General features: G+C 51.3%; 2 protein-coding genes across 2 annotated transcripts; one reads left to right on the plus strand and one right to left on the minus strand.

Annotated features, from left to right (window-relative positions):
• Nucleotides 1-6,456: 6,456 nt before the first annotated feature.
• On the minus strand, nt 6,457-48,177 carry LOC118701453 (zinc finger protein OZF-like). Its single transcript, XM_054518493.1, has 4 exons — nt 48,120-48,177; nt 47,591-48,053; nt 27,713-27,722; nt 6,457-7,272 (listed from the first exon to the last, which is right to left on the minus strand). Exons 1-4 carry the CDS (start codon nt 48,175-48,177, stop codon nt 6,457-6,459), a joined length of 1,347 nt encoding a protein of 448 aa, XP_054374468.1.
• Nucleotides 48,178-60,695: 12,518 nt separating this feature from the next.
• Nucleotides 60,696-61,628, plus strand: LOC118701454 (olfactory receptor 14C36-like). Its single transcript, XM_036406072.1, has one exon. It carries the CDS (start codon nt 60,696-60,698, stop codon nt 61,626-61,628), a length of 933 nt encoding a protein of 310 aa, XP_036261965.1.
• Nucleotides 61,629-70,473: the final 8,845 nt, after the last annotated feature.

Below are 70,473 nucleotides of genomic sequence, written 5' to 3' on the forward strand. Positions count from 1 at the left end.
CTGTGTGCAGCTGGGCAAGGGCAGCTCAGGAGAGCCCTGCTGGGCCCTGCAAAGGTGATGCTGCTGCTGTGCAGGGCTGAGGAGTGGCTGAGGGCCCTTTGGGAGGCTCCCAGCAGAGACACTGATCAACTTAATTTACAGTTCTGCAGTCCCTGTAAAAGATCAAACATTCCTTTGATGATCCTGTGTGTCCCTTTCAACTCAGAATGTCCTGGGATTCTTGGATTACAATTCCTGCTCTGCTTCTCTCATCCCCTTGTTTTTTTTATAATCAAAAGAGAAAAAAATCCCCTTGCAATAGTGTTAGAACAGTAAAGTAAAAACCAGACATTAACTGGAAGTTTCCAGGTGTCCCAGTGGGGATGGGGCACACCCGGGCCCTGATTTCAACAATTTATTAAGGTTGATTAATTAGGATATTGAACAGGAACATCCAATATGAGATTCACTTACCCCAGTTACACACCCCTGGCTCAATCCATTGGAGTAGGTCCAAGGGCTTCTTTGCCTTCACTTTTTGTTATGACTGCTCACATTCTGGTCAAAAACCAAAATGTTCTTCTTGTAGGTCCTCTTACTGATAAAAGGATGATACAGGATACCATATGTATTGTATACTATATGTATTTCAGGAATGCATTTAGACAGTCACCTTATTTTTCTAAAATCAAAGAAAAAGGTTAGGGAAAATAATAAAGGTAATAAAGGATTATAGTTATAGATGTATATAATAGTAATAGAGTTCATTAAGAGTTTAATAGACTTAAAAAAGGAATATAGATTTATAACTATGTAATAGTAATTTGTAGAGATACAAATATATGAAAATTGTATAAAATAAAAAAAATCTTTTTGTCATCACCCCAATGTTCCCATCCTTCTCCAAGCAGGAAATGGAAAACACTCTCAGGAAAGCTCCTGATCTTTCCAGCAATCCCAGGCTTACCTTCTTTGGGAAGTGCCCTGCGGAGCTGTGCCCAGGCTGGTCTGGAGCTGGGAGCAGCCCTGCCCCACCCAGCCCCTCTCAGCAGCAGCCCCTGCCCTGCTCAGGGCGGCTCCTTCCCCCCAGAGCTTCTGCCCAGCGCTGGGAGAAACTGCCAGGGCTGGCTGAGAGCTGTCCCTGGCAGGCAGCAGAGTCCCTGCCCCAGCACAGCGCCCTGGGCTGCAGGACCCTGCTCTGCAGGACAGCCCTGGGCACCCCTGGCTGCTCTGCACAAGAGAGAAGCAGAGAATGTACTCACAGGCTCTGCAGGCATTGGCATGTTCCAGCTGCAGGAGATGGCTCCAGGAGCTGCAGCTGCATTGTCCTGCAGCCAGAGGTTCCTGTGCCAAGGGCTGGCAGTGATTGTGCCCCAGGCACTTCTCAGCCCCTTCCCTGCCCTGACTGATTGAAGCTCTCTGTGCCTCTGTGCTGTGCCCGGGCTGGCTGCAGGCAGTGCCCCAGCCCTGCTGGGCTGGCAGAAGAGCTGCTCCTCAAGAGAAATGTGCTTCTGAAGCTCTTCTTGGTGAGCAGGAGCTGCCTCTGGGCCAGGAGCCCAGCCCAGCTCAGCAGCACAGACACAGCACAAGGACTTTAATCAGCCTCTGGGGCTTTGTGCTCAGGCCCTGGACATCAGTCCCTGAGAGGGAGCTGAAGAAACCTCTCCAGAACTCCAAGGCAGAATCCAACTCCAAACTTTCTTGGACTTTTAATGGGTCCCAGATAGGGACAGGACTGAGCAAGTGTCCCCAGGCCCCAGGCAGAGCAGAGAACTGCAGGCAGTGATGACAGGTGGGGACAAAGAGAAGCCAAGTGTTGGTGCCCTGGGGCACAGCAGGGTCTGTGCCACCAAGGGCTGGGAGGAGACACCTTGTCCTGAGGCCCTGGGGCCTCCTGGCACAGCCCCAGCCAGGCTGGGCACTGTCAGCCCCTTGTCATGCCCTCAGCATCCCCCCCTAGCCCACATCCCAGTGGCCTCAAGGATCTGCTGCAAGGAGTCCCTGGGGAGCCTTGCTCAGCAATGGCCCTGGGGGCTCCTTCATGCTCCCTGCAGGGACTGCAGGTTTTTCAAAGGACTTTGGGTTTGGCTTTTGCCTTGGAGTCTCTGAGAGGTTTGTGCAGTCATGGCCTCCAATTATCTGCTGTAATTAGTCCCTGGAGAGGCTTTGTCAGTAGCAACACTCAGTGGGGCTCATTAATACTTCAAGGTACTTCAGTTATTTGAAGGTACTTGGTGTTTCCCTTTTGATCCAGACTCTGTGAGAGTTTTGTGCAATCATGGCCCCAATTATCTGCTTTAACGAGTCCCTGGAGAGCTTTGTACTGACACTCAGTGGGGCTCATTAATGCTTTCAGATACTCAAATTTTTAAGGTAGTTTGGATTTTCTTTTCCACTCTGAATCTCTGAGAAATTTTTTGTGCCATCCTGGCCTCCAGTCTGTTCTCCAAGGAGTCCATGAGGAGCCTGTGTTGGGGATGGACCTCAGAGGGACCCATTCATGCTTTGAGACACTTTGGGGTTTTTCGTCTGACTTTGACTCCTGGCAAGGTTTGTGCAATCTTGTCTCAGGCCCTGAGGTTCCAGGCTCAGCTCCAAATGCACAGTGAGGCTCATTAGGATCAAGCAAATCCTGACAAACCTGGCTCTGCCTTGATTTCCCTCTGCTTGAGTGCAGTTCATCAGAAATGTTTCTGTAGTGGTTTTGGTTCACCAATTTGAAATTTCTTGCAGAACGCCTCAGTTATTGTGGTGTGTTCAGAGTTCGTTGATTACCAATGCACTCACTAGAATATAATTACTCATTTCCTGCTGTGAGATAGGATTAGGAGAAAGGCAAAACAGTCTCAAAACTTTAAAAGGGTATAAAGAAAATTTATTAATTGAAACTAAAAGAAAGAGTAATAAGAACAAAACTTTCAAAGCACTTCTCCTCTCCCTACAACCTTTTCTTTCTTACTAACAATGTAAAGAGACAAAATCTAGAAATTTCAGTCAGTTTACCACATCTAGAATAGTCTTTCTTCAGCTCACTTAGGGAGAGGAGTCTTTCTTTCTTGCTAATGAAGACTTCTCCATAAGAAAACAGTTCTCTTGTGGCTCTCAATGTCCATGAATAGCAGCTGCCCGGAAAAATCTGCAATTGTGATGTTCCTCCCAGTTTTTCACAGGTCTTTTACAGCTGTGTTTATGGGCCATGTCACCTTATGGGGTATTAGTTTAAAGATGAGCTGTTTAAGAGTAAATGTTCTCCTTATCTATTTCTGAAACCATCTTCATCTCTGAGAAGAGAGGTCTTCTTCTCTCCCTGAGGGCACAGTTTCATCACTCTTTTCTTTTTCTGCGTTCAAACTTCTCATGGGATCACAGCTACTTCAACATTTGCTTATTTTGCATGGAGGCCTTTGCTGAACAAGTCATCTCCCCATACTTTTCAATGCTTTGTAGGGAAAAAGAGAGTCTGATGTATCAATTGCATCCTTCTCCATAGCTTTACAAGAGGATTTCTGCCCCAAGATCAAGGCATCTCCTCATCCCTCCCATCTGGGACTCAACTTCCTCTTCACTGACCTCAGTATCTTCATGTTGCTCCTCTGTGTGTCTGCACTCTGTCCTTTTCTCTCTCTCAAGGGAGGATGGAAGCACTGAAAGAGTTCATATCTCACCCAGGGCCTGCAGATGGTTCCGTGACCCCGGCCGGGCTCGGTGCTTGCGGTAGGAGCTGTTTTACGATGGAGGTTTCTGCAGCGGCTGTGCTGGGGCTGTGTCAGGATGGGCCGCGCTGGGGCAGGGCCAGGATCTCAGCAGCCAGGCTAGAGCACAGCAGCAGCACGGCCGGGGGCCGATGGCTTCTCCTGCCCCTGCCCGGGGCTTGCGGCTGAACCCCAAGGGTGGCAGAATCTTGGCCGAGCCGGCGCGGCCCGGGGCTGCTCCTGGGGCCCGGCGGATCCTGGCTGGGCCCGGGCAGGTGGCGGGGCAGGGCTCAGCAGGGCCCAGATGTTCCCAACTGCAGCCATGGCCCGGCCCGGCCTCAGCCCCGCGGCCTCCCCTGCCTTGCCCGGCAGCCGATGGGGCCTGGCGGGGTCCCTGGGATGGGGCCCGGCCCCACGGCAGGAGCCGCCCGGCCCGGCCTGGCTGAGACGGGGCCGGGTCAGCCTTGTTACCTCTGTGCCAGCCAGAAGGGAAAGAGACCCTCCTGGGCATTCTCATCTTTAACATGTGTCTTCACAGAGGCGTGTACAGTTTCCTTAGTGGTTTAACAGATTGTCAATTCTCAAAGATAATTACTGATTGGATTTTTAGTCAGACACGGAGGAAACTGCTAGCAGCTTCTCTTAGAACATCACTTCCATGATGCCAAACCCTCACAACAGCACAGAGCACAGAGTTCCTTTGTCCATATGTAGTGTTCATGTGCCCAAGTCCTCAAAAACGCTTCTTGGGAGATCTCTGGGCCCTTTCCAAGGTTTTTTCAACTGAAAGCATTCAGCTCAGAGTCTAAGAAAATCACCAGAGGATAGGGCCAGCCTGACCTGTCTGTCCTTGCTACTTTTGTCTGGGAGCAATCTTTGGATATATGGAATTTGGGAGGCCAAATTCTAATTTTGGCCATGGACCCTGGACATGAAAGACAGTTCTTTTCCATAGGAAGGAAGGAACAGAGCCCCAGTGTTTGCCAGGCAGAAGAGAGTGACCACCAGAGGACAAGGCCAGCCAGAAGTGGCAGTTGTTTTTTTTGAGAGAAACCCTTGCATATAGGAAAATTTTTAGAGAGAATACCAATTTTGGCAATGGACATTTAAAAAGAGGGATGGTTCTTTTCTATAGCAAGGAAAGCATGGAGCCCCAGTGTTCCAGGAGCTCATGAGAGGCAGCCCTTGACATCCCAACATCAGCCAGACCTGTCAGGTGGCCCCTGGGAGGCCAAGCCAGCCAGGCCTGTTCCATGTTCCCTCAGTTCCATGGGGCCCCACAGTGTCCCAATGGTCCCTCGCTTCCATGAGGCCCTGAGGTGCCATAATGCCCCCTTGGTGACACCAGGCCCTGAAGGGTCCCAATGGTCTCCATGGTTCCATCAGGCCCCACAGAGCCATAATGGTCTCTGGGTTCCATGAAGCCCCACTGTGACACCATGGCCCCTTGGTTCCATGGGCTCCAGTGGTGCCACAAGGATCCCCTTGGTTGCATGAGGTCCCCACAGTGTCCCAGTGATCTCCAGGGGAAGGGAAGAACCCAGACCCAGTGTTGCAGGGGCAGCCACCAGAGGTCAAGGCCAGCCAGGCTTGATGGTACTGGCAGATTGTGCCTGGGAGTAACCTTTGGATATACAGAATTTTGGAGGTGGAATCCCAATTTCAGACATGGACACCTGGAGGATAAGGATGGTTGTTTTCCATTGGAAAGAAAGCATGGAACACTGATTCAACAGTGACATTTGGGGATCTATGGGGAGCATAGGGATCGTGACCCAACAGGAGCTTCACTAACACGGCCTGAAGCTCCCGCTGTGTCCATGACAGGAACCCCTGTGAGTGTCTGGGACATCCCGGCTCATTGGCAGCCTGGGGACTCCTGGGATGTCACCATGGAATGGCTGTGACTGCCTCTGACCACAGGGCTCTTTACCAGCCCAGAAACCCCTCGGAGGTCTCCATGGAGCCCCTGTCTCTGTCTGTGGCATTGCAGCTCTCGAACAGCCTGGAGATTCTTGGAATGTCCCCATGGAACCCCTCTGAGGGCCTGTGACAAATCTGATCCTTAGTAGGCAACCATCACCAGGCCCCTGTTGCTATGGGCAGTTTCCATAGCAACCATCACCAGCCCCCTGTTGCTATGCTCAGTCCCTTGGCAGCTCCATGGAGACCCCATGCCAGGGGTGGTTGCCATGGCCACCACGGCTGGCACCCTGGGATGCTCGGTTTCCACGGGCCGGGCTTCAGGAATGGGATTCCCCAATTTCCTGCTCCCGCTAAAACCGCGCTGCCCTCACTGCCCTCTCACCTGCCATGGAAAGCACAAAAGGCAAAGATCCCGGGCTGGGGAAAGAACAATTTATTGGGAACAGCAACGAGATAAGGAACAAACAGGAACAGAAACAATATTGATAACAGAAGGGATAAGTAAAACTATTTACAGAGAAAACTACAACATCAACAACGAGTTCTTCCTGGCAATGTATTTCCTCCTGTCTGGAAAGGACACCCTTTTTCTCAGGGAGAGAGAGAGTCCCTTTCCTGCCCCTGGCAATGAACTGAGGTGGGAGTGAATGTAATGACAGGGCCATGGCCAGACCCTCATGTTCTCCAATCCCACATCATGTCATTGGCAGGGGCAACAAAAGGTACAGGTGTCTTCCCAGCATGGATCACAGGGAACACGGATCACCAGGGCCCTGACCAATGTGGGTTCTCCAATGGGGGATGAAGCTGGAACAGTGCATGAAGCTCTTCCTGCAGTTGGGGCATTTGCAGGGCTTCTTTACTGGTGCCTCCGTTGGTGTCTGCTCAAGTGAGAGCTGCTGGTGAAGCTCTTCCCACACTGGGGACACTCGTAGGGCCTCTCCCCAGTGTGGATGCGCCGGTGGGTGATGAGGGTGGAGTTGTGCTTGAAGCCCTTCCCGCAGTCAGGGCAGAGGAAGGGCCTCTCATCCGTGTGAATGCGCTGGTGCTGGAGGAGCTGAGAGCTGGTGTGAAACCTCTTCTGACACTCGGGGCACTGGTAGGGCCTCTCCCCTGTGTGGATCATTTGGTGGATGATCATTTGGGGCTTCCTACTAAAGGTCATCCCACATTCCCCACAGTTGTATGGCCTTTCCCCAGTGTGGATCCTCTGGTGGCAGATCAAGAGAGACTTCTGCCTAAAGCTCTTCCCACATTCCCCACATTCATAGGGTCGTTCCCTGGTGTGGGTCTTCTGGTGGGAGATCAGGTTAGAGTTCTGGCTGAAGCTCATCCCACATTCCCCACACTTGTAGGGCTTCTCCCCGGTGTGGATCCGCTGGTGCCTGATGAGGTGGGAGTTGCGCTTGAAGCCCATCCCACAGTCAGGGCAGCGGAAGGGCCTCTCATCCGTGTGAATCCGCTCATGCAGGAGGAGATCGGAGTTGGTGTAAAACCTCTTCTGACACTGGGGACACTCGTAGGGCCTCTCCCCAGCGTGGATGCGCTGGTGGGTGATGAGGGCAGAGCTGCAGCTGAAGCCCTTCCCACACTCCCCACACTCGTAGGGCCATTCCCCAGTGTGGATCATCTGGTGGCTGATCAGGGTGCTGCGCTGCCTGAAGCTCTTCCCACACTCCAAGCACTTGTGGGGCTTCTCCCCATTCTGAAGCTGCTTAGGGACCACCAGCTCTGAGCTCTGGCTGAAGCTCTGCCCACCTTCCTGGCTCAGGGTGGGTCTTTCCTCCTCAGAGCACCCTGGGCTGGGTTTGGAGGCCCTCTTCCTGTAGAATCTCTGGGGATTTTCCTCCCCATTGGATTCCTGTGCCCTGGAGCCACTCAAAATGGCCTCATCCATGAGTTTCTGCTGTGGGGATTTCACCTCTCTGGTCTCCATCCTCAGCTCCTTCCCGGGGGGAGGAAGGACAAGGAGAGGATGGGATTTGCCTCCGTGCCAGAGGGAAGGGGAAGGAGATCCCCCCAGTGCATCCCCGGCAGGACGGGGTTGGCAGCAGGGTTGTCCTGCAGCCAGGGGCTGTGCTGGGCTGGGAGATGGAGCAGGAGAGAGGGGGAAAGGGGCACTGACTTCCTCCTCACCTGCCTGGGTGTCCCGGGGCTCCTTCCTCTTCCTCGCAGCCTCCTCCTCCATCTGGCAAAGGTTTAGGGATGTGAAATCCTGTTTTGGGAGGAAAGCAAGGGATGAGCGCATTGAATTTTTTACTGGTTTGAAGGCAAACCTGGGGAGGGTCTAGGCGATAATTACAATTTAATAAGAAAATGGAGATCAAGGCAATGATACAGAAACACTGCCTTAAACTGACCGAGTCAGGATATAACCTGACACCCTGCTGCTGGTCAGGCTGGTGGCTGCAGTCCCATTAAATGGTGGCTTCAGTCCTGTGGGAGTGATGAACGTGATTCTGTCCAAGCAGTGATCCTGTAGAAGGGTCTGGTCTTCCTCTGGAGGTCCAGTGGTGGTTCTGGAGCTCTTGTCCTCTGGGAATCCAGTAGGCAAGCTGCTCCTGGTGTTGCAAGGTTCACCTTATATGCAGGTAGGAATGCTTGGATCCTCCCCCTGGGCGGAGCATCCCACAATGGGATGATGGAATTTTATCAGTCCTGCAGTGACACTCAATGGCCCATTCACAGAAGATATCTCCCCTGGAGGGCGTTATCAGGGCTGAGTTATGGAAGAGATAAAGAACACCGCCCCACCTGTTTATAGCAGTTGATGAAGATGGGCATTGAAAACATGCATTGGGTTCCATCTTACACTGCAGCCTGAAACAGTGGGGGAATCCCTGCTCAGGGGGTGAACACCACCCCCCTTACCCAAACTGGCTCAGGTGTAAAACCCCCACCCCGGGAAGGCCACACACACAGGGGACAATGTCACACTTGCCCTGCCCCAGGGGAGGTCTCTGTCCCTCTCACTCTGTGGCTGTCCCTCCCTTTTCTCTTTCACAGGCCGGGGGGCTTTGCCAAATCTAAGAATAATTTTTTTTCTTTGTCCCTGTCACCTATGTGACATCTACACAGAGCTTTCCCTTCCTTTTCATAATCTTTTCATAAAAGAGGAATTGCAATGTATTGGGCCGAATTTCAACTTTTCTTTTATCAGAATGTACCAGCAGCTGAGCTGGAGCTGTGCAGGACCAATGGATTTTGGAATTGCCACAAAATTGCTTGTACTGTCAGTTTATTCATGTTTGGGATTTGTTTTGGTTTTCACCACAAGTGACTTGTGGGAAGAGCAAATTCAAGGCATTTCATATCGGGTTAAGTTTGATTTTTGTCAAGAAACAACTTTACTTTTTCCAGTGCCCAGGGAATGCTCAAGGGGTCACTGAGCCTCTCACACTGGGGGATGCTTGGGAGGGCCATGGGAGGGTTGTCCCTGTCCCTGTCACCCCAGGCCATTCCCCAGGGGTGTCCCTGTCCCTGTCACCCCAGGCCATTCCCCAGGAGTGTCCCTGTCCCTCTCACCCCAAGCCATTCCCCAGGGGGTGTCCCTGTCCCTGTCACCCCAGGCCATTCCCCAGGGGTCTCCATCATTCTCACCCCAGGGAATGCCTGGGGGGTCTCCCTCCCTCTCTCCCCTGTGCCAGGGGGTGCTCGGGGCAGTCTCTGTCCCTCTCAGCCCAGGGGATGCTCGGGGCTCTCTGTCCCCTGGCCCTGGGGGATGCTCGGGGGGTCTCCATCCCTCTGGCCTCAGGCAATGCCTGTGCAGGGCTGGGCACCAGGGGCTCTGTGTCCCTCTCACCGCTGAGGCTGCTCGGGGCTGGGGAGGCTCTGCCACCTTCTCACCCCTGTGGAGGCCGGGGGGGTCTCTGTCCCTCTCAGCCCTGCTGGGACCGCACCCAAACATCATCAGGGTCACAGGGACAGAGACACCCCCAAAGCCCCAGAAGGGCTGAGCCTGGAATTTGGGTTGGGGCTGAGGATTTAGGAAGGGGCTGGAATTGGGGCTGGGCTTGGAGTTGGGGCTGAGATTTGGATTAGAGCAGGGATTGGGGTTAAGGCTAGACATGGGATTGGCTTTAGGGCTGGGGTTGGTATTGGGTCTGGGGCTAGACGAGTCTGGGACTGGGATGAGATTAAATACAGAACAGTGAGTGTTTCTAAATGTGGAGTGAGATTGAGACCAGGATCAGGGTCAGGTTTGGGACTGAGCTCACCCAGAGCGGGACAGGGAGGATGTCACTGTTGGAAGGTTTGGGGAAAATCCTGGATTGGGGAAAAACAAGGTGTGAATGCCTTGGGTTGGGGATTCCTCTTGCCCAAGTCCATCTCTAGAAGTCACCTGATGTCCAAAAATCAAGAGTGAATCAAAAAATCCACCAGGAGTTTCCCATTTCCAGTCTCATCCCTCTGGGCTTCTGGTGGTCCCCCATCTCAGGGCTGTTGGGGATCCCATGGGTCCTGGGGATCCACCCTCCCCAGGGTCCTGCTTAGGGATTCTGGGAGGTTTTGGAGTCCCAGGGTCCCCCTCTGAAGCCTCCCTTCAATCCAGCCACTTGGGCTTCCCCCTTCTTTCCACCACCCTGTCCTGGTTTAGGGCAACTTTGGTTGAAAACCTCCAAAAGGAGTTTCCTCTAGAATGCAGATTCAGAAGCCCCACCCTCAGCCAGTTCGGGAAAATATTTCCTTGGAGAAAAGTGGAAAAAAACTTTATTTACCAGGCAAAGCATTCACCAGCACAAAAATTGAACAATATTAAGCAATAAAACTTCCTGCTGCTCCAAAAGAGATGACAAACTCCACAAGTCCCTCCGAGGGCTGAAGCTCGGATCACTCAGTCTCTTATCAATCTCTTATCAGTCTCTTATTAGTCTCTTATCAGTCTCTTATCTGTCTCTTATCAGTCCCTCCAGTGCTGGAAATGCCACTGCCCAGGCCCGGCCAGGTGGCCACAGGTGGGAGCTGCCAGTGGTGTTCTGGGTGTTGAGTGCAGAGCAGGTTTAAACAGCTCCAAAGAAAAAGAAAAACCACAGTCCAGGGAGCTTCTCTTCCTCAGCGAGCTCAAAACTAACTAAAAGCAAAGGAGAGCTCTGTCCTGCCCTCTGTCCATCCAGGAGCCGGAATGTGGAGGAGTGAGTGCAGTGTCTGAAAACAAACTGCAGCTTCTTCCTCCTCCCCTTGGCTCTCAGAACCAGCCTTAAAGGTGCAGAACTCATTTCTGGGCTAAACGGACCGATGGGGCACGAGCATCATGAAGTCACCCCCAGGACGCGCCCCTGTCAGGGTCAGGGGGTCCCGTCCCCGCCTCATCTCCGGGCTGCCGGGGGTGCCCCAGCTCCGGTATCGCCCCTTCCCCTCTCCCCGCCCCGGGGGTCCCCCGTTCCACAGCCCCGGCTCTCACGGGGATCCCCAAAACCAATGTCCCGCCCCGTCAGTACCGGGCCATCCCCACGTGGATCCCCCGGGACCCTCCCGAGGGGCGATCGCGGCTCCTCTGCCCCCGAAAAAGCTCCTCTTAGGGAGCCCGGAGATATCCGGGGCTCGAGTCCGGGATCTGCCGGCTCCGAACACGCTCCAAAAAAATCCTCCCGGAGACCCGTGGTTGGAGTTATTTGGGAATTTAGCTACTTGAGCTGGGCTTCTTGTGGGACTTTTAGCAGCCTTGTGTTCCTCACCTTGGAGTAAATGAACTTTATCAGTCACTCTGATACCATTTGCTCCCTCTCCCCCTGTGATTTTAAGAAACTTTTCAAGGAAGGACAACAAAATATTTTCTTTTTCCTGGCTACCCACAACAGCCATTTTCCTCATAATTTCTCCCATAAGTTCCACAGGAGGAAGGAGGGACTGTTTCCAAGTTTCCAAGAGTTCCTCCAGAGAGAACCACAACCTCTTCAGAGGGAACCAGGCTGTTGTCAAAGGCACTTGGAGTCAGACAACAGTGCCCTGAACTCACTGTGCCAAAATAATGTTGCAATTTGGTTAAGAAAATTTCCGGAGTAATGCCTCCACCTCAATTAAGGTGCTAACAAGACCAAATCCAAGGTGGATTTTATTAAACAGTAAATGTGAGGTAGAGTTGGAAAGAAAGAGAAAAGGGGGGGAGAGCAAAGGAGTGACAGGGACAGAGACCTCCCCTGGGGCAGGGCAAGTGTGACATTGTCCCCTGTGTGTGTGGCCTTCCCGGGGTGGGGGTTTTACACCTGAGCCAGTTTGGGTAAGGGGGGTGGTGTTCACCCCCTGAGCAGGGATTCCCCCACTGTTTCAGGCTGCAGTGTAAGATGGAACCCAATGCATGTTTTCAGTCCCCATCTTCATCAACTGCTATAAACAGGTGGGGCAGTGTTCTTTATCTCTTCCATGACTCAGCCCTGATAACGCCCTCCAGGGGAGATATCTTCTGTGAATGGGCCATTGAGTGTCACTGCAGGACTGATAAAATTCCATCCTCCCATTGTGGGATGCTCCGCCCAGGGGGAGGATCCAAGCATTCCTACCTGCATATAAGGTGAGCCTTGCAACACCAGGAGCAGCTTGCCTACTGGATTCCCAGAGGACAAGAGCTCCAGAACCACCACTGGACCTCCAGAGGAAGACCAGACCCTTCTACAGGATCACTGCTTGGACAGAATCACGTTCATCACTGCAACAGGACTGCAGCCACCATTTAATGGGACTGCAGCCACCACCCTGAAGAGCAACAGGGTGTCAGGTTATATCCTGACTCGGTCAGTTTAAGGCAGTGTTTCTGCATCATTGCCTTGATCTTCATTTTCTTATTAAATTGTAATCCTGGTTAAGACCCTCCCCAGGTTTGCCTTCAAACAAGTACAAAATTCAATGTACTTATCCCTTGTTTTCTTCTCAAAACAGGATTTTCCATCCCGTAAACTTGGCCAGATGGAGGAGGAGGCTGTGAGGAAGAAGAAGGTGCCCCAGGAGCCCCAGGCAGGTGAGGAGGAAGTCAGTGCCCCTTTCCCCCTCTCTCCTGCTCCATCTCCCAGCCCAGCACAGCCCCCGGCTGTAGGACAACCCTGCTGCCAACCCCGTCCTGCCGGGGATGCACTGGGGGGATCTCCTTCCCCTTCTCTCTGGCACGGAGGCAAATCCCATCCTCTCCTTGTCCTTCCTCCCCCAGGGAAGAAGATGAGGATGGAGACCAGGGAGGGCAAATCCCTGTGGCAGAATCTCGTGGAAGAGCCCATTTTGAGTGGCTCCACGGTGCAGAATTCCAACAGGGAGGACAAGTTCCAGAGATCCCACAGGAGAAGGGGCTCCAAACCCAGCCCAGGGTGCTCTGAGGAGGAAAGACCCACCCTGAGCCAGGAAGGTGGACAGAGCTTCAGCCAGAGCTCAGAGCTGGTGGTCCCTGAGCAGCTTCATGATGGGAAAAAGCCCCACAAGTCCTTGGAGTGTGGGCAGAGCCTCAGGCAGAGCAGCACCCTGATCAGCCACCAGATGATCCACACTGGGGAATGGCCCTACGAATGTGGGGAGTGTGGGAAGGGCTTCAGCTGCAGCTCCACCCTTTTGACCCACCAGTGCATCCACACTGGGGAGAGGCCCTACAAGTGTCCCCAGTGTCAGAAGAGGTTTCACACCAGCCCTGATCTCGCCAGGCACCGGCAGATTCACACAGAGGAAAGGCCCTTCCACTGCCCTGATTGCGGAAAGGGCTTCCAGCGCAACTCCTACCTCATCAGGCACCAGCGCATCCACACTGGGGAGAGACCCTACGAGTGCCCCACGTGTGGGAAGAGGTTTCAGACCAGCTCAAATCTCCACCTGCATGAGCGGATTCATGCGGATGAGAGGCCCTTTTACTGCCCTGATTGCGGAAAGGGCTTCCAGTGCAACTCCAACCTCATCAGGCACCAGCGCATCCACACTGGGGAGAGACCCTACGAGTGCCCCACGTGTGGGAAGAGGTTTCAGACCAGCTCAAATCTCCACCTGCATGAGCGGATTCATGCGGATGAGAGGCCCTTTTACTGCCCTGATTGCGGAAAGGGCTTCCAGTGCAACTCCTACCTCATCAGGCACCAGCGCATCCACACTGGGGAGAGACCCTACGAGTGCCCCACGTGTGGGAAGAGGTTTCACACCAGCTCAAATCTCCGCCTGCATGAGCGGATTCACGCGGATGAGAGGCCCTTCCTCTGCCCTGACTGCGGAAAGGGCTTCAAGCTCAACTCCCACCTCATCAGGCACCAGCGCATCCACACTGGGGAGAGACCCTACGAGTGTCCCCAGTGTGAAAAGAGCTTCACCAGCAGCTCGCACTTGACCAGACACCAACGGAGCCACCAGTAAATGAAGCCCTGCAAATGCCTCGATTGCAGGAACAGCTTCATGCACCACTCCAATTTCAACCCCCATGGGAGAACCAACATTGGAAAGAGCCCTGGTGATCCATGTTCCCTGTGATCCATGCTGGGAAGACACCTGTACCTTGTCCTGCCCTTGCCAATGACCTGATGTGGGATGGAAGAACATGAGGGTCTGGCCATGGCCATGTCATTACATTCACTCCCACCTCAGGTCATTGCCTGGGACAGGAAAGGGACTCTTTCTCTCTCTCCCTGAGGAGAAGGGTGTCCTTTCCAGGCAAGAAATATTGTAGCCAGGCAGACCCTGTGAGTTGTGTTGTAGTTTTCCCTGTAAACAGTTTTATTTATCCCTTCTGTTATCAATATTGTTTCGGTTCCTGTTTGTTCCTTATCTCGTTGCTGTTCCCATTAAATTGTTCTTAACCCAGTCCGGGATCTTTGCCTTTTGTGCTTTCCATGGGAGGCGGGAGGGCAGCGAGGGCAGCGCGGTTTTAGCAGGAGCAGGAAATTGGGGAATCCCATTCCTGAAGCCCGGCCCGTGGAAACCGAGCATCCCAGCTGGTGCCAGCCCTGGTGGCCATGGCAGCAGCCTTGGGAGCGGGTCCCTGGCTGGGGCTGTGGGAACCTCTTCCCTCTGGTGCCCAGGGACAGGAGTGGAGGGAGTGGCTGCAGCTGAGTCGGGGCAGGCTCAGGTTGGATGTCAGGAAAAGGTTTTTGCCCAGCGGCTGCTGGGGCCCTGGCCAGGCTCCCCAGGGCAGGGTCCCAGCTCCAGGGCTCTCTGAGCTGCAGCAGCGTTTGGCCAGCGCTGCCAGGCCCAGGCTGGCATTGTTGGGGTGTCCTGTGCAGGGCCAGCAGTTGGACTGGAGGATCCTGATGGGTCCCTCCCAGCTCAGCCAATTCTGTGCTTCTGGGATCCCATCAGCCTGGGGATGGGGCTGCCAATGGTTGCCATGGCAACCGCCTCTGGCTGCAGGCCTGAGCTGGTGTCCATGGCAACCACCCCTGGCATGGGGTCTCCATGGAGCTGCCAAGGCACTGAGCAAAGCAACAAGGGGCTGGTGATGGTTGCCATGGAAACTGACCATAGCAACAAGGGCTGGTGATGGTTGCCATGGTAACTGAGCATAGCAACAGGGGGATGGTCATGGTTGCCATGGATACTGACCATAGCAACAGGGGGCTGGTGATGGTTGCCTGCTCAGGATCAGATTTGTCACAGGCCCTCAGAAGGGTTCCATGGGATCTTTCCAAGAGTCTCCAGGCTGTTCCAGAGCTGAAATGTCACAGGCAGAGTCAGGGGCTCCATGAAGACCTCCCAGGCCTTTCTGGGGATGGTAAAGAGCCCTGTGGTCTGAGGCAGTCACAGCCATTCCATGGTGACACCCCAGGGCACCTTGGGCTGCAAAGGCACCGATCTGTCACAGGCACTCACGGGGGCTCCACGGTGACATCCCAGGAGTCCCCAGGCTGCCAAAGAGCCGGGATGGCCCAGACACTCACAGGGATTGCTGTCATGGGCACAGTGGGAGCTTCAGGCAGTGTTTATTAGAGAAACTCCTGTTGGGTCTCGAGGTGCAGAAAGGAGCCCCAATAGCCCCCAGAGATCCCCAAATCTCAGCACTGAATCAGAGATGACACCAACTCAGATCAGAAGGCTAAGGGCTAAAAGCCACCTGTTTTTTCAATGCTCTTCTTTTATATCTTGGTTTTCTACAGGTGGACCTCATTGGTCATTTAATCAACACATTTCACATGATTGGCCAATTAAGACAACACCCTTCAGTAAACAACTTTATGGAAAAAAGCCAACTTATTTCAAACATTGTCGGGGCACCAGTTATTGATGTTTGTTTTATGTTGGGCCTTTCTGGGGGCACCCTTGATGGGGTAAACCCTCTGTAGCAGTTCTGTGCCATGTAAAAGGAGATGCATGGGACTTTTTTGGTCTTCAGCTTCTTGTTTATGGTTATCTTATCTAAAGTTTTGAATTGCTGTCCACACCAGGCTCAGCACACTGGAAAAGCACCGCAAAATGGCCCCAAAATGTACGGTTTCAAGGTCTTTTAAGGTTGTCTCATCCAATTAACTCTTAAAACCTACATTATTTCCACTTATCTGCCCATACCTCTCCCCTTGACTGTCCACATAACCTCTGCACTCTGCTTTCCTTGACCAATCACCCTGTGCCACCAACACTGCAGAAAATGGACTAGAAGAAGAAGAAGACAGGGACTACACCCCAATTCCTCCATCTTGCTTCCTATCTACACCATACTAAAAATCTCAAAACCTAAATTTCTCACCCAAGTGACATGCTATACTAGCCTCTAATCTATTTCACACTTTGGTAAATTCTAATCTGTCTCAAAGTCTTGGAAGTCCTCGCCATTGGTGAAGGTTCAAGGCAGTGTTTCTCTGGGGGTCAGGATTCCTCAGAGCAGACAGAGAAATATTCCTTGTACCCTGGATTCCCACACATTTAACCTAAAAAACTTTGAAGATTTTAAGTTATCCAAAAATGTTCCAGGTAAGTAGGATTAGAAGGAGATGAAATAGAGAACAACAGAAAGATAGAAGATCCAGAGAAAGACACACAGATGGGTACCAACTGCTCAGGTTCCAGCATGACAACAAAAGAAACACCAGGAGAAGGCAGGATCCGGACCCTGCGCTGGCCTCATGCTCCGGCTTTTAACGCCCTGGGACTTCATGGCCCTGCCCCTGGGGTGGGACTGCCAGTTGCTTGTCCAATCAGAGCCAGGGTAGCACCAGCTGCTGCTGTGTGATTGATTGATTGACAGCTGGGCCAATCAGAGCTGGGTTAGTACCGCCCCTGCTGTGTGATTGACAGCTCTGCCAGGCCAGGGCTGGGGGTGGGGCTCTGTCCCACCACAAACCAAAGCCTGACCTGGCCCTGGCCCGACATGGGACAGGTCTGCCTGGTTTGGCCTCCTGGGGGCTGTCTGACAGGTCCCACTGAATTTGGCATGTCAAGGGCCACTTCCCATCTGACCGTGAAGCACTGGGGCTTTTATTCCCATGGGAGAGAACTGTCTTTCTTGTCTAGGCACCCATGGCCAAAATTGGAATTCTGCATCTAAAATTCTCTATATCCAAGGGTTACTCCCAGACAAAATCTGCCTGTACAGTCAAGTCTGGCCAGCCTTGGCCTCTGGTGAGTGCCTCTCATCTGCCCCTGCCCCACTGGGGCTCACTTGTTTCCTTCCTATGGAGACCATTGTGACACTGCGGGGCATTGTGGAACCAATGGGCCATGGTGACACTGCAGGCCCCTGTGGAACCTGTTACACTGTAGGAACTTGTGGAACCAAGGAGAACATTGTGACCCTGCAGGGTACCATGGATCCAAGGGGCCACTGTGACACTGTGGGGCCTCGTGGAACCAAGGACATCACTGTGGCTCTGTTGGGCCGCATGGTCCCAAGGGGCCAGTGTGAAGCAGCAGGGCTTTGTGGAACCAAGAGGCCATTGCTGCATTTCAGGGCCTCGTGGAGCCAAAGGGCCATTGTGATCCTGCAGGGCACCGTGGATCCATGGAGAGCATTGTGGCATTGCAAGGCCCCATGGAATCATGGAGACCATTGTGACACTGTGGGGCCTCATGGAAGGAAGGGGCCATTGTGACACTATGGGAACTTGTGGAACCAAGGGAATCATTGTTGCACTACTGGGCCCCAATGGAACCAAGGGGCCATTGGACACAGCCAGGCTTCATGGAACCCAAAGGCCATTATGACACTGTGGGGCCTTGTGGAACCATGGAGACCATTAAGATCCTTAAGGACTTGTGTCATCAAGGGGCTATTATGACACCTGAGGGCCTCATGGAAGCCAGAGAACCACTGTGGCACTGCAAGGCCTCATGGAAGCAAGGAGCCATTGTGACACTGCAGGGCCCTGTGGAACCAAGGGAACATGAAATAGGTGTGGCTGCCTTGGCCTCCCAGGGGTCACCTGACAGGTCTGGCTGACCTTGGAATGTGGAAGGCCACTCCCATCTGCCCCTGAAACACTGGAGGCTCTGGGCTCTTCTTTTTATGGAAAAGAACTGTCCATCTTTTCCAGGCATCCATGGCCAAAATTAGGATTCCACCTCCAAATTTCTGTGTATCCAAGGATTGCTGCGAGTGAAAAGCTGCCAGGACAGACAGGTCTGGCTGGTCTTTAACTCCTGAGTGCCAGAACTCACCTGTTTTCTAAACACTGGAAAGGGCTCTGTGCTTTTCTTTGTATGGAAATAATCATCCTTCTGCAGGCCCAAATGTCTGAAATTAGGACTCCACATTCATAATTTCAAATATCCAAGGGTTGCTCCAAGCAAACCTGCCAGGACAGACAGGTCAGGCTTGCCTTGGCCTCTCGTGGTTGCTGTTCATCAGCTCCTGAAACATGGGGGCTCCGTGGTTTCCTTCCTATGGAGACCAATGTGACCTTTGGGAGCCTTGTGAAATGAAGGGGCCATTGTGACACTGCAGAGCACCATGGATCCAAGGCACCATTGTGACATTGTGGAGCCCCGTGGAACCAAGGACATCATTGTGGCTCTGTTGGGCCACATGGTCCCAAGGAGCCAGTGCAAAGCAGCAGTGTGGGAGTTAGCCTGGCTGCAACTCAGAGTCCGACAGATTTTACCCCAAAAGAATTGGGCATGAGTTTCAAGCCCTGGGAGCCATTTGTTTAAATTAAGGTGAACTTGAAAGTTCTCCAAAAATCCTTTAGTGTTGTTATGCTAACTTGTCTAGGTTCTATTCCCCTATTGGTTACTTCTTTCTCCTATATGGTTATTGTTCTAGAGTGTTCTACCCCCAAGTGTCTATGTTGTTGCTCCCCTTTGTTTTGGGTCTTTGGATCCTGCCCCTCATACTTGCTCAGCTTCTCCATGTTTATTGTTTTTCACCCTGTTAATTAAGTTCCTTTTAAACAACCTCATTGATCCTGCTCCTTTTCATTTCCGCAACCCTTGCCCTGAAGTCAGGGAACCAGAGAGGTTTGTCGCAGCCACCTTCACTGTGACCTTTGGCGCCCAAACAGGGACCATGACGCTCAGGGCTCCCTGTGTCAGTCACGTCAGCTGGGGTTAGCTGATGGATAGGCCAGCGCTCCCCAGGATTTTGGATTGTGCCATGTTGTTGTTCTATTTCTGGAGTCCCATACTGCTGTTATCAGATTTCTAAAGTCCATACCTCCTTGGCGTGTTCTTATGGCTGCAGATCTTCACAGCATGGACTCCTTCTTCTGCATGTTGTTCTCTCTTAGATTAGAGCTCCTTCAAGGCTCTCCTGGACTGGCTAACCTGCCCTCTTTTATCCCAGTTATCTTCATTGGTCACAGCTGCAGCCCAACGAAGGACATCGCAGCTGCAGCCCATCAAGGACAACCTGGACCTCCCAGGGCAAAGCCTCTATACAGATATTCAAGTACAATACATTTCCTCTACTATATTTCCCCCTTTCCTTTACTTTCAGAACCAGGTTTTATATACAATACTTCAAGTACAATATATACATTTCTTCATGACTCAAAGGCCACGTACAACACACATAGCTCTTTGCTCAAAGGCCATACTCTTTCACAGCTCCTTGACCCAAAGGCTATGTTCTCTCGCAGCTCTTGGCTGTCTTATCTTCTGACAACTATCTGCAGCTCTTGGCTGACACAGTTCTTGGCTGTCTCATCTTCTACCAACTATCACGTCGGGATTACCCATTGTTGGTGTTCTATTTCTGGAGTCCCATACTGTTGTTATCAGATTTCTAAAGTCCATACTTCCTTGGTGTGTTCTTATGGCTGCAGATATTCACAGCACAGAGTCCTTCTTCTGCATGTTGTTCTCTCTTAGATTAGGCTCCTCCAAGGCTCTCCTTGACTGGCTAACCTGCCCCCTTTTATCCCAGTTATCCTCACTGGTCACAGCTGCAGCCCAATGAAGGACATCGAAGCTGCAGCCCATCAAGGACAGCCGGGACCTCCCGGAGCAAAGCCTCCATACAGATACTCAAGTACAATACATTTCCTCTACTATAGTGCCAGGCCAAGCGGATTCATCGTTGCTTCAAAGGACCTTGCACAGGATCAGCAGGGACAACAATGGTTTCACCTGCATAGGATTGCAGGTGGGTTTGGGGAAATGCAAGACATTTATTGCCCATTTTGCCACTGTGTTTTTGCAATATGAACCCAAGTCCCATTATCGATTTGATGTGTTCTGGTGGCTGTTCCCCCTAAGACAGAGAAAGAGAAAAATGGGCAGCCAGATGTCCAAAGTAGAAAGGAGTGCATATGGATGCTTTAAGTTAATTCTCACTGATCAAGACAAAATATTTTCAAAGAACGAATTAAAATCAATCATGAGGTGGATCACTAAAAATTTTCCAGATGCCTCTGCTGATGAAATCCATACCACTGAAGTTTGGGACTCAGTGGGAGTTAAATTGTACAACCTTTTGATTAAAATGGACCCCGTGGCACCCTGCATGCTCCCCATCTTCCACACCATCCTTGAGACCCTTCACCAGCAAGCAGTGTGCTGAAAACTCAATCCATTGGTCACTCCTAACTTGGGACCTCCCCTCAAACCTGCCTTTCTCAGACCTTCCACGATGGTCCAAGATGGCAATGGCCACACTGTCTTGGAGCATCATGCCCTGGAGACTCAAGATGGAAGGAACCCGAATGTGGCACAGGAGCCCGACCATCCTCCCTCCATCTTGGCTTCTCCACTTCCTGCTACCACAGCCTTCTCTTCCGCCCTGAACGAACCTCCAGACTCCACCCCCACAACTGCGGGTCACGCCCCCACTGTCAATCATCCTCTCCACCCTGGGCAATGCCTCCAGTTAAGGAAGGAGACTGGCAAACAACCTCAAAACTCCTCATTGCCCTGGTATGTTATGAAAGAAGGGGGCAGAATCCCAGGTATCAGCCATTGCTTTATGGGGAAATCAAGGATCTGTGTAGGGCAGCTAAAGACCATAGGAAGGACTTACCTTGTTTTAATGGCCTAATGAGGGAGAGGTTTACAGCACATCTCTTAACCCCCTATGATTTAAAATATATTATGACCATGTTGTTGTCACCTACAGAATACACCCTGTGGGAAGGGGGATGGAAGTGTTTACTAAATCAATTCATAGCAGACTATGCTAATAATGAGGCAAGGGCAGAATTGACAATCAACCACCTAGCTAGGGAAGGACAACACAGCCTGCCAGAGGATCAAGCAGCAGGTATCCCCAGAGAAGTATTGGATGATATCAAAGAGATGGCTTTGAAAGCTTTAATCCAGGTATCGGATGGTAGCACCCCCAATTTGGACTACCTTGGGTGGCTGCAGCTAAAGCTTTAGGACAATCAGACCATCCTGGGTGCCTGATAAGTAAGCAAACCAATGCTGCCTCCCTCACATTGAGTGGCTGCTCTCAGACACAGAGACCATCAGACACGCCACCTTGCGGAACAGCGATAGAGTTTTTACTCGGGGCACATGGGCATGGCTGTGTAGACTCTGAGGGCATGTGCTGCATGAACCTCTCCAGCCACAGCGCGTCAATCCACAAGAGCATTCAGGCACTGAAGGAAGGGTTCAAGAAGCTTCAAGTGGAAAACAAAGACTGGTTCAATAAACTCTTCCAATCCAAGGAACTAAAGGTTTGGATGATGTCTACTAAAACGAGACTATTAATTGTCTTAGTGGTTGTCGTTGCATTGCTAATTGTCTCATATTTGTTTGAATACTTTTAGAAAGTCTTAGAAAACTCTTTCAGTTCCATCTTTGTTGTAAAACAGAAAGGGGGAAGATACCCAACACAGGCTCCTCATGGACTCCATGGAGGAGAGAATTGGAGGCCAGGATGGCACGGAAACCTCTCAGAGACTCAGTGTGGGAAGGAAAATCCTTAAAAGTACCTAAAAGTATTCTTAAATCCATAAAGCACCTTAAAAACCTTGAGTATCTCAAGGCATTAATGAGCCCCACTGAGTGTCAGTAGAAAGCTCTCCAGGGACTCGTTAAAGCAGATAATTGGGGCCATGATTGCACAAAACTCTCACAGAGTCTGGATCAAAAGGGAAACACCAAGTACCTTAAAATAACTGAAGTACCTTGAAGTATTAATGAGCCCACTGAGTGTTGTTACTGACAAAGCCTCTCCAGGGACTAATTACAGCAGATAATTGGAGGCCATGATTGCACAAACCTCTCAGAGACTCCAAGGCAAAAGCCAAACCCCAAGTCCTTTGAAAACCCTGCAGTCCCTGCAGGGAGCATGAAGGAGCCCCCAGGGCCATTGCTGAGCAAGGCTCCCCAGGGACTCCTTCCAGCAGATCCTTGAGGCCACTGGGATGTGGGCTAGGGGGGGATGCTGAGGGCAGCACAAGGGGCTGACAGTGCCCAGCCTGGCTGGGGCTGTGCCAGGAGGCCCCAGGGCCTCAGGACAAGGTGTCTCCTCCCAGCCCTTGCTGGCACAGACCCTGCTGTGCCCCAGGGCACCAAGACTTGGCTTCTCTTTGTCCCCACCTGTCATCACTGCCTGCAGTTCTCTGCTCTGCCTGGGGCCTGGGGACACTTGCTCAGTCGTGTCCCTCAGAGGGACCCATTAAAAGTGCAAGAAAGTTTGGAGTTGGATTCTGACTTGGTGTTCTGGAGAGGTTTCTTCAGCTCCCTCTCAGGGACTGATGTCCAGGGCCTGAGCACAAAGCCCCAGAGGCTGATTAAAGTCCTTGTGCTGTGTCTGTGCTGCTGAGCTGGGCTGGGCTCCTGGCACAGAGGCAGCTCCTGGTCACCAAGAAGAGCTTCAAAAGCACATTTCTCTTGATGAGCAGCTCTTGTGCCAGCCCAGCAGGGCTGGGGCACTGCCTGCAGCCAGCCCGGGCACCGCACAGAGGCACAGAGAGCTTCAATCAGTCAGGGCTGGGAAGGGGCTGAGAAGTGCCTGGGGCACAATCACTGCCATCCCTTGGCACAGGAACCTCTGGCTGCAGGACAGTGCAGCTGCAGCTCCTGGAGCCATCTCCTGCAGCTGGAACATGCCAATGCCTGCAGAGCCTGTGAGTACATTCTCTGATTGTCTCTTGTGCAGAGCAGCCAGGGGTGCCCAGGGCTGTCCTGCAGAGCAGGGTCCTGCAGCCCAGGGCGCTGTGCTGGGTCAGGGACTCTGCTGCCTGCCAGGGACAGCTCTCAGCCAGCCCTGGCAGCTGCTCCCAGCGCTGCGGGACAAGATCTGGGTGGCAGGAGACAGCTGGTGAGGCTTGGGAGTGTTCTCCTTGTGTGGGGAGGATGCTGCTTTGTTCAGGGCTGCTCCCAGCATGGCATTTACCTGCAGAACATTTCCAAGTAAGTTATACAGGGACCACAGCGATGCAGGGACTGGATGAAAGGGGAAATCATGGTTTTTAAATCTATTTTTCTGGGTTGTCTTGATAGGAAATTGCACATAGATATTTATCTCTCAGTTCAGGTTTAAAAAAAAAAAACAATCCTCTCAGATGTTTCTAAACCAGGCAGTTACAGAAATCACCACAGAGCCCCTTAGAGGCAGCATCAGTGCTGCTTTTCCAGCCTCCTCAGGGTTGCTCTTGTTAGCGTTCACAAACACATAATCACAGAAGCGATTATATGTGGTCCTTTTTATTCAAGAGCTCTGGTAATCAGGGTAGTTTCCACCCAAATCTGATTCCGACCATACATTCGAGGTGAACGTGTTTTATACTCTATCATTACTTAACTTTCATGTTAATTATGAAACTTATATTCATCTATTGTATACACAGATTTCAGCTAAACATAGCTCCCTTTAAACTTCCAACATAGTTTCTCACAATTCTTCCTTTGGTTATTTAATAATTATATTTAATTACTAAACAATCATCACATCTAACAATTATATCTTTTATCATACTGCTAACACAGGGACAGTGATCTGAGAAAACACAAAGGCTAATATTTTCAAAGACTATTTTTAACATTTTCCAGGGCTCCACTATCACTCTGACGTTGCCCTCAGAGCCTGCAGAGCCAGAGCTGCCCCTGGGCAGTGCCTGAGCTGGGAGGGCTCTGCAGGGCAGAGCTGAGCCCCCAGGGCTGGGCTGGGCTCTGGCAGCACTGGCAGGGCCCAGCCCTGGGCACAGGGAAGCAGCTGCTGGCAGGGACAGCTCCAGGCAGCAGAGCCCTGGGCAGGCAGTGGGGGGAAAATGCGCCCAGCCTGTGCTGGGACATTTCAAGTCCTCTCCAAACCCAACTATTCCATGATTACTTTTCTTACAGATCCCCACGCCACGGCACAGCAAATGTCGAACAGCAGCTGCATCAGGCACTTCCTGCTGCTGGCATTGGCAGACACGCGGCAGCTGCAGCTCCTGCACTTCTGCCTCTTGCTGGGCATCTCCCTGGCTGCCCTCCTGGGCAACGGCCTCATCATCAGCGCCGTAGCCTGCGGCCACCACCTGCACGCGCCCATGTTCTTCTTCCTGCTCAACCTGGCCCTCAGCGACCTGGGCTCCATCTGCACCACTGTCCCCAAAGCCATGCACAATTCCCTCTGGGACACCAGGAACATCTCCTACACTGGATGTGCTACTCAGGTTTTTTTTCTGATCTTCTTCATAGGAGCAGAGTATTTTCTCCTCACTACTATGTGCTACGACCGCTACGTGTCCATCTGCAAACCCCTGCACTACGGGACCCTCCTGGGCAGCAGAGCTTGTGCCCACATGGCAGCAGCTGCCTGGGCCAGTGCCTTTCTCAATGCTCTCATGCTCACAGCCAATACATTTTCCCTGCCCCTGTGCCATGGCAATGCCCTGGGCCAGTTCTTCTGTGAAATCCCACAGATCCTTAAGCTCTCCTGCTCACACTCCAACCTCAGGGAAGTTAGGCTCATTGCTGTTAGTGTGTGTTTAGCATTTGGCTGTTTTGTGTTCATTGTTTTCTCCTATGTGCAGATCTTCAGGGTTGTGCTGAGGATCCCCTCTGAGCTGGGACGGCACAAAGCCTTTTCCACCTGCCTCCCTCACCTGGCTGTGGTCTCTCTGTTCCTCAGCACTGGTATATTTTCCAACCTGAAGCCCCCCTCCATGTCCTCCCCATCCCTGGATCTGTCCCTGTCAGTTCTTTACTCAGTGGTGCCTCCAGCCCTGAACCCCCTCATCTACAGCCTGAGGAACCAGGAGCTCAAGGCTGCAGTGTGGAGACTGATGACTGGATGGTTTTGGAAACATTAAGCTGCTGACCAATTTCTGCAAATCACTTGTAATAAAAGTCATCTTAGATAGTACATGTTGGTTTAATTTTGGAAGTTCTTTCTCTTTTTATTTTAGGTTTTTAATCTTTTCCACAAATAAATATCATTTATTGTACCATTTCTCATTTTGTTTCCCTCCACCTACCCTGTGGCCACAGACTGTGTCAATGAGGGGTTGTGCTCTTTGTGGCTTTAAATGAACTAACGGATCTCCCAGAAGAGTTTTCAGCAGAGATGCCCTTTTGTTGCCTTCTCTGGAGCTGCAGCAGCAATGTCTGTGTGCAGAGCTGGGACAGATCAGTGCTGGCCCAGCAGCTGTGCCCAGCAGCAGCAGCAGCAGCACTTGGTGTTGCCAGTGCTGCTGCCGTGGCCCTGCCCCGCTGCCCTGGTAGCCCTGGTGTTGCTGCAGGGCCTGAGTGCTCTCGGGGCCGGGCACAGCCCTGGGGGTGGCAGTGCCGGGGCTGCAGCAGGGACAGGCCATGGGCACTGCTGGGGCAGCGCTGACGTCTCAGGCCAGGCCCTGGGGGCTCCAGGCTCCTTGCCCAGGCTCTCTCAAGAACACGGCCAGGCCAATGCTCAGCACAGAAACCCCCGTGAGCAGCCCCAGGCTGGCCGTGGGCAGGCTGGGGGCAAACAGCATGTCTGGGGCTCTGCAAGGGCCCTGGGGCAGATGGGAAGGAGCAGCAGAGCAGGCGCTGATCCATCCCCAGTGCGCTGCACAGCCCAGGGCAGCGTCCCAGAGCGTCCTCATGCAGCTGCCAACAACATCCCCCCTCTGCAGCCCTGGCCTCTCCCCCAGCTCACACAGCTGCCCCATCCTTGCAGGCACAGACACGGCAGCACTGCCTCAGCAGCCCCTGTTTGCATTGCACACAGCAGGGGCAGCACCCCCATGCTGTTGCTGTGGGGACATGAACCTGAGGGAGCACAAATGCCATCAGCCCCTGGGGCCAGCAAGGCCTGGGGGACACCTGGGAAACCACTCAGCTTTGTCCTGGCCTCTGCACTCAGCCAGAAAGTTTGTTCCCATCAGCTGGGAGTTTCCTGTGCCTCTGCAGACGCTGTTGCTCAGAGCCAGGGCTGCCTGGCAGCCACCCCCAAACTGCCCTGACATTTCCTTGGCTTCACCTTTGCTTTCTTTACTCTTCATGGTAGAATTTTCTTCCTCTTGCCCATCCTTATTCCCTCGCCTGCAAACAGCCCATCCCTGTTGGCCCTTTCCTCTCTGGCCCCACTCCCCATTGCACTTCCTGACTCGGCCCCATGGGAACGTCCCTTGGGCATCAGGATCATCCAACAAGTGCTGCAGGAATTGTCTGCAGGCTCCTGCAGTGCCTGCTGCTGCTCCCTTGCCAGAGGCACCCCAGGCCAGGGGGGCACATCTGGGCTGCTGTGTCTGCCTCTGGGGCTCCCTGTTCTGGGCAGTGAGGAGGAGCTGCAGAGGCTCTGCAGGATTGACAGGATGGGCTTTGGGGCTGGCAGGAGAAGCTGAGGGACCTGGGCTGCTGGAGCTGCTGAAGAGGAGGCCCAGGGCTCATCCTGCACCTGCTCCAAGGGTGGTTTCAGAGAATCCCAGAATCAACAAGGCTGGAAAAGACCTTGGAGATCATCAAGTCCAACCTGTGCCCTGACATCACCTTGTCTGCCCTGAGCCTCCTCTTCTCCAGGATAAACAACCCCAGCTCCCTCAGCCGCTCCTCACAGGACTTGTGTTCCAGACCCCTCCCCAGCCTTGTTGCCCTTCTCTGGACACGCTCCAGCCCCTCCATGTCCTTCCTAAATTGGGGGGCCCAGAACTGGACACAGCACTCGAGGTGCTGCCCAACCAGTGCTGAGCTCAGGAGAAGAATCACTGCCCTGCTCCTGCTGGCCACACCATTCCTGATCCAGGCCAGGAGCCATTGGCCTTCTTGGCCACCTGGGCACACTGCTGCCTCATGTCCAGCCTGCTGTCCATCAGTCCCTGCAGGTCCCTTTCTGCCTGGTTGCTCTCCAGCCACTCTGTCCCCAGCCTGTAGTGCTGCAGGGGTTGTTGTGGCCAAAGTGCAGGACGCGGCACTGAGACTTGTTAAACCTCACCTTGTTGGATTTGGGCCCTGGATCCAGCCTGTCCAGGGCCCTGTGCAGAGCCCTCCTACCCTCCAGCAGATCCACACTCACACCCAGCTTGGTGTCATCTGCAAATTTGTTGATGCTGGACTCAATCCCCTCATCCAGATCATCAATGCAGATACTGAAATCCACGCTGGCTGGCTCTGATCCCTGGGCCATCCTGTGGGTGCCCTGTGATGGCACTCAAGGTGATCTGTTCCATAACCTTGCCGGGCACCCAGGTCAGGCTGACAGGCCTGGAGCTCCCCAGCTCCTCCTTCCAGCCCTTCCTGGGGATGGGCTCACACTGGCACCTCCAGTGCTCTGGGCCCTCCCTGCTGAGCCAGCACTGATGGTAAATGATGGAGAGCAGCTTGGGGAGCTCATCCACAGCTCCCTCATCCCCCTGGGATGGATCCCATCTGCTCCCACACACCTGTGAGCATCTGAGTGGCTCAGCAGGACCCCAGCTGCTTCCTCCTGGATTCCAGGGGGCTGTTCTGCTCCCTGTGCCCATCTACCAGCTCAGGAGAACACTTGTCCTGAGGACAGCCTGTCCTAATATTGAAAATTGAGAGAAACAAGGTGTTAAGTAGCTCAGCCTTTTCCTTATTTTTAGTTACTATATTCTCCACTGCATACAATGAAGAGTAGAGGTTCTCCTTCTCCCTCCTTTTGCTATAAATTTTTTTTTAAAAAACATTTTTTTAACATTTTTATTTTTTTACAGAACCTGATAGGTTAAGTTCTGATTGAGTTTTCAAGTATCAACTTTTCTTTCTGCATAACCTAATGACATCCTTAAACACTTCCTGAGTTTTCAGTCCATTTTCCCCTTTTCCCACAAAAGCTCCATTGGCAGCCAGGACAGTCATTTTTCTCTCTAGCTCATCTTTTGCCACACTGGGACAGGCAGCTCCTTCCCCCTTAAGATTACTTTCTTGAAATGTGTTCATCCTTCCTGGACCCCATTTGTTTTTAAGGGCTGTTTCCCTTGAAATAAATCAGTACCTGATTTGGTACTCCCAAATCTGCATCCAGAACAGGCCAAAGTCTGCCCTTCCGAATTCCTGTGTAGAAGTTTTGTTACTGCCTCTCTTTCTTACCCAGAATATTGAAAACTTGAAAACTCCAATGTTCCAGTGGGCCTGGCTGAGCTGGCAGGACACTGAGACTGCTGAACTTCCAGTTCCCCTTCTCACACAATGGGCACTATGTGGTTTCCATAGGCCTGGGGATGTGGAGAACAAGCTCCAGGTGTCAGCTCACCTGGTGTAGACAATTGATCATCTGGTAACATGAGGTCACAGAGTGGGGTATGACATCACAGATTGGGGGATGTGAGGTCATTGAGAAGCTATGACATCATAGACTGCCTCTGTGACATCACAGAGCCAGCTGTGACATCACAGGGCAGATGTCTGACATCATAGAGCAGACTATGACATCACAGAGCCATGACATCAGAGGCCAGCTGTGTGACATTAGAGAAGGGGCTGTGAGCTCACAGAGCAGGCTGTGACATCCCAGAGGGGCTCTGTGACATCCCAGCAGGGCTGTGTCAGGTCACTGGGTTGGTCACTCGGCCCCAGCTCCCCCTCACAGTTTCTCCCAACAAGTCCAATGCTGTCCATGCCCAGCGGGGTCCCTGTCCCCCGGGATCCCCCCGGCCCACCTGGAGCCACAGCCTCCACCAAAGGATGTTCCACAGGATCCACCCCAGAGCCTGACATGGGGACAAGGGGCCAGGGCTGTGTGACCAGGACATCAAGGACGGGGATTATCCAGGTCACTGTGGCCTGGCTTGGGTTGCCCAGGGCAGGAAAGATGTCTGGCAGCTGGAGCAGGGTCTGGGAAGGGCCTCCAAGGTGGGGCTGGAGCCCTTGGGCTGTGAGCAGAGGCTGAGGGAGCTGGGCTTGTCCAGCCCAGAGCAGGGAAGGCTGAGGGGCTCCTCATCCCAGCCTGGCAGTACCAGCGAGGAGGGGATGGAGAACACAGAGCCAGGCTCTTCACCGGGGGCCTGGTGGGAGACAAAAGCCAATGGGTGGAAGGGAAAAGAGGGGAGATCAGCCAGGACAGGAGGAGATGAAATGAGTCAGGCTGGTTTCAGCATTTCCTCAGCACCAAGAGCAGCCTGACCTCCCTTCTCCATCCACCACTGACAGCTTTGCAAATCAGGAATTGTTGGAGCTGTTCTGCCCCCACTCCAGGATGAGCATCCTGATACAAGAACTTGATTGTGTTTATATCGATCACAGAACCATGTTTGTCTGAAAGTAATTTTACTATGGAAATCACTTGTGGTTGGTGGACTCATCAGATGCTGCTGGGACGTTGCACATAGCTCAGGGAAGAGTGAGACTGTTATTAAATAGCATTCTGTTCAACTGTGGTCTGCTGGCCAGGAGGAGAAACTTTCTGTGCCTCTGAGTCTCACCAGTTCCTGACCCCCAAAGGACACAAACCTGATGAGTTGTGGTTCCCATTCCAGTGGTGGGACTTGCACCTCCCTCCATCCCCAGAGCAGAGCTCCCTTGTCCCAGAGAGTCCCTGGCAATGCAGGGATGAAGGAAACAGGACAGGCTGTGGGGATCAGGGGCAGAGACAGGGAGAAAAAAGACTTTGGCATTTGGTGGAGCTGTGCCTTTCCTTGGCTTTGCTGGCTGACAAGAAATGAACATCCCTCTGTGTCTCGGGCAGCTCCTTCTCCAAGGAAAGCAGGTGGGAGTTGGAGACAAGGAGCTGAAAGCTGCAGGTGCAGCCTGGGCTGGAGGGAGCTCAGATTTGCACAAGGCTGCTCTGAGTGCCAGGGCTTGGATGGGGGAAATGGTGGGCTGGGGGTAGGGACAGAGTCTGATTGATTGTCAGCCATGAAGGGTCTTGATGTTCATATCTATTCAAATGACATGAGGAGGTACTTGGACTCAGTGTCGATTGGAGATTGCACACATCATTTAATTAACAGGGGAAAAAAACTAAACAGGTCCTGAAAAATCTTTTCTCACTGTGTTTTTAAATATATTGCGTTCACTTTGGATATACTACTGAGATCTTTCTAATTAACCACAAAAGATTTGAAAATTAAAATCAAATTATTCCCAGAGGTTGGCTTGTTCAGGTGTTCTCAATGTTAATGAGCCCTGGGACACTGAATTCCTGCACTGAAGAGCTGAAGGCGGAACAAGCCTCTGGAGCAGGGAAATTCAGCAGCAGCCTCCAAGTTGCTGAGGATGTCAGCAGCCCCCAGTGAGGCCATCCCTGCCCAGAGACCGTGGGGGAATGGGCAGACAAGGAGAGCGTCCCTGGGGCTGGGGCAGCACAACTCAGAGGCACCAGCGGCTCCAGCTGGGCAATGGAGTGTGGAATGTGGCTGGGAAAGCCCTGCCTGGGCTGGGCCAAGCAGGACACACAAGCCCTGACCCCCATCCCCCAAACAACTCTCTCAAGGAGACATTTAAAAGAATTACAATTGTTTGTGTTCTCTGAGTGTTGAGTGCACTGGAGAAATACCTGTACAAGAGATTCTAGGAGCTCAAAACAACCATCAGCCTTCCCTGGGAAGTTCAGAAAATTGTAGAAACTTTGGCAAAAGGTTTATTATGACATTGTAGTGGTTTTGGTTTGTTAATTTAAGATTTTTCTATTTTTGAGATTTCTTAATTAATGGATTGATAAGTATTGGGGGTTTTAGTTTCAGTTAATTATTTATGTATTTATTTTATTGTGAGATTGTATTATGAGAATAGTAAAGTAGGCCTAAAATTTTAAAAGGTTATATAGAAAATTTTACTTAAAATAAATATATAAACAAAAAAGGTAGTAAGAATTAAAATAAATTATTTAGAACCCTTTTTTTTTCTTTACAACTTTTTCTTTTTACTGACAATGTAAAGAAAGTAAACTTAAAATCTCTAGTTAGTTTACTATTTATAGAATTGTCTTTATTTAGTTTACTTAGGTAGAGAAGTTTTTCTTCTTAAGGTTGTGGAGATTTTTTTACAAGAGGAAAAATTTTTTTTTTTTGGCTCATATTTTTGTCATGGATAACACCTGTCTGGGGAACTTTGTTCTTGTGAAGTTGTTTTTATTCCTACAACCTTTTTCAGAGCTTGTTGATGGGCCATGTTGACTTATGAGGTATTGTTTTAAAGATGAGTTATTTAAAGGTATATGTTTTTATTATTTACTTTTAAAATTATTTTTACTCTGGGAATAGAGATCTTCTCTTGGAGTTACTGGATTACTTTTTTTTCCCCCTGTTTAAGCATTTTATGAAATTAAAGTTATTTTAACATTTGCTTATTTTAGTATGGAGGTTTTTCTTTGATAACAACTTGAATTTTAATTTTTTTTTTGTGTTATAAAGAAAAAGAGTTTTTTCTTTATAGTTTAAAGGAGGATTTTAGTTTTAAGAGTAACATATTTTTTATTCTTTTTTATTTAGGATTTAATTTCTTCTTTACTTACTTTGATGGTTTTATATTGGTTTTTTATATGCTGGTATTTTGTTTTTTTTCTTTTACTCATGGGAGGATTGAAGTATTGAAAGGGTTAACACCTGACCTGCTGGCATCGTGTGGTGGAAGTTGTGGTTGGGTTGTATTAAGATTGGTTTTCTGGTTGGTTTTAGGTTTTTTTGTGTTTTAGTTGTAGGGTTATTTTGTATGGTTGTAGGTTGTAGGGGTTTTGGTTTGAGTTGTGTTGGGGGTAGGGGAGTTAATGGTGAGATTTTAATAGCTGTGGCTGGGTTTGTTCTGATTGGGGTTTTGTAGCCTCTTTTGTTTTCCTGTTTGGGAGTTGTTGGGGTTTGGTTTGGTCAGAATGGGGCTGATGGGGGGGGCAGCCTGGGGAGGGGGGAAGGGGCTCAGCCCATGGCAGGGTTGCTTGGTTTGGTTTGGTTTGGTTTGGTTTGGTTTGGTTTGGTTTGGTTTGGTTCAGATGGGGGCCAGGGCCAGGGCCCGCTGCTTCTTTGTTGACTGGGAAAGAAAGAGGAGGCTCCTGGGTTTTTTCGTCTTTAACATTTGTGTTTCACAGAGGCGTGCTCGCTACCTTAGTGGTTTAACAGATTGTCAGTGACAAAAAGAGTTTGTATTACATTTTAAAATTCTTCTCATATCAAACTATGACAAACATTCAACCAACAAAAACACTTTTCAAAACATTGGCTTGGCCCATTCAACTTCACAAACTCTAAGCCTGTTCAATTTAATGTTAATCAAAATTTACAGGAGCACAGAAATAGAAGAAGACACAGAAAGAGAGAAAGACAAGAAAGATTTAGAAAAGCACACACACAGCTACCAACTCCTGGATTCCAGCACTGTTCAGATGGAAATTTCAAGAGGATCCAGGTTCAAGATGGTTGCTTGCCTTGTGGTCTGCCTTCAATACCCCTTGGTCTCCCTGGGCCCTTCCCCCAGGTGGGGCTTGGGCTCATTTGGTCCCTCAGGAGCTGGGCTGGGGCTGCAGAGGTGGCTGTGGAGCATTGCCTGTGCTGTGCCAGGGACTGGCAGCCACTGCTGGGCTGGGATAGAGGCTCTGGGGGGATTGGGGTTCCAGGGCAGGGCAGGGCTGGGCTTCCAGGGCAGGGCAAGGCTGGACCTGCCCCTTCCTCCCCCACACATGAAATGCTTCCAGCCTACAATGTCCTCCAGTCTGTTACAACAGGGAATGTTGGAGGTGAAATCCCAAATTTGGCCATGGGTGCCTGGATGAGAAGGACAGTTCCTTTCCATAGGAAGGAAAGCACAGAGCCCCAGTGTTTGGAAGGCAGGTCAGAGCCTCTCTAGGCCAAGGTCTGTCAGACTTGTCAGTAATGGCAGATTTTGTCTGGGAGCAGTCTTTGCATATAGGGAATTTGGAGGTGACTCTTTGTGTCTGTGTGCACACAGGAGTGCCTGTGCTGGGGAAATGTGGCAGAAATGCTGCTCTCTGAGGGGTTTGAGTTCCTTGGATAGCTGAGACAGTCAGGCCTGTAAGTAAGGTTATATCATGAGGAATAAGTTAAATGCTGTTAAGAGGTTTTTTTTGCTAGTAAAGTTTAATATGTTATAAGCTAAGTTGAATATTGTTTAATATTATTCTACCATTAAATCATTAAGTCATAGGTTGTAAGTTAGGTTAAATACTGTTTGTATTTATAATCCATAAAAGTAGAGGGTTCTAGGAAAGCTGCAAAAGGCAGGCCTCAGATACAGCAGAATTGTGAACAGTGCTAAAGCAACAGTCATGACATTGGTCAGCAGAAAAATTATTTAAATTGTAGAAAAGGCGAGGGCAAATAGAACAATAGCCTCTGTATTAATGCTTGTCTGAATAGCTCTATAAGTTGCAGAAAGTTTATCTAGCAAGCTATTAGGAAGGTTAAAGCTTAATAATGGTGCTCTGTGCGTTGTCTCTTACAAACAGGTATTGTATTCTAAATAAGCAAGCATTGTTTTAACCAAAGGCATGTGTGCTTATTGTGATTGGATAGAACTACTGTCAATATGCTTTTGCTTTGTGTGATTGGTCAAGAAGCTTATAAACTATGTTGTAACATTAAGTTTTCTGGCCTGCTGCCTGGATTGTGAGCTGCTAGCATCTTCCCATTATCATAATCATGTAATGAGACTGATGCTGAAAAAATAAACAGCTCGAGACAATTTTCATATAGCAGCCCCATCTCGTTCGTGTCTGTAAATAAACCCCTGGCTAGCATCAAAGTTAAGTGCTGTTCTTTTGCTAAATTGTCAAGTTGAAGGTATCAGTTAAGGTTAAAGTGTAAGTTAAGTCCTGTTAAGTTTGAGCTCTGTTCAGCTTTTGGGCCATATTCCTTTTATCCTTGCCCTCACTGTCCTTTTGTCACACACACGCACAGGGACAGTTCTTGGTTTCTCGTTTGGTTGCCAGGATTTAGTTAGGTTTAGTTGTTGCTTTGTTTCCTTGGTGTGCCTGAAGTGTCCAGTCAGGAGCAGAGTGACTCTTGCCAAGGAACTGTGTGCTGCTGTCCCTTAATATTAAATCTGGTTTTTGCTGATCCCGTGCTGTGGACTTTTTCAGCGCTCTCAAGGCCTCCTTCATACCAGGGTGAAGGAGCCCTGGCCCAGGCTCTGGCCCTGGGGGACACGGGGACGCTGCCAGGGGGTCCCTGTCCCTCTGTGCAACCCCCAGGGCCCTGGCCCCCCGTCCCCGTGTCAGGCTCTGGGGTTGATCTCGTGGAACATCCTCTGGGGGAGGCTGCGGCGCCGGAGGCAGGGGGACCCAGGGGGACAGGGGACCCCGCTGTGCATGAGCAGGGTTGGACTGCTCTGGGGGGAACTGTGAGGGGGGCCGGGGCAGAGTGACCTCCCCAGTGACCTCACACAGCCCCTGTGATGTCACACAGCCCCTGTGATGTCACACAGCCACCTGTGATGTCACAGAGCCAGCTCTGGGATGTCACCCTGGAATGTCATGCAGCTGCTCTGTGATGTCACAGAAGACTCTGTGATGTGAGAAAGTCACCCTGTGATTCCACAATCTGTACTGTGATGTCACAGCCAGCTCTATGATGTTACACAGCCATCCAGTGATGTCACAACCCTCTCTCTGATGTCACAGAGCCACCCTCTATGAACACAGGATCTGCTCTATGACCTCACACCCTACTCTACAATGTCACAGACAGATGTGTGATGTCACAACCCCCGCAGTGGTATCACAAAACCCTCTCTGTGATGTCATATTGCCACTTTGTAAGGTCACAGTACACTCTCAGGGGAGACCTCATCTCTCTCTACAACTCCCTGACAGGAGGGTGCAGCCAGGTGGGGGTCGGGCTCTTTTCCCAGGGAACAGTGACAGGACAAGAGGACACAGCCTTCAGCTGTACCAGGTAAAGTTTAGGCTGGACATTAGGAAATATTCTTCACACAAAAAGGGTGATGGGGCAAGGGCATGGGCTGTCCAGGGAGGTGGGTGAGTCACCATCCCAGGAAGTGTTTAAGGAAAGACTGGATGTGGCACTCAGTGCCATGGTCTGGGTGACAATATGGTGTTGGATGCCAGGTTGGACTTGATGCTCTCCAAGGTCATTTCCAGCCTGGCTGATTCTCTGATGATTGTGCCACTGCAGGGCCCTGGGGAACCAAGAGGCCAGGGCTGCTCCTCAGGGACTCCTGGAATGAAGGAAACATGTTTGACACCATGGTGGCCCTTGGGACCAAGAGGCCATTGTGACACTGTGGAACCAAGGAGAGCATTGCTGCACTGCCAGACCTCATGGAACCAAGGATCCATTGTGACACTGCAGGGCCTTGGGGACCATGGTACCATTGTGACACTGCACGGCCCAAGGATCCAAGGGACTTTGTGACACCAAGGGGTCTCATGGAACCAAAGGGAAATTGTGACACTGGGAGGCCTCATGGAATCATGGACACCATTGGAACACTCAGGGGCCTCATGGAACCATGGTGACACCAAGTTGTCTGGGAGTGTTGATCTGCTGGAGGGTAGGAGGGCTCTGCACAGGGCCCTGGACAGGCTGGATCCAGGGCCCAAATCCAACAAGGTGAGGTTTAACAAGTCCCAGTACTGGGTCCTGCACTTTGGCCACAACAACCCCTGCAGCACTAGAGGCTGGGGACAGAGTGGCTGGAGAGCAGCCAGGCAGAAAGGGACCTGCAGGGACTGATGGACAGCAGGCTGAAAATGAGGCAGCAGTGTGCCCAGGTGGGCAAGAAGGCCAATGGCTCCTGGCCTGGATCAGGAATGGTGTGGCCAGCAGGACGAGGACAGGGATGGGCTGTTTTCAGGCGAGGGAACAGGGATGGGCAAGAGGAAGAAATTTCTGCCAGGCAGAGTAAAGAAAGCAAAGGTGAAGCAAAGGAAATGCTTAGGGCAGTTTGGGGGTGGCTGCCAGGCAGCCCTGGCTCTGAGCAACAGTGTCTGCAGTGGCACAGGAAACTCCCAGCTGATGGGAACAAACTTTCTGGCTGACTGCAGAGGCCAGGACAAAGCTGAGTGGTTTCCCTGGTGTCCCCCAGCCCTTGCTGGCCCCAGGGGCTGATGGCATTTGTGCTCCCTCAGGTTCATGTCCCCACAGCAACAGCATGGGGGTGCTGCCCCTGCTGTGTGCAATGCAAACAGGGGCTGCTGAGGCAGTGCTGCCGTGTCTGTGCCTGCAAGGATGGGGCACCTGTGTGAGCTGGGGGAGAGGCCAGGGCTGCAGAGGGGGGATGTTGTTGGCAGCTGCATGAGGACGCTCTGGGACGCTGCCCTGGGCTGTGCAGCACACTGGGGATGGATCAGCCCCTGCTCTGCTGCTCCTTCCCGTCTGGCCCAGGGCCCTTGCAGAGCCCCAGCCGTGCTGTTTGCCCCCAGCCTGCCCACGGCCAGCCTGGGGCTGCTGACGGGGGTTTCTGTGCTGAGCATTGGCCTGGCCGTGTTCTTGAGAGAGCCTGGGCAAGGAGCCTGGAGCCCCCAGGGCCTGGCCTGAGGCGTCAGCGCTGCCCCAGCAGTGCCCATGGCCTGTCCCTGCTGCAGCCCCGGCACTGCCACCCCCAGGGCTGTGCCCGGCCCCGAGAGCACTCAGGCCCTGCAGCAACACCAGGGCCACCAGGGCAGCGGGGCAGGGCCACGGCAGCAGCACTGGCAACACCAAGTGCTGCTGCTGCTGCTGCTGGGCACAGCTGCTGGGCCAGCCCTGATCGGCCCCATCTCTGCACACAGACATTGCTGCTGCAGCTCCAGAGAAGGCAACAAAAGGGCATCTCTGCAGAAAACTCTGCTGGGAGATCCTTTAGTTCTTTTAAAGCCACCGAGAGCACAGCTCCTCACTGACACAGTCTGTGGCCACAGGGAAGGTGGAGAGAAAAAAATTAATAATGGCACAAGAAATGATATTTATTTGTGGACAATACTCAAAAAGTAAAAGAAAAGGAAAAGAACCTCCAACGTGAAACCAGCAAAAAGTATCAAAGATGACTTTTATTACAAGTGAGTTGCAGAAACTGGCCAACAGTTTAATGTCCCTGAAACCATCCACTCATCAGCCTCCATATTGCAGCCTTGAGCTCCTGGTTCCTCAGGCTGTAGATGAGGGGGTTCAGGGCTGGAGGCACCACCGAGTACAGAACTGACACCACCAGATCCAGGGATGGGGAGGACAGGGAGGGCAGCTTCAGGTAGGCAAACATGCCAGTGCTGGTGAACAGGGAGACCACAGCCAGGTGAGGGAGGCAGGTGGAAAAGGCTTTATGCCGTCCCTGCTCAGAGGGGATCCTCAGCACAGCCCTGAAGATCTGCACATAGGAGAAAACAATGAACACAAAACAACCAAATGATAAACTACCAGTAACTACAAGAAGCCCATGTTCCCTGAGGTAGGAATGTGAGCAGGAGAGCTTGAGGATCTGTGGGATTTCACAGAAGAACTGGCCCAGGGCATTGCCATGGCACAGGGGCAGGGAAAATGTATTGGCCGTGTGCATGAGAGCATTGAGAAAGGCACTGGCCCAGGCAGCTGCTGCCATGTGGGCACAAGCTCTGCTGCCCAGGAGGGTCCCGTAGTGCAGGGGTTTGCAGATGGACACGTAGCGGTCGTAGCACATAGTAGTGAGAAGAAAATATTCTGCTCCCATGAAGAACATCAGCAGAAAAACCTGTGCAGCACATCCAGTGTAGGAGATGTTGCTGGTGTCCCAGAGGGAATTGTGCATGGCTTTGGGGACAGTGGTGCAGATGGAGCCCAGGTCGCTGAGGGCCAGGTTGAGCAGAAAGAAGAACATGGGCGTGTGCAGGTGGTGGCCGCAGGCTGCGGCGCTGATGATGAGGCCATTGCCCAGGAGGGCAGCCAGGGAGATGCCCAGCAAGAGGCAGAAGTGCAGGAGCTGCAGCTGCCGCGCGTCTGCCAATGCCAGCAGGAGGAAGTGCCTGATGGAGCTGCTGTTGGACATTTGCTGGGGCTGCACATGGGGATCTGTACGAAAAGTAATCATGGAATAGTTGGGTTTGGAGAGGACTTGAAATATCCCAGCACAGGCTGGGGGCACTTTCCTCCCACTGCCTGCCCAGGGCTCTGCTGCCTGGAGCTGTCCCTGCCAGCAGCTGCTTCCCTGTGCCCAGGGCTGGGCCCTGCCAGTGCTGCCAGAGCCCAGCCCAGCCCTGGGGGCTCAGCTCTGCCCTGCAGAGCCCTCCCAGCTCAGGCACTGCCCAGGGGCAGCTCTGGCTCTGCAGGCTCTGAATTCAATGTCAGAGCAACCCTGAGGAGGCTGGAAAAGTGACACTGATGCTGCCTCTGAGGGGCCCTGTGCTGATTTCTGCCACTGCCTGGTTTATTCAAATTTGAGAGAATTTTTTTTATTTCTTCTCGACCTGAACTAAGAGATGAATATCTGTGGGTAAATTCCCATCCAGGAAATCCAGACCAGTAGATTAAATAAGCAGGATTTTCCCTTTTATGCAGTCTCTGCCTTTCTGTACTCCCTGTATAATCTACTTGGAAATGTTCTGCAGGTAAATGCCATGCTGGGAGCAGCCCTGAACAATGCAGCATCCTCCACACAAGGAGAACACTCCCAAGCCTCACCAGCTGTCTCCTGCCACCCAGATCTTGTCCCCCAGTGCTGGGAGCAGTTGCCAGGGCTGGCTGAGAGCTGTCCCTGGCAGGCAGCAGAGTCCCTGCCCCAGCACAGCGCCCTGGGCTGCAGGACCCTGCTCTGCAGGACAGCCCTGGGCACCCCTGGCTGCTCTGCACAAGAGACAAGCAGAGAATGTACTCACAGGCTCTGCAGGCATTGGCATGTTCCAGCTGCAGGAGATGGCTCCAGGAGCTGCAGCTGCACTGTCCTGCAGCCAGAGGTTCCTGTGCCAAGGGCTGGCAGTGGTTGTGCCCCAGGCACTTCTCAGCCCCTTCCCAGCCCTGACTGATTGAAGCTCTCTGTGCCTCTGTGCTGTGCCCGGGCTGGCTGCAGGCAGTGCCCCAGCCCTGCTGGGCTGGCAGAAGAGCTGCTCATCCAGAGAAATGTGCTTTTGAAGCTCTTCTTGGTGAGCAGGAGCTGCCTCTGGGCCAGGAGCCCAGCCCAGCTCAGCAGCACAGACACAGCACAAGGACTTTAATCAGCCTCTGGGGCTTTGTGCTCAGGCCCTGAACATCAGTCCCTGAGAGGGAGCAGAAGAAACCTCTCCAGAACTCCAAGGCAGAATCCAACTCCAAACTTTCTTGGACTTTTAATGGGTCCCAGAGAGGGACACGACTGAGCAAGTGTCCCCAGGCCCCAGGCAGAGCAGAGAACTGCAGGCAGTGATGACAGGTGGGGACAAAGAGAAGCCAAGTCTTGGTGCCCTGGGGCACAGCAGGGTCTGTGCCAGCAAGGGCTGGGAGGAGACACCTTGTCCTGAGGCCCTGGGGCCTCCTGGCACAGCCCCAGCCAGGCTGGGCACTGTCAGCCCCTTGTGCTGCCCTCAGCATCCCCCCCTAGCCCACATCCCAGTGGCCTCAAGGATCTGCTGCAAGGAGTCCCTGGGGAGCCTTGCTCAGCAATGGCCCTGGGGGCTCCTTCATGCTCCCTGCAGGGACTGCAGGTTTTTCAAAGGACTTTGGGTTTGGCTTTTTCCTGGGAGTCTCTGAGAGGTTTGTGCAGTCATGGCCTCCAATTATCTGCTGTAATTAGTCCCTGGAGAGTCTTTGTCAGTAACAACACTCAGTGGGGCTCATTAATACTTCAGGGTACTTCAGTTATTTGAAGGTACTTGGTGTTTCCCTTTTGATCCAGACTCTGTGGGAGGTTTGTGCAGTCATGGCCCCAATTATCTGCTTTCATGAGTCCCTGGAGAGCTTTGTACTGACACTCAGTGGGGCTCATTAATGCCTTTAGATACTCAAGGTTTTTAAGGTGCTTTATGGATTTAAGAATACTTTTAGGTACTTTTAAGGATTTTCCTTCCCACACTGAGTCTCTGAGAGGTTTTCGTGCCATCCTGGCCTCCAATTCTCTCCTCCATGGAGTCCATGAGGAGCCTGTGTTGGGTATCTTCCCCCTCTCTGTTTTACAACAAAGATGGAACTGAAAGAGTTTTCTAAGACTTTCTAAAAGCATTCAAACAAATATGAGACAATTAGCAATGCAACGACAGCCACTAAGAGAATTAATAGTCTCGTTTTAGTAGACATCATCCAAACCTTTAGTTCCTTGGGTTGGAAGAGTTTATTGAACCAGTCTTTGTTTTCCACTTGAAGCTTCTTGAACCCTTCCTTCAGTGCCTGAATGCTCTTGTGGATTGACTCGCTGTGGCTGGAGAGGTTCATGCAGCACATGCCCTCAGAGTCTACACAGCCACGCCAATGTGCCCAGAGTAAAAACTCTATCGCTGTTCTGCAAGGTGACGTGTCTGATGGTCTCTATGTCTGAGAGCAGCCACTCAATGTGAGGGAGGCAGCATTGGTTTGCTTACTTAACAGGCACCCAGGATGGTGTGATTGTCCTAAAGCTTTAGCTGCAGCCACCCAAGGTAGTCCAAATTGGGGGTGCTACCATCTGACACCTGGATTAAAGCTTTCAAAGCCATCTCTTTGATATCATCTAATACTTCTCTGGGGATACCTGCTGCTTGATCATCTGGTAGGCTGTGTTGTCCTTCTCCAGCTAGATGGTTGATTGTCAATTCTGCCCTCGCCTCATTATTAGCATAGTCTGCTATTAATTGATTTAGTAAACACTTCCATCCCCCTTCCCACAGGGTGTATTCTGTAGGTGACAACAACATGGACATAATATATTTTAAATCATAGGGGGTTAAGACATGTGCTGTAAACATGGCCCTCATTAGGCCATTAAAACAAGGTAAGTCCCTCCTATGGTCTTTAGCTGCCCTACACAGGTCCTTGATTTCCCCATAAACCAATGGCTGATAGCTGGGATTCTGCCCCCTTCTTTCATAACATCCCAGGGCAATGAGGAGTTTCAAGGCTATTTGCCAGTCTCCTTCCTTAACTGGCGGCATGGCCCAGGGTGAAGGTGGAATGATTGACAGTGTGGGCGTGACCCACAGTTGTGGGGGTGGAGTCTGGAGGTTCATTCAGGGTGGAAGAGAAGGCTGTGGTAGCAGGAAGTGGAGGAGCCAAGATGGAGGGAGGATGGTCAGGCTCCCGAGCCACATTCAGGCTCCTTCCATCTTGAGTCTCCAGGGCATGATGCTCCAAGACAGCGTGGCCATTGCCATCTTGGACCATCGTGGAAGGTGTGAGAAAGGCAGGTTTGAGGGGTGGTCCCAAGTTAGGAGTGACCAACAGATTGAGTTTTCAACCCACTGTTTGCTGGTGAAGGGTGGTGTGGAAGATGGGGAGCATGCGGCGTGCAGTGGGGACCCTTTTGATGGAAAGTTGCACAGTTTAACTCTCATGAGTCCCAAAATTCAGTGGTATGGATTTCATCAGGAAAGGCCTCTGGAAAATTTTTAATGATCCACCTCATGATTGATTTTAATTTCTTCTTTGAAAATATTTTGTCAAGATCTGTGAGAATTAATTTAAAGCATCCATATATGCTCCTTTCTAATTTGGACATCTGGCTGCCCATTTTTCTCTTTCTCTGCCTTATGGGGAAGAGCCACCAGAACACCCCAAATCAAGTATGGGATGTGGGTGCTTATTGTAAAAACACAGTGGCAAAATGGGCAATAAATATCTTGCATTTCCCCAAACCCACCTGCAATTCTATGCAGGTGAAACCGTCGTTGTCCCTGCCGATCCTGGGCAAGGTCCCTTGAAGCAACGATGAATCTACTGGGCCCAGCACAATCCAAAATCCAGGGGAGCACTGGCCTATCCATCAGCTAACCCCAGCTGATGTGACTGACACAGGGAGCCCTGAGTGTCATGGTCCCTGTTTGGGCGCCAAAGGTCACAATGAGGGTGGCTGTGACAAACCTCTGTGGTTCCCTGACTTCAGGGCGAGGGTGGTGGAAATGAAAAGGAGCAGGATCAATGGAGTTGTTTAAAAGGAACTTTAATAACAGGGTGAAAAACAATAAACATGGAGAAGTCAAGCATAGAATTAGGGGCAGGATCCTAAGACCTGAGACAAAGGGGAAGCAACAACATGTACACTTGGGGCTAGAAAACTAGAACAATAACCCTATAGAAGAAACAAGTAACCAATAGAGGAGTAGAACTCGGACAAGTTAGCATAGCAACACTAAAGGCTTATGGGGGAACTCTCAAACTCACCCTAAGTTAAACGAATGATTCCTAGGACTTGAAACTCATGCCCATTTCTTCCAGGGTAAAATCTGTCTGACTCTGAGTTACAGCCAGGCTAACTCCCACACCGCTGCTTTGCTCTGGCCCCTTGGGACCATGCGGCCCAACAGAGCCACAATGATGTCCTTGGTTCCACGAGGCTCCACAGTGTCACAATGGTCCCTTGGATCCATGGTGCTCTGCAGTGTCACAATGGCCCCTTCATTTCACAAGGCTTCCAAATGTCACATTGGTCTCCATAGGAAAGAAAGCACGGAGCCCCCATGTTTCAGAAGCTGATGAACAGCAACCACCACAAGCCAAGGCAAGCCTGACCTGTCTGTCCTGGCAGGTTTGCTTGGAACAACCCTTGGATATTCAAAATTATGAATGTGAAATCCTAATTTTAGACATTTGTGCCTGGAGAAGGATGAATTTTTCCATACGAAGAAAAGCACAGACCCCTTTCCAGTGTTTAGAAAACAGGTGAGTTCTGGCACTCAGGAGTAAAAGACCAACCAGACCCTTCTGTCCTGGCAGCTTTTGTTGGGCAGCAATCCTTGGATACACAGAAATTTGGAGGTGGAATCCTAATTTTGGGCATGGATACCTGGAAAAGATGGACAGTTCTTTTCCATACAAAGGAAAGCCCAGAGCACCAGTGTTTCAGGGGCAGATGGGAGTGGCCTTCCACATTCCAAGGTCAGCCAGACCTGGCAGGTGACCCCTGGGAGGCCAAGGCAGCCACACCTATTTCATGTTCCCTTGGTTCCACAGGGCCCTGCAGTGTCACAATGGCTCCTTGCTTCCATGAGGCCCTGCAGTGCCACAGTGGTTCTCTGGCTTCCATGAGGCCCTCAGGTGTCATAATGGCCCCTTGGTTACAAGAGTCCTTAAGGATCTTAATGGTCTCCATGGTTCCACAAGGCCCCACAGTGTCACAATGATCTATTGGTTCCATGAAGCCTGGCTGTGTCCAATGGCCCCTTGATTCCATTGGGGCCCAGTAGTGCAACAATGATTCCCTTGGTTCCACAAGTTCCCATAGTGTCACAATGGCCCCTTCCTTCCATGAGGCCCCACAGTGTCACAGTGGTCTCCATGGTTCCATGGGGCCTTGCAATGCCACAATGCTCTCCATGGATCCACGGTGCCCTGCAGGATCATAGCGGCCCTTTGGCTCCACGAGGCCCTGAAATGCAGCAATGGCCTCTTGGTTCCACAAAGCCCTGCTGCTTCACACTGGCCCCTTGGGACCATGCGGCCCAACAGAGTCACAGTGATGTCCTTGGTTCCACGAGGCCCCACAGTGTCATAGTGGCCCCTTGGATCCATGGTACCCTGCAGGGTAACAATGTTCCTCTTGGTTCCACAAGTTCCTACAGTGTAACAGGTTCCACAAGAGCCTGCAGTGTCACCATGGCCCCTTGGTTCCACAATGCTACTCAGTGTCACAATGGTCTCCATAGGAAGGAAACAAGTGAGCCCCAGTGGTGCAGGGGCAGATGAGAGGCAGTCACCTGAGGCCAAGGCTGGCCAGACTTGACTGTATGTGCAGATTTTGTCCGGGAGTAACCCTTGGATATAGGGAATTTTAGACACAGAATCCCAATTTTGGCCATGGGTGCCTAGACAAGAAAGACAGTTCTTTCCCATAGGAACAAAAGCACAGAGCCCCAGTGCTTCACGGTCAGATGGGAAGTGGCCCTTGACATGCCAAATTCAGTGGGACCTGTCAGACAGCCCCCGGGAGGCCAAACCAGGAAGACTGTTCCATGTTCCATTGACTTCATGGGTGCCCACACTGTCATAATGGTCTCCTTGATTCCATGAGGTCTGGCAATGTCACAATGGCTTCTTGGTTTCATGAGCCCCAACAGAGTCACAAGGGTCCATTGGCCCGACGCAGCCCCGCTGTGAAACAATGGCTCCTTGTTTCTATTTTAAATCAATCACAGTCAAACCACAGTTTGATCACTGATCCTTGCTTCCATAGGGCTCATGATTTGCACAATGGTCTCCTTGATTCCATGATTCCTGGATTCCACAGTCTCACCATTGTTTCCTTGGATCTCCATTGTCACAACTGACCCATGGCTCCATGAGGTTCCGTAGTGTCACCGTGGTGGCTGTCAGAGGCTGGATGAGATCTATGTCCCGAGACACCTTGGGATGCTCGGAATGCCCGTGTGGGGCCAGGGCCGGGTCAGGCCTTGGTTTGTGGTGGGACAGAGCCCCGCCCCCAGCCCTGGCCTGGCAGAGCTGTCAATCACACAGCAGGGGGTGATGCTAACCCAGCTCTGATTGGCCCAGCTGTAAATCAATCAATCACACAGCAGCAGCTGGTGCTACCCTGGCTCTGATTGGACAAGCAACTGGCAGTCCCACCACAGGGGCGGGGCTATGAAGGCCCAGGGGCTTAAAAGCCGGAGCACGAGGCCAGCCCAGGGTCTGGATCCTGCCTTCTGCTGGGGTTCCTTTCGTTGTGATGCTGGAACCCCAGTAGTTGCTACCTATGTGCGTGACTTTCTATGGATCTTCTGTCTTTCTGTTGTTCTCTATTTCTTCTCCTTCTAATCCTACTTACCTGGAACATTCTTGGGTAACTTTACATGTTTTGGGTTAAAGGGTGTTACGTTAAATGTGTGGGAATTCAGGGCAGAGAGAATATTACTCTGTCTGCTCTGAGCGCTCCTGACCCCCAGAGAAATACTGCATTTAACCTTCGCCCATGGAGAGGACTTCCAAGACTTTGAGATAGATTGGAATTTAGCAAAGTGTGAAATAGATTATAGAGAGTAATATACTATGTCACTTGGGTGAGAAATTTAGGTTTGGGGATTTTTAGTACGGTGTAGATAGGAAGCAGCATGGAGGAATTTGGGTGTTGTCCCTGTCTTCTTCTTCATCTACTCCATTTTCTGCAGTATTGGTGGCACAGGGTGATTGGTCAAGGAAAGCAGAGTGCAGAGGTTATGTAGACAGTCAAGGGATGAGTTAGAGGTAGATAAGTGGAAATAATGTACGTTTTAAGAGTTGATTGGATGAGATAACTATAAAACACCTTGAAACTGTCCATTTTGGAGCCATTTTGAGGTGTTTTTCCAGCTTGCTGTGCCTGCTGTAGACTGCAATTCAAAACTTTAGATAAGATAACAATAAACAAGAACCTAAAGAGTGAAAAAATCCCGTGCATCTCCTTTTACCTGGCACAGAACTGCTACAGAGGGTTTCGCCATTCAGGGAGCCTCCAGAAAGGCCCTAAATGAAACAAACATCAATAACTGGTCCCCCGAAAATGTTTGTAATAAGTTGGGTTTTTTCCATAAAGTTGTTTACTGAAGGGTGTTGTCTTAATTGGCCAATGATGTGAAATGTGTTGATTAAATGACCAATGAAGTCCACCTGTAGCAAACCAAGGTATAAAAGAAGAGGATTGAAAAAATGGCTGGCTTTTAGCCCTTAGCCTTCTGATCTGAGTCTGTATCATCTCTGATTCAACGGGGACATTTGGGGATCTGTGGGGGCTATTGGGGCTCCTTTCTGAACCTCGTGACCCAACAGGAGCTTCTCTAATAAACGCTGCCTGAAGCTCCCACTGTGCCCATGACAGGAACGCCTGTGAGTGTCTGGGCCATCCCGGCTCTTTGGCAGCCTGGGGACTCCTGGGATGTCACCGTGGAGCCCCCGTGAATGCCTGTGACAGATGGGTGCCTTTGCAGCCCAAGGTGCCCTGGGATGTCACCATGGAATGGCTGTGACTGCCTCTGACCACAGGGCTCTTTGCCATCCCAGAAACCCCTGGGAGGTCTCCATGGAGCCCCTGTCTCTGCCTGTGGCATTCCAGCTCTGGAAGAGCCTGGAGACTCTTGGAAAGATCCCATGGAACCCCTCTGAGGGCCTGTGACAAATCTGATCCTGAGCAGGCAACCATCAGCAGCCCCCTGTTGCTGTGGTCAGTTTCCATGGCAACCATCACCAGCCCCCTGTTGCTATGCTCAGTCCCTTGGCAGCTCCATGGAGACCCCATGCCAGGGGTGGTTGCCATGGACACCAGCTCAGGCCTGCAGCCAGAGCCCATTGCCATGGCAACCATTGGCAGCCCCATCCCCCGGCTGATGGGATCCCAGAAGCACAGAATGGGCTGAGCTGGGAGGGACCCATCAGGATCCTCCAGTCCAACTGCTGGCCCTGCACAGGACACCCCAACAATGCCAGCCTGGGCCTGGCAGCGCTGGCCAAACGCTGCTGCAGCTCAGAGAGCCCTGGAGCTGGGACCCTGCCCTGGGGAGCCTGGCCAGGGCCCCAGCAGCCTCTGGCCAAAAACCTTTTCCTGACATCCAACCTGAGCCTGCCCCGACTCAGCTGCAGCCGCTCCCTCCGCTCCTGTCCCTGGGTACCAGAGGGAAGAGGTTCCCACAGCCCCAGCCAAGGACCCGCTCCCAAGGCTGCTGCCATGGCCACCAGGGCTGGCACCAGCTGGGATGCTCGGTTTCCACGGGCCAGACTTCAGGAATGGCATTCCCCAATTTCCTGCTCCCGCTAAAACCGCGCTGCCCTCGCTGCCCTCCCACCTCCCATGGAAAGCACAAAAGGCAAAGATCCCGGGCTGGGATAAGAACAATTGATTGGGAACAGCAAACAGATAAGGAACAAACAGGAACAGAAAATATTGATAACAGAAGGGATAAGAAAATCTATTTACTGGGAAAACTACAAGACAAATGACTGGGTATTCCTGGCCACGTAGTTCCACCTGTCTGGAAAGGACACCCTTCTCCTCAGGGAGAGAGAGAGAGAGAGATTTCCTTTCCTGCACCAGGCAATGACCTGAGGTGGGAGTGAACATAATGACACAGCCATGGCCAGACCCTCATGTTCTTCAATCCCACATGAGGTCATTGGAGGAACAGGAAAAGGGACAGGTGTCTGCCCAATATGGATCACCAGGGCTCTGCCCAACGTGGGGTCTCCAATGGAGAAAGAAGCTGGAGCTGGTCATGAGGCTCTTCTTGCAGTTGGGGCACTGGAAGAGCTTCCCTTACTGGTGCCTCCGTTGGTGTCTGGTCAAGTGAGAGCTGCTGGTGAAGCTCTTCCCACATATGGGGACACTCGTAGGGCCTCTCCCCAGTGTGGATGCGCTGGTGGATGATGAGTTGGGAGTTGCGCTTGAAGCCCTTCCCACAGTTGGGGCGGCAGAAGGGCCTCTGCTCAGTGTGAATTCGCTGGTGCCTGACAAGATCGGAGCTGGTCTGAAATGGCTTCTGGCACTCGGGACACCCGTAGGGCCTCTCCCCCGTGTGGATGTGTTGGTGGATGATGAGGGCAGAGCTGCAGCTGAAGCCCTTCCCACACTCCCCACACTCGTAGGGCCATTCCCCAGTGTGGATCATCTGGTGGCTGATCAGGGTGCTGCTCTGCCTGAAGCTCTTCCCACACTCCAAGCACTTGTGGGGCTTCTCCCCATCATGAAGCTGCTCATGGACCACCAGCTCTGAGCTCTGGCTGAAGCTCTGTCCACCTTCCTGGCTCAGGGTGGGTCTTTCCTCCTCAGAGCACCCTGGGCTGGGTTTGCAGCTCCTCCTCCTGCAGGATCTCTGGTGCTTTTCCTTCCCATTGGAATTCTGCACTGTGGAGTCACTCAAAACGTCCTCTTCCATGAGGCTCTGCCATGGAGATTTTTCCTCCTTGGTCTCCATCCTTAGCTCCTTCTCTGTGGGAGGAAGGCCAAGGAGAGGATGGGATTTGCCTTCGTGCCAGAGGGAAGGGGAAGGAGATCCCCTCAGTGCATCCCTGGCAGGACAGGGTTGGCAGCAGGGTTGTCCTGCAGCTGGGGGCTGTGCTGGGCTGGGAGATGGAGCAGGAGAGAGGGGGAAAGGGGCACTGACTTCCTCCTCACCTGCCTGGGGCTCCTGGGGCTCCTTCCTGTTTCTCACAGCCTCCTCCTCCATCCAGTCAAGACTTGGGAATGGGAAATCCTGTTCTGGGAAGAAAACAAAGGGTGCACACATTGTCTTTTGTACAGGATTTAAGGGAAACCTGGGGGAGAGTCTAAACCAGAATTACAATTTAATAAGAAAATCAAGATCAAGGCAATGGTACAGAAACACTGCCTTAAACTGACAGAGTCAGGATATAACCTGACACCCTGCTGCTGGTCAGGATGGTGGCTGCAGTCCCATTAAATGGTGGCTGCAGTCCTGTGGGAGTGATGAACTTGATTCTGTCCAAGCACTGATCCTGTAGAAGGGTCTGATCTTCCTCTGGAGGTCCAGGGGTGGTTCTGGAGCTCTTGTCCTCTGGGAATCCAGTAGGCAAGCTGCTCCTGGTGTTGCAAGGCTCAGCTTATATCCAGGTAGGAATGCTTGGATCCTCCCCCTGGGCGGAGCATCCCACAATGGGAGGATGGAATTTTATCAGTCCTGCAGTGACACTCAATGGCCCATTCACAGCAGATATCTCCCCTGGAGGGCGTTATCAGGGCTGAGTCATGGAAGAGATCAAGAAGACTGCCCCATCTGTTTATAGCTGTTGATGAAGATGGGGATTGAAAACATGCATTTGGTTCCATCTTACATTGCAGCCTGAAACAGTGGGGGAATCCCTGCTCAGGGGGTGAACACCACCCCCCTTACCCAAACTGGCTCAGGTGTAAAACCCCCACCCCGGGAAGGCCACACACACAGGGGACAATGTCACACTTGCCCTGCCCCAGGGGAGGTCTCTGTCCCTCTCACTCCCTTGCTGGGCCCACTTTTCTCTTTCTTTACCTCTCTCTACCTCACATTTACTGTTCAATAAAACCCATGTTGGATTTGGTCTCATTAGCACCTTAATTGGAGCAAAGGCATCTCTCTAACAATTTTCTTAACCAGATTACAACATTATTTTTGCACAGTGAGTTTAGGGCACTGTTGTCAGACCCCAAGTGCCTTTGACAACAGCATGGTTCCCTCCTCTGAGGAGGTTGTGGTTCTTTCTGGAGGAAATCTTGGAAACTTGTATGCAGCTTCCTCTGAATGACTTATGGGAGAACTGATGAGGAAAATGGCTGTTGTGGGTGGCCAGTGTAAAGAAAATATTTTGTTGTCCTTCTTTGAAAAGTTTGTTAAAATCATTGGAGGAAAGGGAGCAAATGTTACCAGCAAGACTGACAAGGTTCATTCACCCTACAGTGAGGAACACAAGGCTGCTAAAAGTCCCACAAGAAGCCCAGCCCACGTAGCTAAATTCCCAAATAACTCCTGAATTCCCAGGCTTGGGTTCTTTGCCAAATGTGAGAATCATTTTTCTCTTCATCCCTGTCACCTTTGTGACAGCTACACAGAGAATTCCCTTCCTTTTCATAATCTGTATTGGGCCGAATTTACACTTTTCTTTTATGGGAACCTGCCAGCAGCTGAGCTGGAGCTGTGCAGGAACCAGTGAAACTTGGAATTGCCACAGAATTGCTTCTATTGTTGGTTTATTCATGTTTGGGATTTGTTTGCTTTTTCATCACATGTGACTTGTGGGAAAATCAAATATTCATCAAAGTGATTTATGCAGAATTAAGTTTGATTTCTGCCAAGTTTATTTTGTCCAGTGCCCAGGGGATGCTCAAGGGGTCTCTGTGCCTCTTGCCCTGGGGGATGCTTGGGAGGGTTTTGGGGGGGTTGTCCAGGTCCCTGTCACCCCAGGCCAATCCCGAGGGTGTTTCCATTGCAGAACCTCATGGAAGAGGACGTTTTGAGAGGCTCCATGGCACAGGAATCCAAGGGAGAAGAAAAGCTACAGACATCCCACAGGAGGAGGAGCTGCAAACCCAGCCCAGGGTGCTCTGAGGAGCAAAGTCCCACCCTGTGCCAGGAAGGTGGACAGAGCTTCAGCCAGAGCTCAGAGCTGGTGGCCCATGAGCAACTTCATGATGGGGAAAAGCCCCACAAGTGCTTGGAGTATGGGAAGAGCTTCAGGCAGAGCAGCACCCTGATCAGCCACCAGATGATCCACACTGGGGAATGGCCCTATGAGTGTGGGGAGTGTGGGAAGGGCTTCAGCTGCAGCTCCGCCCTCATCATCCACCAACGCATCCGCACTGGGGAGAGGCCCTATGAGTGTCCCCAGTGTGGGAAGAGCTTCACCAGCAGCTCTTACTTGACAAGACACCAATGGAGACACCGGTAAGAGAAGCCCTGCAAATGCCCCAAATGCAGGAAGAGCCTCATGCACTGCTCCAGCTTCATTCACCATTGGAGGCTCCATGTTGGGCAGAGCCCTGGTGATCCATGTTCCCTGTGATCCTTGCTGGGAAGACACTTGTACCTTTTGTTGCCCCTGCCAATCGCATGATGTGGGATGGGAGAACATGAGGGTCTGGCCATGGCCCTGTCATTACATTCACTCCCACCTCAGGTCATTGCCAGGTGCAGGAAAGGGACTCTTTCTCGTTCCAGGAAGAAGGGTGTCCTTTCCAGACAGGAGGAAATACATTGCCAGGAAGAGCCAGTTGTTGATGTTGTAGTTTTCTCTGTAAATCGTTTTAATTATCCCTTCTATTATCAATATTGCTTCTGTTCTGTTTGTTCCTTATCTCATTTCTGTTCCCGGTAAATTGTTCTTATCCCAGCCCGGGATCTTTGCCTTTTGTGCTTTCCATGGGAGGTGGGAGGGCAGCGAGGGCAGCGCGGTTTTAGCGGGAGCAGGAAATTGGGGAATCCCATTCCTGAAGCCCAGCCCGTGGAAACCGAGCATCCCAGCTGGTGCCAGCCCTGGTGGCCATGGCAGCAGCCTTGGGAGCGGGTCCCTGGCTGGGGCAGTGGGAACCTCTTCCCTCTGGTGCCCAGGGACAGGAGTGGAGGGAGCGGCTGCAGCTGAGTCGGGGCAGGCTCAGGTTGGATGTCAGGAAAAGGTTTTTGCCCAGAGGCTGCTGGGGCCCTGGCCAGGCTCCCCAGGGCAGGGTCCCAGCTCCAGGGCTCTCTGAGCTGCAGCAGCGTTTGGCCAGCGCTGCCAGGCCCAGGCTGGCATTGTTGGGGTGTCCTGTGCAGGGCCAGCAGTTGGACTGGAGGATCCTGATGGGTCCCTCCCAGCTCAGCCCATTCTGTTCTTCTGGGATCCCATCAGCCTGGGGATGGGGCTGCCAATGGTTGCCATGGCAACGGGCTCTGGCTGCAGGCCTGAGCTGGTGTCCATGGCAACCACCCCTGGCACGGGGTCTCCATGGAGCTGCCAAGGGACTGAGCATAGCAACAGGGAGCTGGTGATGGTTGCCATGGAAACTGACCATAGCAACAGGGGGCTGGGGATGGTTGCCATGGAAACTGACCATAGCAACAGGGGGCTGGAGATGGTGAATTAAGAGTTTAAAGAAACTGCAAGTGTTAAAATCCAGAGGAAGTTTAATTTAGTCAAGGGGGACAGTATTGCGAGAGAAGTAGAAGTAACAAGGGATAGTTAATTATTAGCAGATAAAGTAGTTACGTCCAGGGCAATATCTCTGCCTGTCAGAAATCACCTGCCTGTCTTTACTATGTTTAAAGAAGCAGGGTGGGATGTGGATTGAATTGTGGAAGAGGACTGTCGCCTGCACCTGGGCCCTGAAACTTGAGCTGTAGCCATGGGTTTGGAAAGCCTGCCAACAAGTCATAAGTAAAGAGGTCAAATTGAGGAAGACATCTTTGCCTTCATCAGAAGGAGACCACTCCCATTTTAAAACCTCCCGACCCATTTGAAGTGAAAGACTGCACAAGAGTGAAAGAACTTTGGACTCAATTATAATACTTTTTAATATGAAGTGGGGATAGGTGGGGTTAGGTAATGAATATGTATTAGGCACTTCGGGAATTATATGAATATATAAGACTTTTTCAGATAAATAGAGAGCCAGAGCCTGTAATTCTTTGCACGTGCCTTTGGGAGATTATTCTGCTTGTATCTGGCGCTGTCAATAAGCACACCACTTTCTAACTTTAACTGGCTGGGGAGTTCTATTCCACACCTCATTTGATGACTGTGGCAGGACACTTCTCTGCCCCGGCGAGAGCAGCCAGGCTGAGCACGTCTCTGGGCACCCCCAGGACATTCCTTTCCTGGAGGGACTTACACTCTCGGCTGTTCATTGCAGGGACAGACAAGAACTGCTGGGACTGCGGATAATGGGCACGCTTAAATCTGTGTAAAGTAACCCACAAGCCATACATAGGGGAAGGGCTGTTGGTAAGCCACACAGAGACATCCTGCACACAACGCGAGCCTGTACAGTTTCCCTTTGGGTTTGTTGCCGGCAGAAGGATTTTCTGTGTTGATAAGGACCCACTAGCAATTCTGGGGGTGAATTGAGCAAATTCTGGTTTATTGCTGCTATTTGATTGTGTGTTGTTATTTTGATTGTGTTTTGATTTTGATGTGTTTGTGTGAGCTGATTGGTGAGGTGAATGTGGGTGAATGCTAAGGTGCTGTATGCTGTGTGTTGAGAGGAGGTGAGCACTTTATCTCTTGAAAAAGAGATACCCCTCCCCAGTGATTCTGTGTGTGGACTTTTTAGTTGCAGGGGATGGTATTCCCTTTAGCACCTGGTGGTTGGGTTTAACTGGTCCCTGCCAATGTTTTGGGTTTGGGTTTCACCAATGCCCTGCCTCTGGAACTTGAGAGGCAAGGGTCGGATGCTGTAACGCAGTGTCTTTGTGGTCCCTTTTTGCAGGGTTTGTGAAGCCGTAATGCCTTTATTTTCTTGGGTTTATTTGGTGTGGTTTGGGGTTTTGATGGTTAGTGTGTATTTTTAGTACAATACTGCCATACGGCCATCTTGTGTCAAAAGTTATAATGGCAAAAACCTGGTAATTTTTGCTTTGTGCAGCTGTGATTGTTGGCTATAGCTGTGTGTTGTTGGATGTCTTGTGGTGGCAGTTGAAGCTTGAGCCTGGGTTGAAATGGTTCAGCTGTTTAGGCCACCCCTTTTAGGATGGCTTTAGCTTGAACCGGTGTTTGTGGGTTGTTAGAGCTGTAACAGGGACAGCTTGTTGTATGAGAATAGTGGGGTGAGTTGACTCCCGGGATTTGAGATATGGAAAGGGTTGCCAAGAACTATCAGAGTGATCTGATAGGCACTGCTAAATGATTAAAATATATGATGAAACAACACAACCCAGATTGGACTGACATTCAGTTCCTGTTGGATGCTTTAACTGAGATGGAAAAGCAGTTAATTTTGAAAATTAACAGGAACTTCGTGGAAGACACTTGTAGACCAGCTGAACTTGATGCTAAGGAATTTTTCCCCCTTCGAGATCCATGATGGGATCGAACTAAACCAGAAGATTTAGCCAAACTGGAGGATTATCAGGAGATTATAATAAAGGGAATGGAAAGGTCAATCCCTGAAACCATAAACTGGGCTGCCCTATATGCAGTGAGAAAAGGCCCTTCTGAAAGTCCTGAATTTTTAGACCACTTGTGGGAGGCAATGCATCATCATGCATCTTTAGATCCTGATTCCCAGGATGGGATACAACAGTTAGTAAATTTGGCTTTGGGAAACAGGAGACATTAGGTGTAAGGTGTAGAAGATTTGGGGGCCTATGGGGTGAAATTTAGAAGCCTTATTTGAAGAGGCATGGAAGGGTTTTAGCAGTTGAGAGGAAGGATACAAACAAGGGATGAGAAAATTAGTAGCAGTAGAAAGAGAAGAGGAAAAAGGGAGATGGCATATTCAAATGACTTCCACAGGAGGTCATCAGCAGTGGAATTATAGGGCATGGATGGATGGCTGGTCCAAAAGGGAATGAAGCTCATGTTCTGCAAGTCAAGGCATTTTCAGAGATGGCACCACAGAAACGGACTGTGGGATCTTGGCTCTGAAATGGTCATTAGTATGGTTGATGCATTCAGTCTTTAAGCTGTTACAGTGCAACAAGGTCACTGAACTATTATCTTTGTTATATGCATGTAACAGTGTCTAAAGTTGGACCCTTGGCTGAAATATCAATCCTGACATAAGTTTAGACAAAAAGTCCCTGTATTCAGTGGGACAGAAGAGGAAGAACTCCTTAAAATAGGAGCCAAGAAAGATAACGAAGGGAAGTGGAAATTAGCAGATGGGAGGAAAATGTTGAATAAACCTCTTGCCAGGAAAATGCTAGAAGGCATACATGGAACAACACATTGGGGTACACAAGCGCTAAGGGATCAATTTCTAAGGATTTGGGGATGCATAGGAATTTTCAGAATAGCTAAGAAGTAACTGAACACTGTGTGATATGTCAACAAGTAAAGAGGAAAATCATGAGGAAAACACCCAGAGGAGGGCGAGAACTGCCTTATGGCCCTTTCAAAACATCCAAGGAGACTTTACTGAGCTTCCCCAGGTACAATGGTGGAAGTTTTTTGCCAGTGATAGCAGATCACTTGTCTCATTGGGTAGAGGTGGTGCCCACTGTGAAAGCCAATGCCAATGTTGTGAGTAAAACACTTCTAGAATCAATCATTCCCCGATATGGGATGGCAAACAGGATTGATTCAGACTGGGGAACTCATTTCACATTGAAGATATTGCAGAAAGTTGTTCAGGCCCTGGGAGTGAAATGAGAATTACACACTCCATGGCATTCACAGAGTTCCAGTCGGGTTGAGAGAATGAATCAAACTCTTAAAAGAGCTCTAGTGAAGCTAATGATTGAAACCCAAATGTCATGGATAAAATGTCTCCCTTTGGCCTTATTAAGAATTAGAACCCAACCCCAGTCAGATCTGGGGGTGTCACCCTATGAAATGATGTTTGGGTTTCCCTTCCTGACCTCACCCCAGAAGGCTGCCACCTGTGAGGAAGGGGAAGCCAATGCCAAGAAATAAGTGATGTCTATAGCACAAACCTCAGAAGGGCTAAGACATAAAGGGGCAATTCCTCAAACTACCACCCTGGATTTCAGAATCCATAATATTAATCCTGAGGATTGGGTGATGATTAAGCCATGGAGAGATCAGCCTCTAACTCCTCAGTGGGAAGGTCCCTTTCAGGCACTGCTCACCACCGAATCGGCCGTGCGAGCTGCAGAGCGGGGATGGACTCATGGCAACAGAGTCAAAGGCCCAGGAGAAGAACCCAAAGAGTGGACTGTAACATCCAGGCTGGGTGAAACAAGATTGACTCTCAAGCAGAGACTGAGAGACAACCAGGAAAACACCAAGACGCCCAAAAAGTAGAGTCAAGCTTCCACCAGCCAGCTCGAGAACTGTCTTCCTGTTTTCATGGGTGAGAATTACCAGCATCTGTTGAGGGGAAGTACACAAGGGACTGTAAAAGGCAATGGGACAGCTTCTTTAAGAAAATAAGACAAAGGAAGGAGGGCAAGACCGGGTTGGCCCCTTTGTTTGCTACCAAGAAGGCTCCATAGCCCTGCTGTGGGTAGCAACCCCATAGGCATGGTAAGGTAGGGACAAAAGGCCATACCAGACCTCTGTAATTCCTCAGTTGTCTTTTAATTCAACAGGGACTGGAGGGCAGGACCGAGTTGGCCTCTGTACTCACCCCTAAGATGCACCAACTATGGGTAGCAGCCACACAGGCACGGTAGATGGGAGTCAAAGCCACACTGGAACTCTGGGATGCCCTTTTGCCCATTCCAAATAAGTGTGTCTAAGGAAAACCTGAGATTTTTTTCTCCTGTTCCCACTGTCCTTGCCCACATCAACAGATGCTGGTATGACTCATTCAAGAGAGAGAGAAAGTTTTTTACTTAATTGTTCAAGCAAAATGACTTCTAGGGCTAGAGGTATAAAAGACAGAACATCCATTTTGTAAATGAGCACATGGTGACTGAATTCTTTGGTCCTGGAACTGAATTCTTTTCTTTATTCAGCCTTTGGATGTATCTGAACAAATATGAAAATCAAGATGCTTCAGTTGTATTTTAATAAGGTCTTAATAAAACATTTAAATTTTTGAAAGTGAAGATTGTTTCTCACATGGGGTTGGGGAATGTGGGGCTGGGTTGTCCACACTGGGTCACCTCTCAAGGTACAACTTCACTGACCTGGCCAGACCTCCTTAGGAGAGACCCTGGATCCATATCAATCACAGAATGCTGCAATCACCTCTTGTATTATGGGAGCAGCAATAAAAGACACCCATTAAGATAGGATTACATATTTCTTAGAATTTATTTGAAATATTTCTCCATAACTGTAAAAGGAAATCTTCCCAATAAACTGCTCCAGACCAGAAGGAAATCAAGGCAGAGCCATGGTGTGTCAGGATTTGCTTGATCCTAATGAGCCCTGAGATGCAATTGGAGCTGAGCCCTGGAACCTCAGGGCCTGAGAGGAGATAGCATAAACCTTTCCAGGAGTCAAAGACAGAAGAAAAACCCAAAGTGTCTCAAAGCATGAATGGGTCCCACTGAGGTCAATCCCAACACAGGCTGCTCATGGACTCCTTGGAGGAGAGAATTGGAGGACAGGATGGCACAAAAAACCTCTCAGAGACTCGGTGGGGAAAGGAAAATCCAAAGTACCTTAAAAAACCTGGAGTATCTCAAAGTATTAATGAGCCCCACTGAGTGTCAGTACAAAGCTCTCAAGGGACTCGTTAAAGCAGATAATTGGGGCCATGATTGCACAAACCTCTCACAGAGTCTGTATCAAAAGGGAAACACCAAGTACCTTAAAATAACTGGAGTACCCTGAAGCATTAATGACCCCACTGAGTGTTGTTACTGACAAAGCCTCTCCAGGGACTAATTACAGCAGGTAATTGGAGGCCATGATAGCACAAACCTCTCAGAGACTCCAAGGCCAAAGCCAAAGCCAAAGTCCTTTGAAAAACCTGCAGTCCCTGCAGGGAGCATGAAGGAGCCCCCAGGGCCATTGCTGAGCAAGGCTCCCCAGGGACTCCTTGCAGCAGATCCTTGAGGCCACTGGGATGTGGGCTAGGGGGGGATGCTGAGGGCAGCACAAGGGGCTGACAGTGCCCAGCCTGGCTGGGGCTGTGCCAGGAGGCCCCAGGGCCTCAGGACAAGGTGTCTCCTCCCAGCCCTTGCTGGCACAGACCCTGCTGTGCCCCAGGGCACCAAGACTTGGCTTCTCTTTGTCCCCACCTGTCATCACTGCCTGCAGTTCTCTGCTCTGCCTGGGGCCTGGGGACACTTGCTCAGTCGTGTCCCTCTCTGGGACCCATTAAATGTCCAAGAAAGTTTGGAGTTGGATTCTGCCTTGGAGTTCCTGAGAGGTTTCTTCAGCTCCCTCTCAGGGACTGATGTCCAGGGCCTGAGCACAAAGCCCCAGAGGCTGATTAAAGTCCTTGTGCTGTGTCTGTGCTGCTGAGCTGGGCTGGGCTCCTGGCACAGAGGCAGCTCCTGGTCACCAAGAAGAGCTTCAAAAGCACATTTCTCTTGATGAGCAGCTCTTGTGCCAGCCCAGCAGGGCTGGGGCACTGCCTGCAGCCAGCCCGGGCACAGCACAGAGGCGCAGAGAGCTTCAATCAGTCAGGGCTGGGAAGGGGCTGAGAAGTGCCTGGGGCACAATCACTGCCAGCCCTTGGCACAGGAACCTCTGGCTGCAGGACAATGCAGCTGCAGCTCCTGGAGCCATCTCCTGCAGCTGGAACATGCCAATGCCTGCAGAGCCTGTGAGTACATTCTCTGCTTGTCTCTTGTGCAGAGCAGCCAGGGGTGCGCAGGGCTGTCCTGCAGAGCAGGGTCCTGCAGCCCAGGGCGCTGTGCTGGGGCAGGGACTCTGCTGCCTGCCAGGGACAGCTCTCAGCCAGCCCTGGCAGCTGCTCCCAGCGCTGGGCAGAAGCTCTGGGGGGAAGGAGCCGCCCTGAGCAGGGCAGGGGCTGCTGCTGAGAGGGGCTGGGTGGGGCATGGCTGCTCCCAGCTCCAGACCAGCCTGGGCACAGCTCCGGAGGGCACTTCCCAAAGGACCGTAAGCCTGGGATTGCTGGAAAGATCACGAGCTTTCCTGAGAGTGTTTTCCATTTCCTGCTTGGAGAAGGATGGGAAAGTTGGGGTGATGAGAAAAGGATTTTTGCTTTTTAAAAATTTTTATATATTCATAGCTCTGTTAATTACTGTTATATAGTTATAAAACTATAATCCTTACTTAAGTCTATTAAACTCTTAACTAACTCTATTAAAGTACTATTATATACTTATATAACTTTAATCCTTAATTTAGTCTAGTATGTTTCCTTACCTGTCTCAGATTTTAGAACAATAACCTGACTGTCTAAATACACTCCTGAAATACTATATGGTCTTATTCTCTTATATAGTCCTGAAATATTGTATGGTCTTAGAGGAAGAGGACCTATAGGAACATTTTGTTTTTTAACCAGAATATGAGCAGTCATTATAAAAAGTGAATGCAGAGAAGCCCTTGGACCTACTCCAAAGGTTTGAGCCAGGGGTGTGTAACTGGGGCAACTGAATCTCCTATAGGATGTTCCTGTTAAATATCCTAATTAATCAACCTTAATAAATTGCTGAAATCAGGGGCCAGGTGTGCGCCATCCCCATTGGGAATCCTGGAAGCTTCCAATTATTATCTGGTTTTTACTTTACTGTTCTAACACTGTTGCAAGGGGTTTTTTTTCTCTTTGGGTTATAGACAACAGGGGGATGAGAGAAGGATAACAGGAATTGTAATCCCAGAATCCCAGAACATTCTGAGTTGAAAGGGACACAGCAGAATCATCAAAGAAATGTTTGATCTTTTACAGGGACTGCAGAACTGTAAATTAAGTTGATCAGTGTCTCTGCTGGGAGCCTCCCAAAGGGCCCTCAGCCACTCCTCAGCCCGGCACAGCAGCAGCATCACCTTTGCAGGGCCCAGCAGGGCTCTCCTGAGCTGCCCTTGCCCAGCTGCATACAGAGCCTGCCCCAGCCAGGGCCCTGCACACAGGCAGGTTTCTGTAGGGCCCCAGCCAGGGCACACAGGCTGGGATGGGCTCTGTGAGCACTGCCAGGGACAAGGCTCCTCTCAGGAGGGAATGTCCCGGCCCAGGGAGATGCTCAGGGAAGGAGAGGGGGCTGGAGAGAGCAGGGCTGGGGCAGGAGGGCACTGTTGGTGTGTGGGAGGTGCCGGGCACAGCTGGGCACGGGAACACTGTCCTGAGTGCCCGGCTGTCTCTGCCCTGCCCTCTCAGGCACAGCACCACAACATCTGCTCGTGGTTCTGCCCTGCCCTGACATTGGCACTGTTATCTGCTGCTCTCAGGGAGGCTCTGGCATCTGCAGCAGCTGAGTCAGGCACTGCCCTTGGCACTCCTGCCAGGCAGGGCTGTCCATGGGAATGGGGTGTCCAAGCTTCCCTGGCACCTGTGGGGCTATGGGCAAAGCAGTCCATGGCAAAGGGGAATGAGCTGAGCCCCCTCCCTGAGATCCCATCATGGGCACAGCCAGGGATCTCCTTGCTGTGCCCTGCCAGCTCTGAGCTGCCCGCCTGGGTGCAAATCTGTGCCAGAGCCTCTGGGAGTTCCCTGAATGTCCCACGGGGAAGGGCAGAGCTGCCACAGCTGAGGAAATGCTGCTGGGTTTGCCCAGGGAGCCGTGAGTGTCCTTGGCACAAGGGGGTGCTGAGACCTTGCCCAGAGACCTTGAGAGAGGGTGAGACATTCAGGGATCCCTCTGCTCTGGGCAGGGTCTGGTTTATCCCAGGGTGACCCAGGAGTGTGATTGTGCTCTGATTGCAGCTAAAGATGCAAAGCCAGGGCAGCTGGGAACAAGCCCATCCAGCCCCTCACCTTCCCTGAGCCACAGGGAATCCTTTGCCTCTCCCATCTCTCAGTGGCAAACTCTGAGTGCAGCAGAAATGCTGGGGATTTGTGACCTCAGAGAGCCAGGAATGATGTGTGGATAGGAAAAAAATTCCTAAAATCCATTCCTGTCCTCCTTTAAAAGTGGGAGTTCAGATGCTATCAAGCCTGTCTGCATTAGGAGTGATTCCCCTGACAAATCTTGAATATCCAGCCTTGTCCCTCTGCCCCATGGCCACATACTCAGGGCAGCAGGGCAGGGATGGCTCCTCGAGAGCCCCCACGCACAGGCCTGGCTGCTCCTGGCACACTCAGCCAGCACAACTGGAGCTCAGGCAGGGACCTGGGTGAAGGATTTCCCAGAGCAGGAACAAGGCTGAGTGAGTCCCACTGGGGCAGTCTGCAGGGAATGGCCCAGGTTTGGGTCCAAGCAGCCTCTCCTGACTTGTCACTGTCCTTTCTCCATGAACAGGTGCCCATGTGCAGCCCCAGCAAATGTCCAACAGCAGCTCCATCAGGCACTTCCTCCTGCTGGCATTGGCAGACACGCGGCAGCTGCAGCTCCTGCACTTCTGCCTCTTGCTGGGCATCTCCCTGGCTGCCCTCCTGGGCAACGGCCTCATCATCAGCGCCGTAGCCTGCGGCCACCACCTGCACACGCCCATGTTCTTCTTCCTGCTCAACCTGGCCCTCGCTGACCTGGGCTCCATCTGCACCACTGTCCCCAAAGCCATGCACAATTCTCTCTGGGACACCAGCAACATCTCCTACACTGGATGTGCTGCTCAGCTCTTTTTCTTTCTCTTCTTCATCTCAGTGGAGTATTTCCTCCGGACCGTGATGTGCTACGACCGCTACGTGTCCATCTGCAAACCCCTGCACTACGGGACCCTCCTGGGCAGCAGAGCTTGTGCCCACATGGCAGCAGCTGCCTGGGCCAGTGCCTTTCTCTATCCACTGCTGCACACGGCCAATACATTTTCCCTGCCCCTGTGCCATGGCAATGCCCTGGGCCAGTTCTTCTGTGAAATCCCACAGATCCTCAAGCTCTCCTGTTCACACTCCAACCTCAGGGAACATGAGCTTCTTGTAATTATTTCCTGTTTGGGATTTGGATGTTTTGTGTTCATTGTTTTCTCCTATGTGCAGATCTTCAGGGCTGTGCTGAGGATCCCCTCTGAGCAGGGACGGCACAAAGCCTTTTCCACCTGCCTCCCTCACCTCACTGTGGTCTCCCTGTTCCTCAGCACTGCCACATTTTCTTACCTGAAGCCCCCCTCTATCTCGTCCCCCTCCCTGGATCTGTCATTGTCAGTTCTGTACTCGGTGGTGCCTCCAGCCCTGAACCGCCTCATCTATAGCCTGAGGAACCAGGAGCTCAAGGCTGCAGTCTGGAGACTGAGGACTAGATGGTTTCAGGAGCATTAAACTGCTGGCCAATTTATGCAAATCACTTGTAATAAAAGTCATCTTTGAAACTTCTTGCTGGTTTCCTTTTGGAGGTTCTTTTCCTTTGTTTTACTTTTTTTCATATTGTCAACAAATAAATGTCATTGTTTGAGCCATTTCTTATTTTGTGTCTCTCCATCTTCCCTGTGGCCACAGACTGTGTCAAGGAGGAGCTGTGCTCTCTGTGGCTTTAAAGGAACTAAAGGATCTCCCAACAAAGTTTTCTCCAGAGATGCCCTTTTGTTCCCTTCTCTGGAGCTGCAGCAGCAATGTCTGTGTGCAGAGCTGGGGCAGATCAGTGCTGGCACAGCAGCTCTGCTCCTGCTGGCCACATCATTCCTGATCCAGGCCAGGAGCCATTGGCCTTCTTGGCCACCTGGGCACACTGCTGCCTCATGTCCAGCCTGCTGTCCATCAGTCCCTGCAGGTCCCTTTCTGCCTGGCTGCTGTCCTGGAACTCTGTCCCCAGCCTGTAGCACTGGGGCCAAAAATAAGGGTCTGGCACTTGGATTTGTTAAACCTCACCTTGTTGGATTCATCCCCTGGATCCAGCCTGTCCAAGTCAGTGTGCAGAGCCCTCCGACCCTCCAGCAGATGAACACTCAGGTCCAGCCTGGTGACATCTGCAAAGATGTCCTTGGTTCCATGGGGCCCCTTAGTGTCACAATGGCCTCTTGGTTACACCAGGCCCTGCACTGTCACACTGGTCTCCTTGGTTCCATGGGGCCTCAAAATGTGACCATGGTTCCCCTTGGTTCCATGGGGCCCCAGGGTGTCACAATGGTCCCATGGTCACATGAGGTCCCACACCGTCACCATGGTCTCTGGGGTTCCACAAGTCCCCTCAGTGTCACAGTGGACTCCTTGTTTCCACAAGGCCAAACAGTGTCACAACGTTCTTCCAGATTCCTTGAGGCCCCATCGTGTCACAGTAGCCCCTTGGTTACACAGGATCCTGCAGTGTCACAATGTCCCCTTGGTTACACAGGATCCTGCAGTGTCACAATGTCCCCTTGGTTCCACTGGGCCCTGCAGTCTCCCAATGGTCTCCTTGGTTTTGCAGGGTCAAAATGGTGAAACCCCTTGGTTACACGAGGCCCTGCAGTGTCACAATGGCCTCTGTGGTTCCATGAGGACCCAGAGTGTCACGGGGCACTCCCTGGTTCCATTTGGCCCCAGAGCACCACCATGGACCCCTGGTTCTGTGGGGCTGCATGGTGTCACCATGGTCCTCTTAGTTCCACGAGGCCCTGCAGTGTCACAATGGCCCCAGAGTGTCCCAATCATCAGAGAATGACAGAATCAAATAGGCTGGAAAAGACCTTTGGGATCATCAAGTCCAACCAATGCCCTGATACTGCCTTGTCACCCAGACCATCCCACTGAGTGCCACTGGAGAGGGACAGTGACTCTGCCACCTCCCCCCTGGCCAGCCCATTCCAGTTCCCACTCACCCTTTCTGTGGAGAACTCCTTCCTATTGTCCAGCCTGAGCCTCCCCTGGTAAAGCTTAAGGCTGTGTCTTCTTGTCCTGCCCTCCAGCAGATCCACACTCACACCCAGCTTGGTGCCATCTGCAGTTTGTGAATGCTGGACTCGATCCCCTCACCCAGACCATCAGTGAAGATATTAAACAGGACTGGGCCCAGCACAGATCCCTGGGGACAGCACCAGTGCCTGGACAGCAGCTGGGTGCAGCACCATCCCCACCACTCTCTGGGCCCAGCCTCCAGCCAGCTCTTAAATCTCCCAGCGAGGAGGGAACCTGCCCAAGCCGTGGGCTGCAGCTTTTCCAGGGAATGCTCTCAGAGACAGAGTCAAAGGCTCTGCTGGAGTCCAGGCACACAACATCCACAGCCTTTCCCACATCCACAGCTGGGTCACCTGGGCATAAAAGGAGACCAGGTTGGCCAGGCAGGACCCGCCACCCCTAAATCCACTGAGCTGGCTGGCTCTGATCCCTGGGCCATCCTGTGCGTGCCCTGTGATGGCACTCAAGGTGATCTGTTCCATAACCTTGCCGGGCACCCAGGTCAGGCTGACAGGCCTGGAGTTCCCCAGCTCCTCCTTCCAGCCCTTCCTGGGGATGGGCTCACACTGGCACCTCCAGTGCTCTGGGACCTCCCTGCTGAGCCAGGACTGATGGTAAATTATGGAGAGCAGCTTGGGGAGCTCATCCACAGCTCCCTCATCCCCCTGGGATGGATCCCATCTGATCCCACACACCTGTGAGCATCTGAGTGGCTCAGCAGGTCCCCAGCTGCTTCCTCCTGGATTCCAGGGGGGCTGTTCTGCTCCCTGTGCCCATCTACCAGCTCAGGAGAACACTTGCCCTGAGGGAAACCTGTCCTAATATTGAAAATTGAGACAAGATGTTAATTAGCTTATCCTTTTCCTTATCTTTAATTATTATATTCTCCACTGTGTTCAAAAAAGAGTAGAGGTTCTCCTTCTCCCTCCTTTTCTTATAAATTTTTTTTAAAAATATTTTTTATTTCTTTACAGAAGTCTCCAAGTTAAGTTCTAATTGAGCTTTCACCTCTTTCCTTTTGTTCCTGTTTAACCGAATGACATCCTTAAACTCTTCCTGCATTGCTGGTCCTTTTTTCCACTGAATTCCAACAAAAGCTCCATGGGAAGCCAGGAAAGTAATTTGCCTGTCTAGCTCATCTTTTGCCACACTGGGACAGGCTGCTCCTTCCCCCTTGAGATTACTTTCTTGAAATGTGTCCGTCCTTCCTGGACCCCTTTGTTTTTAAGGAGTGTTGCCCTTAAAATAATCAGTACCTGATTTGCTACTCCCCAGATCAGCATCCTAAACAGGCAAAAGTCTGCCCTTCCTAATTCGAGTGTAGAGGTTTTGTTGCTGCCCCTCCTTCTTTCACAGAACATTGAAAACTTGATTATTTCATGGTCACTGTAGCCCCAGGCAGCCTCTGAGCCCCACATGTGCCCCCAGCCCTTCTCTGTCTGTGAACAGCAGCAGACAGAGCTTTCCTTGGCAGTGGGAGTGTTACCAAAAATTCAGTAAAACAGAAAACTCCTTAACACCAGTGTAGCATTAAGAAGCAGCATTCTTTATTTAGCTGGATGCACGGGGGAGAGCTCCTCCCATAGCTGTGCATGCTGAGTACAGGAAAGTTTCCATTTATTTTCTTTATTTTGCACACATATTCATTGATTGTCCTGGAATAAACACACATATGATAATCATTTCCCCAAAATCATTAGCATATTTCCCCTCCCCTTTACCCAAGTGTTCTTCTGTCCTGGGGGTCTCTCTGGTGGTCCCTGGTGGTCATGGATCCCAATGTTCCAGTGGGCCTGGCTGAGCTGGCAGGACCCTGAGCCTGCTGAACTTCCAGTTCCCCTTCTCACACAATGGGCATTGTGTGGTTTCCATGGGCCTGGGGATGTGGAGAACAAGGGGCCAGGGCTGTGTGACCAGGACATCAAGGACGGGGATTATCCAGGTCACTGTGGCCTGGCTTGGGTTGCCCAGGGCAGGAAAGATGTCTGGCAGCTGGAGCAGGGTCTGGGAAGGGCCTCCAAGGTGAGGCTGGAGCCCTTGGGCTGTGAGCAGAGGCTGAAGGAGCTGGGCTTGTCCAGCCCGGAGCAGAGAAGGCTGAGGGGCTCCTCATCCCAGCCTGGCAGTACCAGCGAGGAGGGGATGGAGAACACAGAGCCAGGCTCTTCACTGGGGGCCTGGTGGGAGACAAAAGCCACTGGGAGGAAGGGGAAAGAGGGGAGATCAGCCAGGACAGGAGGAGATGAAATGAGTCAGGCTTGTTTCAGCATTTCCTCAACACCAAGAGCAGCCTGACCTCCCTTCTCCATCCACCACTGACAGCTTTGCAAATCAGGAATTGTTCAAGCTGTTTTGCCACCACTCCAGGATGAGCACCCTGATACAAGAACTTAATTGTGTTTATGTCTATCACAGAACCATGTTTGTCCAGAATTACTTGTGGATGGTGGACTCATCAGGCACTGCTGGGACATTGCATTTAGCTCAGGGAAGACAGTAATTGTTATTAAACTGTGTCCTGTTCAACCATGGTCTCTTGGCCATGAGGAGAAACTTTCTGTGCCTCTGAGTCTCACCAGTTCCTGACCCCCAAAGGACACAAACCTGATGAGTTGTGGTTCCCACTATAGTGGTGGCATTTGGACCTCCCTCCATCCCCAGAGCAGAGCTCCCTTGTCCCAGAGAGTCCCTGTCAATGCAGGGATGAAGGAAACAGGACAGGCTGGGGGGATCGGGGCAGGGCAGAGCCAGGGAGAGGAATGACTTTTGCATTTGATGGAGCTGTGCCTTCCCTTGGCTTTGTTGGCTGACAAGAAATGAACATCCCTCTGTGTCTCAGGCAGCTCCAAGGAAAGCAGGTGGGAGTGGGAGCCAAGGAGCTGAAAGCTGCAGGTGCAGCCTGGGCTGGAGGGAGCTGAGATTTGCACAAGGCTGCTCTGAGTGCCAGGGCTTGGATGGGGGAAATGGTGGGGTGGGGGTAGGGACAGAGTCTGATTGATTGTCAGCCATGAAGGGTCTTGATTTTCATATCCATTCAAACTGCATGAGGAGGTACTTGGATTCAGTGTCAATTGGATATTGCACATATCGGTGAATTAACAGGAAAACAAAACTAAACAGGACCTAAAAAATCTTTTCTCGCTGTCTTTTTAAATATCATGTATTCAGTTTGAATACACTACTGAGATCTACTTAACCACAAAGGACTTGAAAATTAAAATCAAATTATTCCCAGAGGCTTGGGTTGTTCAGGTGTTCTGAGTGTTAATGAGCCCTGGGACACTGAATTCCGGCACTGAAGAGCTGAAGGCTGAACAAGGGCTTTGGAAACTGAAATCAAATTATTCCCAGAGGCTTGGCTTGTTCAGGTGTTCTGAATGTTCATGAGCCCTGGGACACTGAATTCCTGCACTGAAGAGCTGAAGGCTGAACAAGCCTCTGGAGCAGGGAAATTCAGCAGCAGCCTCCAAGTTGCTGAGGATGTCAGCAGCCCCCACTGAGGCCATCCCTGCCCAGAGACTGTGGGGGAATGGGCAGACAAGGAGAGCGTCCCTGGGGCTGGGGCAGCACAACTCAGAGGCACCAGCGGCTCCAGCTGGGCAATGGAGTGTGGAATGTGGCTGGGAAAGCCCTGCCTGGGCTGGGCCAAGCAGCACACACAAGCCCTGACTGCCATCCCCCAAACAACTCTCTCAAGGAGACATTTAAAAGGAATTTACATTTGTTTGTGTCCTCTGAGTTGGAGAAATACCAACAAGGGATTTGCAGGAGCTCAAAGCAACAAAACAGACTTTACTGGCAAATTTAGAAAATCAGAGAAACTTTGGCAAAAGGTTTAATACAACATTCAATCAGCAGAAAACACTTCTCAAAGCATTAACTTTGCCCATTCAACTTCACAAACTTGTAGTTTGTTCAATTTTAAGTTAGTCAAAATTTGCAAGGGGACAAAAATAGAAGAAGACACAGGAAGAGAGAAAAATGTGATATAGAGAAGCACACACACAGCTACATAGTCCTGGATTCCAGCACCGTTCAGATGGAAATTCCAAGAGGATGCAGTGTCAAGATGTGTGCTTGCCTTGTGGTCAGCCTTCAATACCCCTTGGTCTCCCTGGGCCCTTCCCCCAGGTGGGGCTTGGGCTCATTTGGTCCCTCAGGAGCTGGGCTGGGGCTGCAGAGGTGGCTGTGGAGCATTGCCTGTGCTGTGCCAGGGACTGGCAGCCACTGCTGGGCTGGGATAGAGGCTCTGGGGGGATTGGGGTTCCAGGCCAGGGCAAGGCTGCACCTGCCCCTTCCTCTCCCCTACACAAAAAATGTTTGAGCCAACAATCTCCTCCAGGCTGTCACAACAGGGAGTGTTAGAGGTGAAATCCCAAATTTGGCCATGGATGCCTGGATGAGAAGGACAGTTCCTTTCCATAGGAAGGAAAGCACAGAGCCCCAGTGTTTGGAAGGCAGGTGAGAGCCTCTCTAGGCCAAGGCCAGCCAGACTTGTCAGGAATGGCAGATTTTGTCTGGGAGCAGTCTTTGGATACAGGGAATTTGGAGTTTACTCTTTGTGTCTGTGTGCAAACAGGAGTGCCTGTGCTGGGGAAATGTGGCAGAAATGCTGCTCTCTGAGGGGTTTGAGTGCCTTGGATAGCTGAGTCAGTCAGGCCTGTAAGTAAGGTTACATCATAAGGAATAAGTTAAATGGTGTTAAGAGCTTTTTTTGCTAAGTAAAGCTTAATATGTTATAAGCTAAGTTGAATATTGTTTAATGTTATTCTACCATTAAATCATTTAGTCATAGGTTGTAAGTTAGGTTAAATACTGTTTGTGGGAATCCATAAAATTAGAGGGTTCTAGGAAAGCTGCAAAAGGCAGGCCTCAGATACAGCAGAATTGTGAACAGTGCTAAAGCAACAGTCATGAGATAGGTCAGCAGAAAAATTATTTAAACTGTAGAAAAGGCAAGGGCAAATAGAACAATAGCCTATGTATTTATGCTTGTCTGGATTGCTCTCTAAGTTGCAGAAAGTTTATCTAGCAAGATATTAGGAAGGTTAAAGCTTAATAATGGAGCTCTGTGCGTTGTCTCTTACAAACAGGTATTGTATTCTAAATAAGCAAGCATTGTTTTAACCAAAGGTACATGTGCTTATGGTGATAGGATAGAACTACTGTCAATATGCTTTTGCTTTCTGTGATTGGTCAAGAAGCTTATAAAGTATGTTGTAACATTAAGTTTTCTGGCCGGCTGCCTGGATTGTGAGCTGCTAGCATCTTCCCATTATCATAATCATGTAATGAGACTGATGCTGAAAAAATGAACAGCTCAAGACACTTTCCATAGCAGCCCCATCTCGTTAGTGTCTGTAAATAAACCCCTGGCTAGCATCAAAGTAAAGCGCTGTTCTTTTGCTAAATTGTCAAGTTAAAGGTATCAGTTAAGGTTAAAGTGTAAGTTCAGTCCTGTTAAGTTTGAGCTCCGTTAAGCTTTTAAGCCGTATTCCTTTTATCCTTGCCCTCACTCTCCTTTTGTCACACACACACACAGAGCAACAGTTCTTGGTTCATTTCTTCATTGATTGTCTGGATTTTATTTGGTTTTGTTGTTGCTTTGTTTCCTTGGTGTGCCTGAAGTGTCCAGTCAGGAGCAGAGTGACTCTTGCCAAGGAACTTTGTGCTGCTGTCCCTTAATATTAAATCTGGTTTTTGCTGCTCCCTTGCCGGGGATTTTTCAGCGCTCTCAAGGCCTCGTTGGTACCAGGGTGAAGGAGCCCTGGCCCAGGCTCTGGCCCTGGGGGACACGGGGACGCTGCCAGGGGGTCCCTGTCCCCCTGTGCCACCCCCAGGGCCCCGGCCCCCCGTCCCTGTGTCAGGCTCTGGGGTCGATCTCGTGGAACATCCTCTGGGGGAGGCTGCGGCGCCGGGGGCGGGGGGACCTGGGGGGACAGGGGACCCCGCTGTGCACGAACAGGGTTGGACTGCTCTGGGGGAACTGTGAGGGAGGCTGGGGCAGAGTGACCTCCCCAGTGACCTCACACAGCCCCTGTGATGTCACACAGTCCCCTGTGATGTCACACAGCAACCTGTGATGTCACAGAGCCAACTCTGGGATGTCACCCTGGAATGTCATGCAGTTGCACTGTGATGTCACAGAAGACTCTGTGATGTCAGAAAGTCACCCTGTGATTCCACAATCTGTACTGTGATGTCACAGCCAGCTCTATGATGTTACACAGCCATCCAGTGATGTCACAATCCTCTCTCTGATGTCACAGAGACACCCTCTATGAACGCAGGATCTGCTTTATGACCTCACACCCTACTCTACGATGCCACAGACAGATGGGTGATGTCACAACCCCCTCAGTGATATCACAAAACCCTCTCTGTGATGTCGTATTGCCACTTTGTAAGGTCACAGTACACACTTTGACGTCACAGCCTGCTCTATGATGTCATATAGCCATGCCATAATGTCACAGCCTGCTCTGTGATGTCACCCAGTTCCCTCTATGATGCTGTAGCTGCTCAATGACCTCACACAACAAACTCTGTGATGTCATAGCCCAATCTGTGACCTCACACAACCCACTCTGTGCTATCACACAGCCCCTTGCTGACATCACAGCTGCTCTGTGCCTCCATGACACAGCCACAGAGGAGCTGCTGTGACACAGCCCCCTCTGGGACATGCCACAGCCCCTGCCAGTGCTGAGCCCCTGGGAGCTCTGTCTGTGCCCTGCTGGTGTCCCTGAGGGGCCCTGGCAGTGCCCCAGCCCTGCTGGGCTGTGCACAGGAGCTGCTCCTGGCCAGAGCTGTCTCTCTGCAGCTCTGCTGCCCTTGCCAGGAGCTGCCTCTGGGCCAGGAGCCCGGCCCAGCTCAGCAGCACAGACACAGCACAAGGACTGTAATGACCCTCTGGGGCTTTGGTGCTCTTTGCATCAGACTGAGTCTCTCAGAGTGTGCTCAAAGAACTTCTCAGGGACTCAAAAAGAGAGTGAAACAATGAAGTTTCTCATACTCTAAATAGATCCTTTGGAGGGACAGGACTGAGAAAATGTCCCCAGGTTCCAGGTAGAGCAGAACACTGGAGGCAGTGATGGCAGCTGGGGACAAGCAAGGCAAAGGTGTCTCTGGTGTTGAGCAAACATTGATGTGTTTCAGGAATGCAAAGGGTCAAGGCCTGAGCCCCAGCCCCTGGCCAGGCAGATCCTGTCCCTCCCTCATTGCTCAGGGCTCTTCCTGGGATGGGCACTGGGATGTGGGGATGGGCAATGCCAAGGGCAGGAGCATGGGGCAGCCC

The sequence above is a fragment of the Molothrus ater genome, unplaced genomic scaffold (genome assembly GCF_012460135.2).
Source record: "Molothrus ater isolate BHLD 08-10-18 breed brown headed cowbird unplaced genomic scaffold, BPBGC_Mater_1.1 matUn_MA510, whole genome shotgun sequence".
Lineage (NCBI taxonomy): Eukaryota > Metazoa > Chordata > Aves > Passeriformes > Icteridae > Molothrus > Molothrus ater.

Bases quoted from the DNA above. Each gene is read 5' to 3' on its own strand.
- LOC118701453 (XM_054518493.1), bottom strand. From the start codon at position 48,177: ATGGAGACCAAGGAGGAAAAATCTCCATGGCAGAGCCTCATGGAAGAG. The intron at 48,054-48,119 runs GTGACTCCACAG...GGAGGAGGAGCT, and splicing joins CATGGAAGAGGACGTTTTGA to GCAAACCCAGCCCAGGGTGC.
- LOC118701454 (XM_036406072.1), top strand. From the start codon at position 60,696: ATGTCCAACAGCAGCTCCATCAGGCACTTCCTCCTGCTGGCATTGGCA.